Consider the following 72089-nt stretch of genomic DNA (forward strand, 5'->3'; position numbering starts at 1 on the left):
TTCACCATCTAGATATGCACACATTCACTCACAGTATAACTTAGTCGACTCCAGAAGTCACCATCTATACATACATTCACTCACAGTATAATATTGTTAGGGTTTATTTACAGAGCAATTCTGCACCTTAGCCTGATGTGCTAAGTAACAGATGGTGAGCTTCTTCTTCTTCTTTCTCTATCCCGGAGAGCCTCTTTTTGCACTTCCTTCTCTTCTGTGCGCATGCCTGACATTTCCCCCTTGGCAGACGAAGCCCCTGGGCTGTCAGAGTCCCGAGCGAGAGTGGCAGCGCTTCATTCTTTCGACATGAACTACCTGTGTTTTCCGAGAGGGGCGACCGTGGGAACATTGGCGAGACACGACGTAGTTCAACTCGTTGATGCGTTTGAGCACATTAAATGGGCCTGTGTAGTGCGACAACAGCTTCTGGGACAAACCACGCTTGCGGAGAGGTGTCCAGAGCCACACTAAGTCGCCGGGAAGGTAGGAGACATCCTGATGCCCACGATCGTAGCGCTGCTTAGAGCGGTCCTGCGAGGCCAGAGTGCGTAATCGGGCGACCCGACGAGCCTCTTCAGCGCGGCAGAGAGTGCTCGAAACAGACGGCTCGGTGTCGAGAGAGAACGGCAAAATGGTGTCAAGAGTACGTCGAGGCGGACGGGCGTAGAGGAGGAAAAATGGACTATAAGAAGTTGTGTCATGCTTTGAGGTGTTATAGGCGTAAGTAATGAAGGGAAGCACGTCATCCCAGTTCTTGTGCCGCGAGTCAACATACATCGCAAGCATGTTTGTCAGTGTACGGTTTGTACGTTCGACGAGGCCATTTGTCTGGGGATGGTACGGCGTAGAGTGACGCAACTGGCAAGTACAATAGCGCAGAAGCTGTTCCACAACAACTGCCGTAAACTGCCGGCCTCGGTCACTGATAATTACACGAGGAGGTCCATGACGGAGGATGACAGCGTGAAGAAGAAAGAACGAGACGTCAGCGGCGGTGGCGGAAGGGATGGCGGCAGTTTCACAGTAACGCGTGAGATGATCAACGCACACGATGACCCAGCGATTGCCTTTGGACGAGCGGGGAAACGGGTCTATGAGGTCAACACCCACTTGCTCATATGGTGTGGTCGGTGGTGTCACCGGATGTAAGTGGCCCGGCGGAGAAGTCGTGGGGAGCTTGAACCGCTGGCACTGCACGCAGGAGTTCACGTAACGCTGAGTCGTTCGACGCATATTTGGCCAGTAGAAACGTTCCTTAATGCGCGTAAGAGTCCTGGCAAACCCCAAGTGCCCAGCTGTAACGTCATCGTGCATAGAGTGTAGAACAGAGGAATAGAGGCTAGCCGGAACGACTATCAGAAAGCGTGAACCGCCAGACAAGTAATTTTTTCGATACAGCAAACCATCACGAATGCAGAAAGTGTTCGCAGATGCCGGATTACGAGCTTTTTTAAAATGTTCTACCAAGTCTTGATATTTTCGTTGTTCTCGCTGGAAAGTGGCAATATCCGGAAATTGTACGTAAACGGCGGCAAGATAGTCGTCAAAGTTGTCATCGCAGAGGGTAGTTGCGAGAGGCAGCCGCGAGAGGCAGTCAGCGTCAGCGTGTTGGCGGCCACTTTTGTACGACACAGTAAAGTTGAACTCCTGAAGGCGTAATGCCCAGCGGGCCAACCGACCGCAGGGGTCGCGTAGATTCACCAGCCAGCAAAGCGAATGATGATCGGTGATGACTGTAAAGGAACGTCCATAAAGGTACGAGCGAAACCGCTGTACGCCAAAAACGACGGCAAGGCACTCTTGCTCCGTCACGGTATAGTTGCGTTCAGACTTGCTAAGGGTGCGACTTGCGTAAGCGACAACGTGTTGGTTTCCGTCATGCCGTTGTATGAGCACAGAACCCACGCCGATGCCACTTGCGTCAGCGTGGAGTTCAGTGCGAGCTGTCGGGCTGAAATGACGCAGTATGGGCCGCGAGGTAAGAAGAAACTTGAGCTGGCGAAATGCAGAATCACATTCAGGAGTCCACTTGAAAGGAATATCTTTCTGCAAGAGGCATGTGAGGGGGTAGGCTACGTCAGCAAACTTAGGGATGAAGCGTCGAAAGTAAGAGCAAAGTCCCAGGAAGCTCCTGAGTTCTTTCACGGACTTGGGCTCTTTGACGCAGCTGACAGCTTCAATCTTCTGTGGGTCAGGCCTAACACCGTCTTTGTCAACCAAATGCCCAAGCACAACGATCTGGCGTTCACCGAAGCGGCACTTCTTAGAGTTCAGCACGAGACCCGCTTTCTCCATGCAGTTAAGGACCACAGCTAAACGGCTGTTATGCTCGGCGAAAGTCCTCCCAAAAATCACTACGTCATCTAGGTAACACATGCAAATTTGCCCCTTCAGACCACGCAAAAGAGTGTCCATAAATCTTTCAAAGGTAGCCGGAGCGTTGCATAGGCCGAAAGGCATCACGTTAAATTCATATAACCTATCGGGAGTCACGAATGCCGTCTTCTCCTTGTCTTTCGGATGCATCGGTATCTGCCATTATCCGGACCGTAAATCAACAGATGAAAAGTAGGAAGCTGAATGGAGGCAGTCAATGGCATCATCAACACGTGGGAGCGGGTAAACATCCTTCTTGGTGACAGTATTGAGGCGGCGATAGTCGACACAAAATCGCCAGGTGCCATCTTTCTTTTTCACGAGAATCACAGGGGCGGCCCATGGGCTAGATGATTCCTGAATGATTCCTCTTTGCATCATATCACGGACCTGTTCGTCAATTATCTTACGTTCTGAAGGTGAAACACGGTATGGTGTCTGTCTAATCGGGTGTGCTGATCCAGTGTCGATCATGTGATGGGTGCGGGAAGGCGGAATTGGTGGTGGCTGATCTCGAGCAAAGTCGAACACGTCCGCATGTTTCATAAGAACCTCCATCAATATTCGCTGGTCGTTGGTGGGTAGCGATTCATTTATCATAGACTTAAACTGGGAATCAGCATGATCGGGACGTCTAGTTGAACGAGCAACGCCATCATTGAACGCGGCGATGTGCATAGAAAGGCGTTCTTCAGAGTCGGCGAGTTTCAAACCACGCGGCAATACGGCAGGTTCATTAATATGGTTGACAGTCCAAAGCGTGGTACGGCCCTCGTTCACTCGAACAACGCTGCGGGGCACCAACACACTCTTTTTGGCACCGGAAAGGGAGTGGGTTCCACCAGAGCGTCGAAGGCATTGGGAACCGCACCCGATGACACAACTGGGACGAAGATGGCGGACATCGCCGGAACGACGGTATCTTCGAAGACCGAAAACACTTGGACCGCCCGCGGCGATTCTTCTATGAGGGCCGATCGAAGGCTGGGGCTTATTGATATCTCGCCACTGTTGAAGTCGAGAGTTGCGCCACACTGCTGTAAAAAGTCAACTCCTAGAATAACGTCGTGCGTAGAGCGAGGGAGCACCGTAAATTCAGTTCTAAACTCGTGTCCAGCCATCGCTACATTTACATAACAAATACCAAGCGGAACCAACGATTCTCCCCCTACACCTCGAAATATGACAGTTCTATCCCAGCCAAACATAATTTTGCGGCCGAGACGGTTCTTAAAATCTAAGCTCATCACGGAAACTGTAGCACCAGTATCCACTAAGGCCATAACACAAATACCATCCACTGACACTTCCAAGCGGTTCTTCAGCATAACGACCGGTAGAGGAATTGGCAATATCGATGACCTGGCGACCGCACCTCCATCGGCCGCACACGCTAGTTTCCCGGTGGCGGAGAAGAACGGCGGGGAGAAGGCGATTGTCGGGAGCGGCGGGCAGGAGGAGTCAGGCTGCGATCAGAAACTGGCGAGTCGTTGCGTGGTGGTACGTAGCGGTAGGAGCCCGAAGGAGGGAGATAGGTCGGGTCATGGACTTCTGGGCTCACAGTAGAACGGCGATTTGTCCATTGGTGCTGGTAGCGTGGTGGCGGGTTCCGGCGGCGGAAGAATCTGGATATGTGGCCAAGCATACCACAGCGGTAACAGACGGGTGGTTCACGGGCACGGTCCAAATAATAGCCCTCGGTAACAGGATCGCAGCGATCAGCAAAGTCCAGTCGCTCGGGTTGTTGCGGAGGAGGTGGCGCCCTGTAGTGGGAACGAGCTATGGGAGCAGGGCCATATGAGTCGTTTCGGTGGTCACGGACGGGAGGAGGAGCGGTAGAACACCAAGACGAGCGCTGGATGGGAGCTGCCTGCAGGGAGCAGCTATCACAGGGGATTGCACTGCGGTTCACATCTTGATGACGGGAGAGCTCATCACGGACAATTTGGCGAATCATCTCTGCCAAATTCGGAGGCTCATGTGACTGCTCGTGAGAATCCACGCTTGCAACAGTGGTCACGTTAGGCAGACGGCCGAATTTCGGGGTTATGCGACGCAACTTAAAAGTTTCGAATGTACGACAGTGCTTGATCACGGCCGCGGGAGAATCTAAGTTTTCTTTTGTAATTAAAAAGTTATATACATCCACCGCGATGCCCTTTAAGAGGTGGCCAACTCTGTCTTCATCAGACATGCTCGGATTCACCGCTTTGCAGAGTTTTAGGACCTCTTCTATGTACATTGTGCATGTTTCACCAGGCCCTTGGGCTCGCTGGAATAAAGTCTGCTCAGCGCATTTCCGTTTTGCCGTGGTATCCCCGAAACAATTTCGAATCTCCTTTTCAAAACAATCCCAGCTCGTTAGAGACGCTTCATGGTTCTCAAACCATGTCAGGGCTGTGGAGTCTAAGAAAAAAAACAACATTTGCCAGCATTACAGTGGCATCCCAGCGATTGTACTTGCTCACGAGCCACTCATCCACATCTTCGCCAGCCTTGCCAGAAAAGGTCCGCGGCTCACGGTAATGCTGCCATACGGGTGCCGCTGGACCTGGCTGCCGTTCGTCGCCGTCCTGGATCATTGTGGTGGTCAAAGGGGGAAGCCCAGCGAGTCGTCGGCTCGAACGCGGTAGAGAGGAATCCGTGGTGATCTTTGCAGCACCTTCCACCACACTGTTAGGGTTTATTTACAGAGCGATTCTGCACCTTAACCTGATGTGCTAAGTAACAGATGGTGAGCTTCTTCTTCTTCTTTCTCTATCCCGGAGAGCCTCTTTTTGCACTTCCTTCTCCTCTTCTGTGCGCATGCCTGACAATATCGTTCACTCCAGAGGTCACCATCTATGCACATATTAACTCACAGTAGAGCATAGTCCATTCCAGCGGTCATCATCTAGAGTCAAGATCAGTTTCTTGCAGAAATTGTAAAAGAAGGCGCGAAGCCTCACTTTTGCACGTCTCGTTTCTACTAGGGTAGACATTGTACTGAAGTGCACTGTGAAAAGCTCCTATCTTCTTGAAGGAATCGAGCATCACGCACCTTTCCGCGTTGTACTCTGGAGAGCACATAATATTATGTTCTATATCCTCGCACACCCCACATATAGGACATAGCAGTGACGATTCCATGCCAATGCATCCAGGCAGGAGTACGATCAGAGCCCGTGCGAATTCTTTGTAGTAGAGTGCCCTGATCTCCCATCAGTCCCACGGTCACACATGGCTTGTGGGGCGCTCTCCACAGGGTACTAAAATGGTTGAGTACCGTTTCTCTGAAGAGTTTTTTTATCTGGAGGCACATTTTCAAGAAGTACCTAACAGTGCTTTATGGGCGAGACTAGGTCGTTGCCTCCGTCACCAATGTGTGAGGGCATTCATTGAAAATGTAAAGTAAAGCCTCTGTTGTGCAGATTCTGCACCAAGCGTAGAGAGCTTATAGATAGGGCACCAGTCGGGAACCCGCGCTCTATCCTTTGAAGGGCAGATTCTGGATCTTCTAAGATAACAACAGGTTGAGCCGGACAGGTCCCTAGCTTCCGTAAAGCCATCTCAATGCCAACCCTTTCGGCCGTTGTGGAGGATACGACTTTAGCTAAATGTGCAGACCACGTATACTCCATAGAGGTAATATAAAAAGCCGATGAGTTAGGTTTTCTGACGTCGTCTACAGAACCATCAGCGAAAATGTGAAGAATGTGAGCATACTTTCTTTCCAAATGTGCACGTAATCCAAGTATATTACTCCAAGTATATGTAAGCGGGCTGGCCGATGACAAAAAATGGTATACCTTGTCGCAAAAAAAGGAACCACTTAGAAATCTGGGAGAAAAAAAATGTGTGTATGTTTGTAGGTTGGCGTGTGTTTGCGTTTGTAGGCGCGCGCTGATGGGGCTGCCTTGCATTGTTTGTCACGGCTACTCGATTTCCCGAAGATGTTCGAGCGGCCTTGACAAAGCAATGCAATACGACCTCATCAGCCAGCGCGCACACGCACGCACGCACGCACGCACGCACGCACACACACACACACACACGCCCGCCCGCACGCAGGCATACACACACACAGCTGATGGGGCTGTAGTGTATTTCTTTGTCACGGCTGCTCGATTTCCCGAAGGAGTTCGAGCGGCTTTGAGAAAGCAATGCAATTGAGGCTCATCAGCCAGCGCGCCCGCACATGCACGCACGCACACACACGCACACACACACACACGTGCACGCTCGCAGGCACACACACACACAGCTGATGGGGCTGTAGTGCATTTCTTTGTCACGGCTGCTCGATTTTTCTAAGGAGATCGAGCTGCCCTGGCTGCGTAGTCGCCTTTGTTACCCCTTGCTTGGAAAGGAGAGCTGAATAAAGCTTTTATTGCTGGCGTGGTCAGTTCTGCAACGCTAAATATTGAAATTACTCGACTGAACATCAAATATTTATGTACAGCTTCAATGATCTACTATGTTGTAAAAAACTCTTTCCCGATCCATTTTTAGCGAATCAAGAGCACTGGACAATATGATATCGGTTGAGCGCAGTTAAATCGATTAAGAAAATGAACTACTATAAAATGGGTCTCACGACTTTAGCGGGCTTCACCGCGGTACATCGCTTTTCTCTAGCCTTAGGAGAAGTTACTCAGAATACTTTAAAAGAAAAAAAAACCATCAAAAGTGTCGGACTACGGGTCAACTACGCCACTCTGAAGAGCACCGTGTACAATGTCTATATTGCGGTTGACGGGCTCCATGCACCATATACAGTAGATATACAGTATATATGTATTGCAATATATCTTGAAGGAATGTTTGCTCTTAATACGTGAAGAAGGAAAAATGTGAAACGACAATTTCGAAATGTGGAGTTGTAGACATTACCTGTTCTTTTTTCCAGCTCTGCATCGTCCCCTGGTTGCGCACTGCAAAGGCCGTCGCCAACAGGGAACCAACTTGACGAAATGTTCGCTACGGGAAGGAGCCCTGGGTCCGCTCCGCCACGTTTGCGGCTTTCCTGCACTAGGAGCGGGAACAGACCGGTCTGCCAATTACTGCAACACCTGGAAGCTTGCAACGATATCCTCCGGCATCTGGATCTGCAGCTGAGAGAGGACGAAACAGACGACGTGGGTGACGTCCGGCTAGTGGCACTTTCGGGGTTTACGGATGAATACCGCATGCAGATTCAGCACCCTGGACTCATTGCCATAGATCTCCTGCATTGGCTGTTAACGAGGCACAGATGCCTGGTTAGTGTCCAGTTGAGGTACGACATCGCCAAGATTGGTACTCTAATGCGGGCACTGAAATTCAATCGCGGTGTGAGGAAGATGTGCATCTTGCGCTACGGGGTCAGTGAAGCTGAAGCACGCGACATGGATCCACGCATTGTGAAGCTCGTGGCTTCAATGAGAAAGACGGAGGAAGTAACCTTTTCGTCTCGCATACCGTCAAATTATCGAATGAGGTCCTTCGGCTTAAACCGTGCTGCTTCGAAACTCACGACCCTCGACGTGGGAGCGCTTAACATGAGTGTACACACAGCTATCCTGTTCATTGAACAGCTTGCCCAGAGTAACACGGTGACGAGTTTGAGTGTTTCTGATGATGTCTTCTCCTGGGGAATCTTCGCCGATTACTTGAGAAAAAGTGACGGAACTTTAAAGGTGCTCTCTCTGAGGTCGAATCGTCATCCCGATTCGGAAATCTTGCGAACCTTAGTGAGCGCCATTCGCTCAATAACAACGCTAGAAGAACTGACGATAGAAATAGTGTTTAGGGGCATGTCAGAAATTGCGGCTTTTGCTCAAGTCGCTGTTAGTAAAACATTGCGGAGATTGAGTTTGACAGCGCCTCCGCTCTCCCATCTGGGCATAGATATTTGGCACCAACTGAGTTATTCAGATTTACTAATTCGGCCGGCGGGCAGCCCAAACGCAGATTCATCGTGGTTGACTGTTTTCGAAGAAAACTCTGTTCTCGAAACATTAACCATAGACTTGAGGGATTTCGAAGCCTCTGATTGCGAAGCTTTCTTCCGTTCCTTGGCGAAGAACAGGGGCCTTATTGAAGTCACCGTGCTCAACCTCCCTCCTCGGGATAGACTGGAGGAAATTTGTGCTGCTATTAGGGAGTGCCGCCTGGCTCAAAAGGTGATCTTTGGAGTGCACTATCTAAATTCCAACCCAATTCCCAAAATTGCCGAGTGCCCAGAAGTGACGGCGGTATCACTGAGCACGTTTGCTCCTGACATTGACTTTACTCCGGCGCTCAAAGTGCTCGCATCATGTGGGCACATAACCGAAGTGCACTTGCACATGGACGAGAACTTTTTCGACGAAACTGTTCATCGATACCTTGTCGCCTTTCTAGAAGGGGCTGTAAATCTAAAAACGCTATGGCTCGGCGTGTTCATGCAAAACTTCGTAATGCTTTCCAATCATTATATCTGCCAAAGTGAAGTAGTCGCGGCGATATCGGCCAACAAAAACGTCGAGAAGCTCACCTTGAAGGGCTTGCTTTTGGAAGACAGCGACTGTCGAACACTCGCCGAAGCCTGTCTGCGCGGTCCTCAACTTCATGACATCAAAATTGAACAGCCCGGAAGCGATATATCCTTCCTAATGCACCTGTCATCCGCTGTTGCTCCCAGTTACAGCGTGCTTCGAGTGCGAGTGCCCTACTACAGAGAAGTCAGCCAAGAATATTACGCTGTCCAGGAGTTAACGAGGCGCAACTCCAGCCTCGTAATGCGGGCAGCTCGCTTTGTGATGGGCGATGAGAAAAGCTACTGTGTTCGCGCCCTCGAGTTTGTGTCCGGCCATCCGAAGCTCGTCAAAGTGATCCAAGACCAAGCGGGCGTCAGCTGTGACTACGCCAAAGCAATGATAAAAGGAGCGCTTTCTAGCATAGCCGGATTGAACGGTTTCATGAAAGCGGCGGGCGTCGTCAAGGACACTGTCCAATGCGTTGCTCCTCGACACGGTTCAATGCAGTTGGACCAACTGAACGAGGATTGTTGGTTGCAAGTCAGGAAGCACCTCAAGGTGGCAGACATCATAGAACATCCTTTGCTCGCAATGTAACCGAGACCTCTGTGAGACAATTCCTCGGGAGACTAACGCGCACTCTTTACCTTTAGTGTTTCTTCGCCACTTAGCGCTTAAACTGTACTAAATTCCTGGTCACCTCACACGAGGCTGTTGGTCTGGCCACAAATAAAGAGTTTTGCTTAATGTAATCTTAATAGTGTGTGTATATATATATATATATATATATATATATATATATATATATATATATATATATATATATATATATATATATATATATATAGAGAGAGAGAGAGAGAGAGAGTTCAAAGGTAGATTCTCTGTCAAAAAGCGTGCTTGTTCAAGGAGTGGTTCAAGGAACACTTTTAAATTTTCTAGAAGCAGTAATTCCAAATTAAAAAAAATGGAAACAACTTTCGAGTCAGCGCCGATGTAATTTACGTAATCACTTTGTCCCTACATAATACTGTACTGCTTAAACTAATGCGAGTCCTACTTGGCAATGACTAATTAGAAGCCGTAGGCGAGGTAACATATAATGCAGAAATTGACGTTTTGACAAGGTGGAAAACGCGTTTCTCAGACCTTCAAGCAGAGGAAATCCGGGGCAATTTTTGGCACGGAACCAAAACAGAGTGGATGCGGCCATCTGCGAGATCTCAGTTACAGCGCATGCCTGCTTGCGGTGTTAGCAGTGATTATTGCGCCAAGGTCAGAAAGCTTATTCATTTGGGCCGTGACAGACAACTGAATTTGACTCCGTCGCTCACAAACCAAATATACAACTACGTTAGCCTCGCACCAAGTGGTGAATAAAAACATCTCTGACATTGTGTACAATACAGTGCATGCATTTCGAATTCAACGAGTTCGAAGATCCGTTTACTCCTTGTAACCACCGCGTCCAATGTGCTGTTTCATTTCTGGCCGCACAAAAGAGCACAACTCGATCGCATCGCAGCTGTTTAAAATACAAATTTTTCTTTTCAAAACCCGTACGGCTTGGAGCTCCCCTTGTGTGTGCCCACCTAAAGTAGCACTTTCCTTTAGCTAAGTCTATGTTTGTGGGTGTGTACATACCTCCCTGCCTACGGTGAGGGTCCTGAGGGCAAAAATATGGCCGGTGCTGCGCTTTACAGTGAAGAAAATTTCACGCATCTGGGAAAGCTCATTTCAACCCCAAGCGTCAAGACCGACAGCATGCGGCTTGTCAAATTTGTTCCTGAGATCAATCGATGACTCCATGTAAGTGACGGATAATTGTTAGGGCTTCATGGCTTTCTGCAGCTGAAAAAGTATGTATATACGTCGCCCGCGTAAATCGGGCCGCTTATTTTGTAAGCATAGTTCTTTACGTGCGTCGCGCCTCGCTGCCTCTCGACTGCAATGAAGCTTGTACTGAGGCCCGGGCGCATAGCCCTTGTTACAGTGCACGTCGCAGTGATAACTTCATCATCTGCTGCAGACAAAATAACATGTCATCTCATATGTAGAAAAAGCAAACACTCTATGAGACATCCGATTTTCTGTGCCGAAGCAGACTGTGCTCGTATAGCGAATCTCGTCTGAAATATGGGAAAGTCATTGGCGTCCTTCCAAAGGGATACTTGCCCGACTATGGCCGCTGCAGGGGGAAGGCTTCTCCTGTGCTCGTCCAATTACGCGTTCCTGTGCTATACCTGCAAACACTTGATCCCAGCAGACGGCTTAACATCATCCGACCACGTAACATTCTGCAGCCTCTTGTTACACTTCCCTTCCGTAAAAAAAACAATTTGTTTCTCTTTGGGACCATGGGCTATTCTCTCTCCCCGTTACATGCCATACTCATGCCTCTTTCGTGTTGTTAGTTTCCACTGGGTTGTCATTACCTCGAGTGATTTTACTCACCCAGACGGCACGACTCCTATCTCTCAACATGCTTCTTCCCAAATATATGTGCGTGCAAAAAATTGCCAATATGATCTGAACGCCCGGACATCTTTTTACTTGTACGATACACATTTTTGGCGGCCTTAAAATCTACTTCAAAATTAATTGCGGTTCAATGAGAAATTTATTTTGCGTAAGTACCACCATCTCTCTCAAGCTCCCCCCCCCCCCCCCACACACACACACCGAGGCATAAAAAAGAGTCGCGGATATATATCTTTTCCGAGCTCCAATTTGGGTCCATCAGTGGCTGCCGGCGTCTCTTCATCACTTTCAGATGTCACGCTTCTATACACCTTAGAAACGACTACAACGCGAAGGCTCTGTTTTCTGTGGAAAGACAAATTCATAGACTGATGGCCCATTGACGAAGAATTTGTTTTATGAAGACCTGTTCAATTAAAGACCCGCCATTGTATGATTGCATGTGAGAAAAAACAAATAATGCGAGAGCATTACGTTTCTAAGTCATGATGGTGTCTACAAATTATGCATGCATAATGGGAACGACGTATGTACTGTTGCGCCGGTGGGGTTATTACACTGTAGCCCACCGTCAACAGGGCTGTGCCAAGGAGTTGGTTGTGTAGCGCTCGTTACCCGTTTCGTGAACGGGATGTCAGCTGCCTGGGCGGTAGCGATTGATCCGAGTCGGCGCTGGTGTGATGAAGAAAACGCTTTATACACTATTTACAGGGATTTACACAACGAGATCGGCTCTGGGGCCGAAAGCTAAAATAGCCATACGCGACTGTCCTCGCGAAGCGATGGCCGGGGAGATTCCGCCGCGTCCGCTTTCTCAGGGGGCGAACTGCTATTGATGGCCGCTAGTGACGAACTCACTCTCGAGCAGAAGCACTTTAGCCTCCGTAACCGAGAATCCGTTGACACTCAAATTGTCCAATCCGACGACAGCACTTTCGCAGGACCAATGGGAGAGCTTGATGCGCTCTTGCTTCAAATATGCCGCTGGGCGAGAAGGGGTTCACCGCCAGGGCCACGGCGCCGAGCTGTCTCCATGCAGAGCTCATGTTTAAACACCTCACTTCTCTCCCCTTGGCACGACTCGCCTCCAGTTCATTGGTGTCTTGCAGATCAGTATCCGGATTTTGTGAAGAAGGCATTCGCCGGAGAAGTTTTGCGTCCGGCTGAATTTCTGGGCGGCTTTGGCCGGCCACAACAGCACTTTACCGTACGTGACGTCTTTATGCGCTCAGTCATGTTACGTGAGAATAAAGGTTATAGCTATGACTCAGAACAATTCGCGACTATAGGCGTAATATGTGTGTACAATTATGCCGTATAAGAAGTCAAGTTGTAAGTTTGGCTTATATACCGGGTGTCCCAGCTAACTTGAACCAAGGGATACAAAATAATACATTTGAGGTAGGTCAGTGAAACCAATTGCATTCAACTGCTAGCCTCCTTGCGCACTATAGGCAATTTTTTGTTTTGCAATAACATAATTAGCTAATTATGTTAATTTTTCTAATTTAATAAATATCGACTTTAGACCAAACATGTGAATTGGAAACTTGTAGAGCACCTTCAGAAACCCCCATTTGATTAATTGCGATAAAGAAAGTCTCACGTGTATCTTTTTTTCTGGGCTCAAAAGAAAGCCCGCGAAATACAAATAATACCACGTGACTAGCGCATTTATGCGCCGCGATTGTGGTGCTCTCAGTAGTGGTTTGATCGAACGAAATTAGCGGCAGCCGTGTCTCGGCCCCGTTAATGCAGCAGGCATATATGCCTGCAATGGCTTCTTCGCCCGCGTCAGACAGCCGGCCCACGTGACGGTGCAAGTAGTGCGAGAGCGGCGGGACGACACCACGGAGATTCTAACAAGGCCTGCTTCTCTCCTATCAGCGAACGTCACGACAAACGGATGAGCGATACGGTATCAGCCACTGAATCTGCGCATACAGGCTTGGGTAAAGGGGCGAGATGACATCATGTGACTCAACTAAAATTAGCGCTGCATCTTCATTTGCCGGTTCTTTATCGTCATCCGCTAGTCATGATGTAGGCTGCTGCGGTGCGTAGGCCTGGCCAAGATCACGGTGGCGACGGGCAAGCTCCGCTCCAACCATCGCCAACATTTCTGCCTGCCGCTGCAACGGGACAATCGGGTCATGGCAGCAGCTGATTTCGTTCGCTCAAACCACGACTGAGAGCACCACAATCGCGGCGCTCAAATGCGCTAGTCACGTGGTATTATTTGTATTTCGCGGGCTTTCTTTTGAGCCCGGAAAAAAAGATACACGTGAGACTTTCTTTATCGCAATTAATGGAATGGGGGTTTCTGAAGGTGCTCTACAAGTTTCCAATTCACATGTTTGGTTTAAAGTCGATAATTATTAAATTAGGAAAATTAACATAATTAGCCAATTAAGTAATTGCGAAACAAAAAATTGCCTGTAGTGCGCAAGCAGGCTGGTAGTTGTATGCAACTGATTTCACCGACCTACCTGAAATATAATTTTTTGTAACCCTTGGTTCAAGTTAGCTGGGACACCTGGTATATATATATATATATATATATATATATATATATATATATACCGGGTGTCCCAGCTAACTTGAACCAAGGTTTACAAAATATTATATTTTAGGTAGGTCAGTGAAACCAGTTGCATACCAGCCTCCTTGCGCACTATAGGCAATTTATTTGTTTTGCAATTACTTAATCAGCTAATTATGTTAATTTTTCTAATTTACTAAATATTCATGTTAGACCAAAAATGTGAATTAGAAAGTTGTAGAGCACCTTCAGAAACCCTCCTTTCATTAATTGCTACAAAGAAAGTCTCACGTGTATCTTTTTATTCAGACTCGAAAGAGCGCCTGCGAAATACGAATAATACCACGTGACTAGCGCATTTCAGCGCCACGATTGTGGTGCTCTCAGTCGTGGTTTGAGCGAACGAAATCAGATAGCGGCCGTGACCCGATGGTCCCGTCGCAGCGGCAGGCTGAAATGTTGGCGATGATTGGAACGAGCTCGAGTTCGCCCGTCGCCACCAAGATCTTGGCAAGGCCTGCGCACCCCAGCAGCCTACGTCACGACAGGCGGATGACAATAAAGTACCGGCGAATGAAGGTGCGAGCGCGAATTTGAGTCCAGTCTTGATCTCATCTCGCCCCTTTCCCCAAGCCTGTACGCGCAGATTCAGTGGCTGATACCTTATCGCTCATCCGATTGTTGTCACGTTCGCTGATGGGAGAGAAGGTGATGCAAAGGCCTTGTTAGAATCTCGGTGGTGTCGGCTCGCTGCGCTCGCTGCTATTTGCACCGTCATGTGAGCCGGCTGTCTGACGCGGGCGAAGAAGCCATCGCAGGCATATCGGCCTGCCGCTTTAACGGGGCCGAGGAGACACGGCCTCAGCTAATTTCGTTCGCTCAAACCGCGACTGAGAGCATCACAATCGCGGCGCTCAAATGCGCTTGTCACGTGGTATTATTTGTATTTCGCGGGTTTTTTTTTTGTGAGCCCGGAAAAAAACGATACACGTATGACTTTCTTTTTCGCATATAATAGAATGGGGGTTTCTGAAGGCGCTCTACAACTTTCAATTCACATTTTTGGTCTAAGATGAATATTCAATAAATTAGAAAGAGTAACAATTAGCTAGTTAGGTAAATTCAAAACAAAAAAATTGCCTGTAGTGCGCAAGCAGGCTGGCAGTTGTATGCAACTGGTTTCAATCACCTACCTCAAATATATTATTTTGTAATCCTTGGTCCACGTTAGCATGGGACACCCGGTATGTATATATGCGTTGCACCAGACCGTTTTAGGATTGTAACTACGAGTAATGGCTACATAAAGTGTTTAGAAGCTCGGTACCTCACAGTACATCGCGTGTACAGTGCTCGTTGACTATAACTCACGACTGTGTCTAGGCATCGTGACATATACGTTTTTCATTCATTACTAAATATTGCTCTTACAAACGCTATGACATCGTACACCAGCATACACCAGCAAAACAATTTCATGTCATTGAGAGCCGCCGATAGCGAATCACATTGGCGTTTGGACTAGAAGCATCATACAAATATAGATACTTTCAGCATTCTCGGCGCTCTTCTTGCCATCTATCTACTTTTCGCAGTCCGGAACTGGTCCGAAACACGCGCGCTTCTATCGATTCCTGCGTGCTACCGCGAGCGATTTTCTTGGCAGTGACAGTTACGGTACGGGCCGAACTCCGCCTCGTACTTTGGTCTGTCGACCTTCATGGCGTCTAATTTAGCATTCATTGCAATGTTTCTCATCTCCACAGCCACAAAATGGCGCTCTCGTCAGCCTATTTGTCGAATATAACTTTTTTTGCTCTAAGGTTTATGCGAGCATTGTAGCCATCATTACCTGACGACGAGCCAGACAAAAAACTGTCAGACACTACTACTCCTTTCTATATGTGCGATCAAACGTCCATGGCTACGGTCGGTGAGACAACCAAGTATAACTGTTGGCTCCGGCTAATTGTGCATATTTGCAATCAACGCACTGCCGTACTTGTAGCTATAGCTTTCCTATTTTTAGAGCTAGAAGCCAATCACTACCATCCGGTAATGCACGATATCCTGTTAGGTTTCACGAAAAATAAAAAGACGAGTTGTGAAGAACGGACAGCGCCTGAATTGGTATTTGCTAATATTGTCACGTAGTGGGGACAAGGTCGATGACACAAATGAAGGGCCGATGATTGCACTGAAGAAACTCTTTATTGGGCTGACTTGCGCCCGCAAAAGAACTAAGCAACTCGGCGGCGGCGATAGCAACAAACGTGCTCGTCGATCGTCGAACCAAGAATGCCCGTCACACTCGTAACGCTTAATTTAAAGGCTGCTCAGAACAATCTAGATAACGTCGCAAACAGCTACCAGCACAGGCTAGAACATTGTAGAAAGATACATGAGTGACCGGAATCTTCGGGATAGATCTCGGTGCATCTTGCGCTACAACGAAACCTGATAAAGGTGTGACTCGCGACATCGAGCATTAACAAACAAAGAATACGGAACTGCTACGCGATCCAGAATCAGAGTGATAAGGCCGTATGCCGGCGGCTGTTAAGAGCAACAAATACAGTTTTGAAGATTTCGCGGCATTACTCCCCCCTTAAAAAAACATCGCCTCGATGTTCCAAAACAAAGCAACTTAAACATAAACACTGCGAAGTTTAAACACCACGACTAACGAGCGCGCTTGCTGCTATCGCCGGCACCAACTCATTTGCTGTAGGTGTCAGCGACGCAAAACGCTTCCGATCAGACCAGCTGGACTACTGAACCCCATACGTCCCCCGACGATGCCTTTTCAACAAATTTGGATGGATTTGCTCGGCCCCTTTCCATAATCATTTATGGCTAGCAAATGGATCATCGTGGTCATTGACTGCCTTACCCCTTATGCCGAAGCTAAAACACTGCCCAATGCTGCCGTGGCAGTAGTCGCCAAGTTTTTTGTCGAAGAAATGTTTTTGCGATACGGCGCCCCAGAAGTACTCATCACGGACAGGAGGCGGCATTTACGGTGGAGCTGTCGAAAGCCAACCTGGAATACAATCATGCACGCCGTCGACGAACAGCTGCTACCAACCTCAGACAAACGGGCTTACGAACCACCTGAGCAAAACGATTGCGGACATGATGGTCGTACACGTCGACGCCGAACACAAGACATGGGACACCATTATACGTTACGTCATCTTCGCTTATAACACCGCCGTCCAGGAGAAAACGAGGTCGATCCCATTCGACCTTGCGTACGGCATGGAGCCCACGACGGCGCTCGACGTGATTCTGCGGCACCTAACCGACGAGAACCTGCACAGACACCTGACGTCTCGCCCGGCTGTGCAATAGGATCAGCAAAGCACCGACGGCCGAAGATACAACTTGCGGCGACGCGACCGAGAGCACAGGCTCGGAGACCAAGTGTGGGTTTCGACGCCAAAACGCCGCCTCGGACTAAATGAAGATCCGTTGCGGCGGTACTTCGGCCCACAGAGTGCCCTTGGAGCATCGGGCAGCTTGACTACGAGGGCATACCCGACGGCACAACCACATGCATGTGGCGCCGGGCGCGGCCAGGAATCGCACATGTTGTACGTCTGAAGGCGTACAAGGCGCATTAAAGTATACGTGATGTTTAAACTTTCTAAACTGTATGTTTAACTTTCTCTGCTTATTTTGGAACACTGAGCGGGTGTTTTTAATAGGAAAGTAATGCCGCGAGCCATTCAAATCTCTGTGTGTTGTTTTTTAACAGCCGCAGGCATGGGTCCTTATCAATTATGCATACTATGTGTCTATTCATGCTCGTTGTCGCGAGACCTGGCTTCATCACTTTCTTTGTTGCGAAACATGTTTCGAGATGTATCTCGGAAGATTCTAGCCACGCGTGTGCTTCTACAATATTCCAGAATATGCTAGTTACCATTTGTGGTTTTATCTATATCTTTCTTCGCCGCCTCTACTTCGACGAGAGCGCTTCCTGGTATTAAAGGGGTCGTGAAACGTTTTCCGGAAATTTTGCACGGCTTGGCTAAATGGAATCCTTGTTCGGCATCATATAATATACCGCGATTCGTTTCATCGCCCGCGTTGATTTAATAGCGACAAAAACAGTTCGGTTCAGTTCAGTCGTTCAGTGGTGTCCGACTCTTCGTGACCCTATGGACCATGTCACGCCACGCTTTCCGGTCTCTCACTATCTTCCTAACATCACATAACTTCATCTGCAGTGCCTCGAGGATGCCATCTAACCATCGCGTTCGCTGCCTACCCCTTCTCCGGCTACCCTCAACCTTTCCCAACATCAAATCTTTCTCCAGCGACTCCTCTCTTCTCATCAGATGACCAAAGTAGCTGAGCTTTAACTTTACAATTTGACCCTCCAATGAGCAGCCAGGGTTTATGGTCGACAATATCGACTGATTTGATCTTCTGGCAGTCCAAGGAACTCTCAAGAGTCTTCGCCAGCACCACAATTCAAACGCGTCAATTTTTCGGCGGTCAGCCTTTTTCACAGTCCAACTCTCGCATCCATACATCACAACTGGAAAGACCATAGCACGAGTTATACGGATCTTGGTTGGCAGACTAATGTCTCTGCTCTTTACTAGGCGGTCAAGGCTAACCATTGCTCTCTTTCCCAGAAGCAGGCGTCTCCTAATTTCATGGCTGCAGTCTCCTTCTGAGGTAATCTTGGAGCCCAAGAACAGAAAATCTGTCACAACTTCCACTTCTTGTCCATTGATGCTCTAGGCCCTGATAGGGCAAGATGCCATGATCTTTGTCTTTTTAATGTTCAGTTTAAACCCAAACTTCTCACTCTCTTCTTGTACGCGCATCAGAAGTCTCTTGAGTTCCACTTCACTTTCTGCCATTAAAGTGGTATCATCCGCATATCTAAGGTTGTTGATACGTTTTCCAGCAATCTTCACTCCAGCTGAAGACTCGTCCAGACCGGCCTTCCTCATGATGCACTCTGCATATAGGTTAAATAGGCAGGGCGACAGTATGCAGCCTTGCCTCACTCCTTTCTCGATCGGAAACCAATCAGTAAGGCCATGCCCAGTTCTGACAAAAACAGAATTTCGGTTTCCTAGCGCGCGTCCTCCTCAACTCAACAGATATGTCATAGCGCTAAGCCAATGAGAAGCTGTCATCGCTGGAGCCTGCTGAACTAAAGTTGACCGAGCTCGGTGTATTTTAGAGGTTCTAATTGTGCCCTACTGTACGCTCTCACAGGGTTTCTTTAATATGGCCGACGCCTAGGTTCCTCTGTGGGTTCCAGCGTCGCTGTGCTGCTATAGTGAACTAGAATATAGTCGCTACTGTTAAAACATGGTTACATCGTGGGCTTTGAGCCTTACGCCGACGCAACTTTTCGGGTGCCAGGTCGGCGAAGATGGAGCCTGCGAGCGACCGGTACAGTAACACTTGTGTCGAGAGGCCGCGGTAACCGCGGCACAACTCCGGCTTGCAGAAGCCCCAACCGTCAGCCTCCCGATCCCAGCCGTTTCGGAACTACGCATTGGTATTTATGTCCGAGTCTTGCAGCCTAGCCTACGTTTGACAGTTGCGAGAGTGCGCAATCGCTAACCGAAGCTTTCGAATAGGTGCAGCTGCGGGCGGTGCGTGCCGATACCGACTGCTCTTGAGAGCATCTGGCGAGATCCCGGCGGCGACTACGTAGTTGAAGCAGCCGTCTGGGTGTTACAGATCATCCGCATTTACTCCAAATGCTTTTTGATCATGGACTGCTAGTCGAGAACACAAGGTAAGAATCTTGAGCGAAAGGCGACATAACTTGAACAAGCGGCCACCTGTTTTTCATTTTCTCGAGCAAGAAATGCTGTAATGAAAGCTATTGCGGAAGGCAGTGTTAATAAAAGAAAGCTTCCTCTTTAACGTTACTTACTTGCGATCATCTACACTGTCTACAGTGTCGATATTGAAAGAAAGCTTCCCCTTTAACGTTACTTACTTGCGATCATCTACACTGTCTACAGTGTCGATATTGCGCCACGTTAGCGCGAACACAACATCACTGGTTTTCATAATTTTCTTGTTTTCGTAGAAGGTGCGCATGAGCATGACGTTTCACCATGCAAATTACTGGTTTGCTTAATTCCATGCACGAGTGAATGAGAAAACACGCATCATCTGATAGTGTGAACTTGCTAAATGGAAAGGGCATGCACATTGATGTGAAGTAACGGCAAAAAAAAAAAAAAGCTCTGTCCGGACACATTTGCTTGTTTTATTAGCCACGTATGACCTTCAGCAAGTGCAGCACTTCAAAACATGAATACATAAGGAATGCCACAAGAAATGCACTAAATAAGTACAAAAACAATCTAATTTCGGAGGACTCTGTGCTAAGTGAAATTGCATGCAGTGAAGTAGCCTGTCTCCTGCAGAAGCCGCGGGAAAATGCACTAGAAAACGACACAGAAGAGAAAAACACACAGAGCAGGACTTGCTTCTGCAGACGATCACTAACTTGCCCGACAACTCTTGTTATAGCCTGTCCCCACTTGCTGCCAGAACAATCACCATACCAGCACTCAAAGTTTTATTTGCTAGATTTTTTTTTTACCCACTTACATTAGGTGAGTGTTGTATAGTGTGCAAATATAATTTAAAAAATTGTCCGACTTCACTGATACCATCATCAACACCTCCACACAGTAAACCCCTCCAAAATGTTTTGACACTGACATTTTACATGTGCTGGAATGTGACAACCAAAAAAAAAAGAAAGACGGTCTTCCAAAGGCCAGTACACCGAAACTTCCACAGCCTGAGAAAGTGTTGGAAATTTTACAGTCAGCAAATGAAGTTATAGAGTAGTTTTGCGGCACTTGCAGAAAGTTTGGCACGTGGCGTGTTCTGGGAAAACAACTGAGAGCCGTGGACAGAAGTGGACTTATGCGTCCTTCGAATAGAATGACTCCATGCACAGAGCTGCCTAATGCATAAGTGGCATATTTAACATCTTCGTGCTATGCAGATGATATCAGCGTGGACATTGACATCGGCCACGACACTAGTATAAAGGGTTTAAGACGACTACCAGGTTTTGTCAGTCAAACGCTGCATTGCCTTCATGCATTATTTTGCTGCAGTAGCAAATTGTGATTGCACTGGAGTTCTAATATTGGGTGGGTCTCATTCTCTCTCAATCACCTGCAGCAGAATTCAAAGTTCGCCATACTTCCAGGGAGAATAAATTGACAGTGAAAGCTACACTGTTCAGCTTCTGTTAGACGGGAATTAATTGTACAGATGCATGAATAACTTTCAAATTTGTAAAAGACCTAAACCATATTTTCATTTTGCTATGCTGAAAAGTGAATATTGCTTTTTCTCTTGTCAACAGGAGGCACCGCTACATCTGCTACAGCCAGCTTGCGCACTGGCTTTGGGGATGCCTCGGCAGACATCACAGTAAAGCCCTCCCTATTTGTGATGCAAGCCAAATAAGGGAAAGGTTTCTATCTGACAGTTACACTGGTTTCCAGTTTGCACAAGGTTTGTAGAGTCATCACCTTATTCATTCTAAAACCTGCCAGAAAACATGAGAAGAGAGAATTGCAGGACAGCTGGACTAATAACTAGAATTTTACTAAGGGATAGAGGCAAAAGAAGACTTGCACAGAGATGCACATGTAAAAAAGGCTCCAAAAGACTGTTGACTGATTTCTTAGCCACACACATGTCCTTAGCCTTTGCAGTATAGTGTGCCTTTGGATTTGAATCTGTGGCTTCCCTTTTGTAACGAGTGGTTCTTGACCATAAGGAATTAGCTTTTTTTTTAGATGATTTTTTAGACCCTTTCTGCTTTCCACGCTTTCACTGCTTTGGGGGTTTTCCGTGCACGTGCATTTCTGTGCGAATCATCTTTTGCCTCTTTCCTTCAGTAACATTTCAGTTGTTAGTCAAACTTTGTCTTGAGCTCCTCTCACGTGTTTCGTCTTCTGGCTGGTTTTAAGATGGATCAGTACCAACTCATCCAGTTGTTAGTCTTGTTGATATCACTAGCCTGACTGCACCCACTGCTGGGCAAATGCCTCTCCCATATCCATCCGAATAACCCGATCCAGTGCCAGGTGCATGATTCTCGCAAACTTCCTAATTTCATCTGCTTGCCCGAGTTTCTGCCGCCCCCTGCTACACTTGCCTTCCCTTGGAATCTAAAAGACATATATAGGCTCACTTAGAATGAATTTAGTGCACTCACTCCCTTCCTTTACCTTTGACGGGTAGAATTTTTCTTTTTTTGGAACTGACCGCAGATACATCATAATGGGGGAGGCATCATAATAGATGCCTCTCCCATATCCATACAAATAACCCAATCCTCTGTCAGCTGCATTCATATGATCCCCGCAGACTTCCTAATCTCATCTGTCTGCCCGAATTTCTGCCGCCCCCTGCTACGCTTGCCTTCCCTTGGAATCTACAAGACATATATAGGCTCACTTAGAATGAATTTTGTGTACTCACTCCCCACCTATACCTTTGATGGGTGGAATTTTTTTTAGCACTGACCGCAAATGCATCATTATTGTGCAGTTGTGTATATACCTGCTTGTATAGATGCCTCTCCCATATCTATCCAAATAACCCGATCCTGTGTCAGCTGCATCCATCTGATCCCCGCAAACTTTTTAGTCTCACCTGCCTGCCTGAGTTTCTGCTGCCCCCTGCTATACTTGCCTTCCCTTGGAATCTACAAGACATATATAGGCTCACTTAGAATGAATTTTGTGTACTCAATCTCTAACTATACCTTTGTCGGATGCATTTTTTTGTGAAGCTATATATACACATTTGTATATTTAGGAGAGAGGAAGACAGCGAAGAAGCATGAATAAAAGATGTCTTGCTCTAGGTCAACTTCCTTCTAGCCTAAAAATTTTTTGTGCACTGATGAACCTGCGGCCAACCAATAAATTATTTTGAAAGCAACATGTCTCTCTTTAACACTCATTTGGTAATATTAGATTATGCCCAAATGTACTACAAAGTGGTGGTCCTTGTGGCACTAACAAACCTAGATTTTCTAGTTGCCGCGTTCACCTTTACACGGCCTCGAAAAATAGTGGCTCATGGGGAATAGAAAAATCAAACGGTTTTCTGCAAAAGCTGCTTTGAAAGGTGGCCACTGTTTCCAGCATTTTGCAGTCTCATTCAGAAGCAAGCCAACATAATCTGCAATCTGTAGACATGCATACAAAATATGTGTCTTATACTTCGAAATGTACCAGACTTTAACCAGTCATAAAACAGCGTGCTGAAAAGATATGTATAGCAAAGTCTCCTTCGTTGATGATACCCATAGTTTGCATGGAAACATCTGCACTAGAACCTGCATGACGTTGAGTTAACTGGCCTGCTGGTTGAATATGCCACCAAAATGCTGGTAATACAATGAACTTCGTCGGTGCTGGGGTCAAGTCTGGAAATATAAAGTTGGGATGATTTAATTGTGAAATCTTTTGCTGCTGAATACACTGCAGGCTAGAATGTAACAGGATTAAAGGGCAGCTGTAGACGTAAGGGCAGCCCACATTGTCACGGCATCTTATGCGTCCTAGTGCACATATCTACATACCGTGCATGTTTTGCTAGTAAACAATGTAACCACAGATTTGCGAAGCTCCAACAATGCTACACTGATGCTGTCTGAGTAGCTGCTTGTGTCGCTGAATATTGTGAAAGCCTTTTGATGGAACGAAAACTGCTTGGTGAATACTTATGCAGAGTGAAGTTGGTCAGGAGAGCAGGTGATATGTACACCTTCGCAATTTAACCATACGAGCACAGACCGTATGATACTCATACAAATTGAAAAATATAAGGGAAGGAATTGAGCTGAGGACTTCGCGGTTCGACATTCCAAACTTCTGCTACATGTGTTTTGAGCTGTGTGTGCTAGCCCGATTGCAATCTGATCGCCCGAGCCAGGAAAATGGTACACACCCATATGAGCACCACTCCCAGTACTCTTTAACATGTACATAGAAGTGCAGGTGCTTGGGATAAACCTTGGCTGCCGCAATGCACCTCAAACAATGGCATGCTAGCCAGAATAGCAGTTTGGGCTTGTTGGTTTTTTATCCTGAGGTAACAGCGCAAAATGTGGACTGGAGCACAAGATGAGAAGACGATGAGACATTGTGTCGTCTTCTCGTCTTGTGCTCCCATCCACGTTTTGCGCTGTTACTTCAGAATGTCACGTGCCTGCCCAATATGTACATAATTGTCACACGAACCACTTTGTGTGTATTTACGACTGCTTGCACAACACCGTTGCCACCTACTGATGACGAGCAGCTGAACAGCAGTTTTTCACGTACACTCCGCTGCCATTAATTACAAATGCTATCACGCTACGGCTTCCCATACCACCCCACCCAACCTCTGTGTGTAATGACTCAACCTTTGGTGCGTTTTCATGTTCTCGGGATACTGAAGAAATTCATGTTACCAATTAGTAGATTCAAGCAACTTAATCTGACATACATCTGGTGAGAATATTACAACTCTATCCATGTATACACAGATCTGTATCACCACAAGCGTCGCCTACAATTGTGGTGATGCCGCTCAGAACATGACTCATTTTTTTTTTTAGGGCATAGTTCTCCACAAACCGCTGCAGAGCTTTTGGTCCCATGGTAAGAGGCTTTCCACATCTGTGGGAAACCACTTCAGAAGTGGTGTGCATTCACAGTTTCAAAGCCTGCATTACAAATTTTTGGAAGTTTTCAACACCACACCCTTACCAGCCTTTGGCCTTTGGCACTACACATCACCGAGTTCCTTATATCTACTTGTGCTCAAGGCCACAAGGTAGTGCTTTAGTGGATCCATACCCTTTACCAATTATATGCCATTATGCATGCTTTCTCCATAGACTGCATCTAAATGTGGCTTCACACACAAATATTTATACTTAATTGGACAGGCGGACTGCCCAGAATGTTTCACATGTGACATTACGGAGACTGTGGAGCGTGTACTAGTGGTGCGTCCCAGTATATGCGTGCAAAACAATAACTCGAGTTACTTCTTTGAAGTGTTTTGGCAACAGGCCTCTCTCAGAGGACTTATTGGCCGGTTGGTCAGAAATGGAAAGCTCTACAGGCAGTGCAGGCTTTCTGCTGCTTCTTGCATGACACAAGACTTGACTCGTGACTGTGGTGCAAGTTACTATACCTGTATATATTTTAATCAAGTCACGACCCTCTTTATTCTTCTCTTTCTCTTTCCCTGTACAGAGTAGCAGGTCAGATATTAAACTTTTAAGCCAATCTATCCGCCTTTCCAATCAGTAACACTTGCGTGAATGCATTTCTCCTGGATGGTTGATCTGGTAATCACACCATTGTAATGCAAGGACATGGGGTGTATGAGCTTTTGAGGTGAGCAATTTTTACCCTAGAAATGTTTTTTGAATGATGTGAAGGATTCTGAGCTCTGCTCAATATGATCCTCCTCTTTGGAGTCTTCATCAGGTTCTATGGGACTAGATGAGTGCTGTGGAAAGAACGTGATCAAAGTGGAACCAAGGGGCCTGTTCTGGGTGTACGATATGCTGGTAGGGGCACCTGTTGTGCTGGCCTCACGGTATTGTGTAAAATAAAAAAAAATCCAAAATGCGCATATTTACTGCTATGAGGGCAGTCTGGCAGGAAACAATCAAATAGAACTGGTGGCTTCTGCGAGTCGAGTAGTTCTCAAATAGGCATATCTGTAAGGCTACAAATCTCAACTACTTTTACTGCCTTTATCACGCGAGCTACACTTTTTTTGCCAATGCACTGGGCCAGCGGTTTTGCGTCGGTACGACGCATCGTTTGAGGTGAGCTTTCTTTGTGTCCGGTCCATGACGAGGCTTCGAATGACGCCGAGGATCATTTAGGACTTCCAGTAGAAAGTAGTACGTACACATGAACCCAATCGGTGTGCGAAAACTTGTAAAAGCGAGAGTTACTTCCACTCGGAGAAGCCGTGCTGCAATCTCGCGACGCACACGGTTGGCATAGCGAGCACTCAAACCCGCAAAACACGCCTAAATCCAGAACCTAACGTTGTCAGGAAAAATGGGCGAAGTCTGAGCACTGTAGACGTTCTAGAAAGTATGTTTCCTCTTCTTTTTCTTTTTTTAACGGTTACGAAAGAGGCGTCGGGAAGGTGGGGGAGCAAAAGCTGCGACAACGCGTTGGGTGAAAGGGCCACCCAAGTACATTGTACCAACTTTTTTTTTTTCTGTTTCCGGCTCTCCGTGTAGAGCCATAGTTCAGGTCATCCAGCCGAAATAAAGGAAGCGAAGCTCGACACGCTATTCTCAATGATGCAGCGCGGAGGCGAGCAATTAATATACGAGTACGCGCCGCGGCGCCCGCTCCTGAAACACTCCACCCACCACTCGGATTGAACACACTTGTCGATTTCTTTGACCTGAAACCGTATTTACATCGTATCTTTATTGACGCCAAGAATAAAAAAAAATTTACAGCAGCGGCCGCACAACCAAGTTGTACCGGTGGTATGAGACTGCTCAAGACGTGCTCCATCACGAATGTTCACAAAAAAAAAAGAAAAAGAAAAGAAAACAACGACAAATAAGATTGGAACCATTGTCATTTGGAGTACCCGGCGGAGCGAGGTATAGTCGTCGTTACCGAAAACCTGAACTTGAGCGTCACCTCTCGCCCTGTTCCAGAGCGCAGCGAGAAGCATAAGCAGACACCACCCGTCCTCCTCCGCCGCCGCCGACCGCGCGTCACGTGACAGTAACGAGGGATTGCCCTGGTACAGATTGTTGAAGAAATGCGTTTGCGTGAGCTAATACTTGATATACTATATTTTTATTTGCTAACTTTAACAGGAACCTATTATTTTATGGCAAATAATGACTATTTCTGCGTTTCCAAACGGCTAAACACGACGTAGGCGAGTACTTCTAATTCCTGCTTACAGGGTCGCATGGTCGCTTCAGGAACGCAAAAATGCTGTGATTTCAGAATGGTAGTATTAAATGCAGAAGCAATATTTCGACGAGGTATTTTGGAATCGGCATGCTTAATGTTTACTGAAGCAAGGGAAATTGCAACTGGGCAGCTACATTTTCGTTTCACGACCCCTTTAAGGTGGCAGTCTGTGCTTATGGGTAACACATGTCAACAAAATAGCGCAGATATAGAACAAAGACAAGCAAAAAGGACAAGGTGTGAAAATGTGCCTGTAAGCATTTATTGAAGTAGTCACTAAGAGGATATATGCGTCTTAAAAGGGGTGCTTCTGTCTTATCCACAATAATCAAGAATGCACATAGGTTTTGGTTCACCCTAGTCGGCAATACATTGTAATAATACTCTCAGTCAGGTATTCGAGAATTCATAACCACCTCTATGTGTAGCCTCCATACATTAAATGAAAGCATATATGACTGAGTCGAATGATAAGATGTCATGCAGATATTGGTAACCAGAGTCCTACACAGTCATAAAACTGGTTTTCACAATACTTACGCATATGTGCAGTGCTTTGTCTGTTTGCTTTGTCACTAGTACTCGTTCTAAATAAAAAAATTATAATTTTTGCTCCAAAAGGAATTTTAAACACATTCTACTGGGCATCTTCTTGGGTCTCTACCAGCCGGCTCTACTATTAGGTAAATAATGTAAGGGGTTTTCCTTTCTTTCTGAACATAGACTAAACTTCAGCGAGAAATCAAATTTATTGGGGCTAGGAGCCGTCTTCAGGCAACCGGTAACTGTACCCTGCCGTTCTGTTGCATTGGACACGATAGCTTCAATAACTCCAATCTCTATAGAAATGCGGTATTGTTGGTGTCGGCGTTACGAGCGAAAAATCAGGATCGTGACTAGTAGGCGATAGTTTGCTGGTACATGGCTGTGCGCTGGGTGGTCATAGTGTGGCGTTATACAGCAGAGCGTGGGACATAGCGGAGTTGGATTGTGCAGCCAGCTTGGGCGTTGTGTTTGAGATGTAGTGTTGAGAAGAATCTAGCTTTCCAGGAGCCTTTGAAGAAAGGAGAATTATGTATTTTGTTCTGTATTTCCTTCAGAGTGTCATGCTCGTGCTTCATTTATCCGACGTTGCTTTTCATTTTGACGTTTCTTCTGACAGTTTGTCTTATGCATTGTATCAACTGGCTGCGTAAATATTGTATTGCCAAAGGAGTCCTGCATTTGGAAGTTCTATTTTATCCGCGTGTGTCGTGCGCGTTTTAGCTTTATGCATTGATTTTTTAATTTTGGTTTTCCTCTCATATTGCCGCGAAACCTTCAAAACAGTATTTGTTGTTTTTTAACAGCCACCGGCATACAGGCTTATCACTCTGATTCTGGACCGCGTATCAGTTCCGTAATCTTTGTTTGTTAATGCTCGATGTCGCGAGTCACACCCTTATCAGTTTTGTTGCAGCGCAAGATGCACCGAGATCTGTCTCGAAGGTTCCGGCCACTTGGGTGTCTTTCCACAATGTTCCAGCCCGTGCTGGTAGCTGTTTGCGACGTTATCTAGATTTTTCTGAGCAGCCTTTAAATTGAGCGTTGCCGAGTGTGACGAGCAATCTTTGTTCGACGATCGACGAGCACGTTTGTTTCTATCGTCGCCGCCGAGTTGCTTAGTTCTTTTGCAGGCGCAAGTCAGCCCAAATAAACAGTTTCTTTAGTGCAATCATCGACCCTTCAATTGTGTCGTCGGCCTCGTCACCACTACGGGACAATATGTCCTCTTTTCATGAGTAAATCGCATCATCCACAAAAAATATTTAATGTGCCTGCGTTGTTTTCCATTTCCCCCTTACATCAATGCCACAGCGGGGGGGGGGGGGGGGGGGGGGGGTCAACTGTCCTCATGCCACGCAGGCACACTCATTTGGCTTTGTTAAAGCTGGCATTTATATCTATTGCGGGTGGTGTCTTGTGCACTGTGGTACCTCAAAACTGTTTGCTTCTGACGCTATAGGTGATGTAAAATCCTCAAGAGGAGCCATGCAACGACATCTAGTTGCTATGCCGTATTTCGTTGCAAAAGTGGAGCTGAAGTAACCGCGAAATTTCTCTACTGTGTTGCTTACAATGAATAAGTAGTAACACGTTTTCCTTCCATTCGCAGCCACTGGTGTAAAGTTCCAGAATTGCTTTGAACAAAACGCTATGGTGAAACTCGATTGTTCGCGACTTTTGCTAGAGCATTCGGTTATTTGACAAGCTTTCTGCATTGAGATATGAACGGGACATCAAGGATTTAATTGCGCAACTATGTAGATGCTGTCGACACTAACATACGAGTATCGCATTCGTAATCCAGCCAATGACAACGCACTCATTTCGTATGTATTTACATTTACCAATCGAGGGTCGGTGCCAGCATCACCGCCTGCGAAGTTCACGCATGCGCAGTTGTGCGATTAGCGTTTAACTGGAAAATCATGTACGTATATATATATGAAGTGTAGATCGCGGAGGGTCCGCCTCTTATACTCTTCTTGCGGCTTGTAATACATTTTCATTGTTACAAATGTTAATAGCAAAAATATTTTTTCCTGCCCCCTTCAATGGGAAAGGCCTTCAGTGATGGTAATCAACGCCACTACACAGTTCAGAAGCAGACCTCCTTGATTTTACACTTTTGACGAAGGCTGTACATGCCTTATGGTTGGGTACCTAATAAGTAGCGGGCACAGCCGCCACTGCAAGCATGAGTGTTGTCGGAGTCGCTAGACAGACAGCATGAGGTGCCGCCTAATACTCCTTATAAGACTAATTCCAAAGTGATGTAGCTGTATAAAGCAGCTTGGAAAACGACAAAGGAGAGAGTTTACACGATGCACGAAGGACACGTACTACTGCCTTTTTAACGCCATTAAGAGCCCCGTGTCGCAGACATGCCGGTGTCAGCGTTGCGGCTGTAACGCGAAAATCTAAAGGAAGTAAAGAGACAATAAAAGTTTTTTGGAAACCGGCAGACTCGAACACGGTTCGTTCGCAGTGCGAGGCTAGCACGCAGCCCCTCCGCCACAGAACTGCATTGCTTCTCTCCAAATGAAAGGGGACTTAATTGTATGCATTGCCGTAACACTGCAGCTAAAGTTTAGGTTATCATTACGAAGAAACTAATTACCGGAGTAATAGTTAAGCGAGTAGCAAATAACATTTACGCTTTTCTGACCTGCGATGTGGCGCTCACTGGAAACTTTCCTTCGATCGCACGGTGCTGCCGTTGCCGTGAAATGATTGTTGGGGTTTAAGGGCAGCGGAGCTATCGCGTTGAACACTTGAAGGGCCTACGAAAACTTTTTTACTAAAATTATAAACCGGCACGTGCAATAGGTATTCCATCAATACTCTCTGCAGGGCTACAATGCTATGCGCCTCCCCCTTAACTCAACCCATGCCACCGCGCAAGATAAAAAGAAGAAAACGAAGTCGAAACCGGTCTTCACCCATCCCCGTCCTGCCCACGTAACTTTGGAGCGTCCAGTGAGTCCCACGGACGTCAGTGGGGAGGTTTGCGCGGGGAAATGTGTAGCCCCAATAGGTTGCCAGTGCTCTCCAGGAGCACGTTTTAAGAATTATTGAGAAATTATCAGCTCAGCTCCACGAAAAGTTGTGAAATTTGGCTCGAATACTCCCAAAGACCGCCTCTGTGGATTTCTTGCATTAGAAGTTTACCGCATGTAGTATTTCATGAGCTTTTAAAGGCGAGGCTTAAACTTTCTCAAACTTTATTACTGTCTTCGGAGCTGTGGGATAGGATACAACTTAAACATGAGATCAATCGGCAACAATGCACAGCATGCGTACTACTGCACTGGTTTCTTAGCTTCTCGTTTAGGTGCGCACAATTTTTTTATAACAAACGAGCCCATCTCAGATGTTAATGTTGTGCATAGTCACTTAGCATGGCCCCTATCTCTGGAACTAGGCACCAGCGCATTGGGGTTGGGCGCTATTGAAGTCCTGGATGTGTGAAGTTGTGTTGGGCCAAAACAACGAAAACCTTTAAACTATTGACACTGTTTGATTGCCGTTCCACACTAGCAGAATTACGGGCGGTGCGAATAAAGGAATCGGGACATTCTGCTCGTCTATGAAGCCTTAAAGGGCCACTGTCCAGGGAAGGCCCTTTTAAGAAAAGGAGCCCAGTGTTTCGATCAGGTACCGGAGATAGTCTGTGCAAAATTCTACAGCGACACGCACGCCGCAAAGCATCGAAAATACAATTCAAAGCTCCCTCATGCTCTCCTTTGAGAAGCCAGCTTCACCGCTCCCTGCGCTGGCCCGACGGGCCCCGATAATGACGTACGTATCGGGAACGACGTCCACTGGTCCGTCTAGCTGACTGACGGGAGAAGGATGGGTGTCTGCCGCTCGCAGCGCGCTTTTCCCTCGCCACGGCCAGACTGAATCCAGCGGCGCGCGCTCCCTCGACCGTTTTTTTTTTTCGCGCTCGCGGAGAGCCACGCCCCACCTCCCGCCAAACGCGGAGGAGGAAGGGGAATTTGTATTGCGGAGGCTAGACGACCTCGGGCAGGAGAGTGAAAAACCTTCGCGAGGGAACGGAAGGAGAGAGGCAGGATAGAATCGGGTGATTGCGGTGGCTGTAAGTGCGTTATTAGTTACTCTTTTCAAAAACATTTTGCGGCCTTGCGTTCCAGGGGCGAAGTCTCACAGTCACCGGGGAAGAAAATATTTTCGACCGGAGGGTGGACAGTGGGCCTTTAACAGGAGGACTACTTGCAACGTTCAAAGCGCTTATTAAGTTTAGAAAATCTATTGATTGCAAGTTCCGCAGGTTTTCTTGCATGTTGCATTGATTTATGGTTGGTTAGCCAATTGATCGGGCTTTGTTAGTGATAATGAAACACCTTTGAATGTAAAATATCTGCGCTTCAGCTTGGTGAGACCAAAGGTTGAGCCATACCTTTTCGTGAAAATGCTACACGCTTTCCTTTCGTGGACGCCACAAGATTTTTGGCCGTTGGCTTAAGCAATAGCTTCTGCAGCCCATTTCGCGGGCCATTGCTTCCGGGTATGTTCGCCGTTAGTTGTGTGTCGTGCTTTTTGTTGTTCTGTAGTGTCGGAATGTCTAGCAGCTTGCTTTCGCACTCATTGCTTCGCTAATTTGTTTTATTGATGGGATTTGTCTGGTGGATGAACTGAAGCGACAAAGGTAGGTGACGCTGAGGTTTAGCACCATTGTGTGCTTCACAATCTACGTGCTGGGCTCCTGATCTATAATTGGCGAGGAAGATGCTTGCCAGCACCTTTGAAAAAGTGATAATGCAATCTTGTGAATTTAGCATAAGGTCATCAGCTACAAATCATAAGCGACCCCCAGACAGAGATATAATGCCCCGCTTTAACCAAGTCGTAAGAATGTGCAGGTGTGCATGGCCAAGGAGTAAGGTGCTTAACCCGGATCCCAATAGCCCTGCAATGTCAACTCCTACCGCAATGTCAACTCCTACAATGAGCAAAACAAGTTGTGGGTTTCTCCCAAATTTGTGGGAACATGTGGCATTGCTACATCACAGAACTCATCGACTCTCAATGTTTGGTTATTCATGTAGCTTCAACTTGACAAGTAGCTTCAATGAAAAGTTTAAATCATATAGTCACAAGTATAGATTAAAGTTATGAGTCCTCACTAATGTTACTTCTATTTTATTTTGATGGCATGCGCTTTAGGTTGTCTGAAGATCAAATGCCTGGTACGGCATGAAACTCGGCTTTTGCGTTAAGCTCAAAATGAGGAGAGGCTTAGCTATGTTATAGAAACGGCGGTGTGCTGTGTAGTTGTTTGACGTTTGATTTAGGGTAAAGGTAAACGTTTAATGAAAGTTCACGTTAACGTTAAATGATATATTATGACTTGTTATCGGTAACTGATGAGTTGAGCAATAAAAGACTTGGGGATAAATCGCGCGAGGCTCCGTGGTTATGACGCCACTAAGCAGCTTAGCCAATCCCAGGCATGGAACGAGATGTTCGACGGTGTTCGATTCTCACCTCACACTGCCACAAGAAATAGCTTCCCAAACTAGAGCGCATTTAATTTCGATAATTCCACCGGGTCGCGTGATGCGCCCAACTTGCCCACCAGTTGGTTCCTGGCCTTGTCACCTGCCAACTAGCACCTGCCAGGCTATTCTGGTTCTTGTACGCATATGTTCTCTGCTCTCACGTAATTTCAATTCCATGAGTTTTGCCTTTAATATCTGACATTCTTCGCCATACAATCGTAACCTGCCCACATTATGTCAAAAACCGCCTGACATAATATAGTCTCTTTTACCATGCCATGCGAGCGGGTCTTCGTGACATGGGGGTTGCATGCCTTACTCGCAAGGCAAGGGTACACCAGAAGGTTGAATTCTCTTCCGCCTCCCATCTAAATTCAGGAGCCCGAGTCGCCCCTCCTGCAAACAAAGCCATGTCAAGTACGTCACAGCACCCTACCATTATTCAGTGCTCTGCCATGTCAACTCTCTGCGGTCATCTGCCGCAGCCAGGCCTCTAGTTTTTCGATCACAACGCCTGCGCCGAATTTGGGGAAGAGAAAAATGAAGAACATGCCTGCTGGCTCATATTCTTTTGAATTTAGGCGCCACAGAGCTGTCGCTGATGCCCTGACAATCCTATATGTTTCTCTTATTCTCACCGGTCAGGGCGCTAAAAAGATACCCTTTCAAAATGAAACGCCAAGCAACAATGTCATTCTGTCGCCTACGCTGCCTGGCGGAATAGCCGCCGTCTGTGATGTGCACAGCAAAAACCTGCCGGTCTTATCCGGGACTCTTTTAAGTCACCTAAGAGTCACTGCGTAATATAAGAGGGGAGGAAACGCCAGGCAACTGTTGGCACGGATGTTTTATATTGTAGACACTAAGTTCCAAAACGCTTTATTGATGATAAAAAACAGGTTGATTGCAATCTTGTCAACAGTGTACTAACATCCGAAGTTACGAAGTCTTGCGTACAGTCTCCTCAGTTGGCTGCGCTAGGTTTCTTTTTTGTCCATGTGAAATTTATGTGCATTCATATTTCGGGCAGCACCACGGGAAGAGGTCTTGTTCACCGGGCTTTTCTGTGCAGTTTCCACCTTCTGGAGCCTCCTGTTCAGTGCAGCTGTTGGAAATAACGCTGGTATTTAGTGCTAGATGCCTACGCGACCACTTGTAGTGAGTACGTTAATACGCTTTAGATTTCCCCTCTTTTTCAGGACGCTAATCGCTCGCCCTGCTTTTTGAACTGTGTGAGCTTTCCTTCAAGCAACTGTCCTGCTTTGACTATTACGATTCATGGGTACACTGTCAATATTAGGCACTGTGAGAAAACAGTGCGATGATATACATGTTTGAGGATCTCTATTTAGGTTCAGATTTAAAATGAACAACTAACAGTTAATAGCATCGCAGCTTTCGCTAGCCTTAGCAATTGCGTTTCACGCTGGAAAACACTTAAAGAGACCCAGAAAAGTTAGACTCAAAGAGCGCTTATATAAGAGCACGAACCAGTTTACATTTCCATAAGCGCATAATTAATTACGTACACACTTTGTAGAATAATTCGCTCACACTTCATCTGGCCGAAGTTGTTGTTGTTGAAAACCTTTATTTCCACCGAGAAGAAGCTCCGTTTCGGACTCCATGGCACGCAGGCCTGATGGAGCCTTACTCAGGAGCCTCGCGAACTAAGGTCTGATGAATATGCATTGTTGCTTCACGGCCTCAGCCGCCAGGCGGATGGCTTGCTGCTGCTGAGCGGGGTACTCGCTTCGCAGCAGGGTCTCCCAGGCATCTCTTTCTATATTTTCTTTAGCTCCTGGGCTGTTGTTACGTTCCCAAATAATATGATCTAGAGTGCCCCATCTCCCACATGTTATGCAATGTAGATCCTTTTCATCTTTTGAAATTGTTGCATATACCCAAAAGGGACAAATGTGATTGCCCCCTTGTAGTCTCCTCCATGCAATTGCCTCCCCGTTTCCGAGGGAACGGTCTGGCGGCGGATAGACCCTTCTGTTTAGTTTATAGTGCTCTGTAACTTCTTTATACGAGATCAGGCTATCTTTTATATCCATGAAAGAGGGCTGCTCGGCAGCCGCCCGGTGATAGAGAGCTCGGGCAAACTCGTGAGCAGCCTCATTCCCTGCGATGGATTCATGTGCTGGTATCCATATAATTTCCACGTTGCGCTCAAGCGGCCTCGATCGAGGACTCGTTTAGCTTCTGATATTCTTCCCTTCCCAAAATTTCTGACCGCATTTTTGCTATCGCATAGTATTAATTTAGCCTTGGTACCGACACAAGCGAGCGCTACTGCCAATTCCTCCGCCGCGTTGGCGTCTCTCGTGCGGCTTGAAGCCGATACTACAGGCAGGTGCTCCTGTTCCGTCGACTACTGCGGATACGGCTGCTCCTTGCCGTCCACATGCAGCATCTACGTAGGCCACTTGTTCTGCTGGTTGTTCTCCCATTCTTTTCTCGTAGGCTCTGGCTCTATGCCCGCGCCTCTCTTTGTTATATTCGGGGTGCATATTTTTTGGCATAGGCGGGACGCGTATCCTGGCTCTTATCTCTTCCGGGATATCCACTGTCTTATGAGCAGTGTATCACGGTTGGATGTCTATCCATATACTATGCGATAGCAAAAATGTGGTCAGAAATTTTGGGAAGGGAAGAATATCAGAAGAAGCTAAACAAGTCCTCGAATCGAGGCCGCTTGAGCGCAACATGAAAATTATATGGATAGCAGCACATGAATCCATCGCAGAGAATGAGGCTGCTCACGAGTTTGCCCGAGCTCTCTATCACCGGGCGGCTGCCGAGCAGCCCTCTTTCATGGATATAAAAGATAGCCTGATCTCGTATAAAGAGGTTACAGAGCACTATAAACTAAGCCGAAGGGTCTATCCGCCGCCAGACCGTTCCCTCGGAAACGGGGAGGCAATTGCATGGAGGAGACTACGAGGGGGCAATCACATTAGTCCCTTTTGGGTATATGCAACAATTTCAAAAGATGAAAAGGATCTACATTGCATAACATGTGGGAGATGGGGCACTCTAGATCATGTTATTTGGGAATGTAACAACAGCCCAGGAGCTAAAGAAAATATAGAAAGAGATGCCTGGGAGACCCTGCTGCGAAGCGAGGACCCCGCTCAGCAGCAGCAAGCCATCCGCCTGGCGGCTGAGGCCGTGAAGCAACAATGCATATTCATCAGACCTTAGTTCGCGAGGCTCCTGAGTAAGGCTCCATCAGGCCTGCGTGCCGGGGAGTCCGAAACGGAGCTTCTTCTCGGTGGAAATAAAGGTTTTCAACAACAACAACCTCCTCGCGGCTGCGGCGTGCAGCAGATGGGCGGCGCGCCGTGGTTACCCTGGGAACGCGCCGACGAGCCGAGCTGGTCTCCAGTTTTTCCTCTGCTCCGTGTGATGCCACTACGGGGTTGTCTAAAGGTCAAACGTGGTTATCGCCGGGACCACGATGACGGCTCAAAACCTAGCGTAGTATTGCTTTCGCAATAAAAGAAGAGGGACAGAAAGACGCGTGCCGAAACAGCCGTCGTCCACCACCTAAGCGGTGGCGGTTGCAAGGATGGCTTACAACAGATAAAAATGCGGTGGCTGGCTAGCCCCACCGCAAACGGCGTTGACCCACCGTCCCAGCCCTGTAGGGTCAAGAACAACCACCCTTCACCTCCTCTCGGCTCATACTCGCTCCACAGAGCGCATGCATATAGAAATATACGCAGTACAGCAGGATTGGTTGGTTGGTTGGTTGGTTCACAGTACAGTGAACTAGAAGTATCTTCTAGTTCACTGTAGTTCACAGGAAGAGAAAGGCGTAGTATCTGTCACACTTGCGCTGTGGACACCTGAACCGCGCCGTAAGGGAAGGGTGGAAGGTGGGAGTGAAAGTGGAAAGACAGAAATGGGAGCCATAGTGGAGGGCTACGGAGTAATTTCGACCACCTGGGGATCTTTAACGTGCGCTGACATCGCACAGCACACGGACGCCACTTCGTTTGTTGTTGTTGTGGCTGTAGGAAGAAGGAAAAGAAAATGCACGGGCCTGCTACTGGCTCTGCAGCTGAGCCACCTCCGCTGCCTCGTGCAGATAGAAGAGGATATAGAGAAGAAAGAAAAGCAAGAGGGAAAGAAAGACGCGCGCCGCAACAACAGCCGTCGTCCACCACCAGCGGTGGCGTGTGCAATGATGGCCTACAACTGATAAAAATTCGGTGCCAGGCCAGCCCCCACCGCAAGCAGCGGTGATCCACCGGCACCAGCCCCATCAGGGCAGAGCGCCTCCATCGAAACGAAGTGGCGTCCGTGTCAGCGGCGTTTAAAACTGGTTGACAGCAAAGAAAAGGCGCAATATCTGTCACAATTCTAGTCAATTACGATGGATGGATGGACTAAACTTTAATGTCCAACAGATAAGGTGATCTACCCACCCCCCGACACGCAGGTCAAGGGGCGGGTGCCGCCGCCTCAGAGGCAGGCCGGGAGGTCTTGGGTCCCAGCAGCCTCTTCAGCCAGTTGGACGAGTAGGAGCTGGAGCTCAGGGTCCGAGCTGCACAGCAAAGTCTCCCAGGTGTCTTACAGCCTATATTGTTCGTCCTCCTGGGAGAATACGGGCATTCCCATATTATGTGGTCGAGGGTCCCTCTCGCCCCACAAAGATTGCACTTGTCACTCCTAGCCTCAGGGAACATGTGGTTCGCCGTAACCGGGTGCGGATATGTATAAGTTTGCAGTCGCCTCCACGCAACTGCTTGTCTGCTGTTTAATTTCGGGTCTGGTGGGGGTACCAGTCTACGATCCAATCTGTAGTGCTGCGTGATCTCCCCATATTTTAGCAAGCGCTCTCCGCTTCCTCGGTCATCAAGTGGCCCTGTAGCGGCTCGGCGGTAGAGATCTCGAGCCAGCTTGTGGGCCGCCTCGTTGCCGGGGACGGCTTCGTGCGCAGGAGTCCAAATTATTTGAATTTTCCTATCCAACTTTTTCTGGCCTAGGATTCTGGCTGCTAAGGGCGAGATCCTGCCCTTGCTAAAATTTTGTATGGCAGTTTTGCTGTCACTTATGACAAACTTCGCTTCCGTTCCGACGCAAGCTAACGCGATCGCAGTTTCCTCGGCTATTTCTATGCTCCGCCCGCGCAAAGTGGCAGCTGTCACGGGATTGCCCCGGCCGCTGACGACCGTTGCTACCGTGAAACTGCCACCACCTCCCGCCGCGTCTACATAGGCCACTTCATGTTCCGAAATTTCGCCGAATCTAATTTCTAATGCTTCGGCTCGTTTTTTCCTCCTGTCTTTGTTATATTCCGGGTGCATGTTTTTTGGCAGCGGGGGAATCGCCAAATTTTGTCTGACTTCTCCAGCTACCTCCACCTTGACCGTGGGACCCCTATCCGGATTTATTCCAACTTTCGTCAAAATGACTCTTCCTGTCTTCGTGGTGCTAAGTCTCTCAATTTGAGGGGTTCGCACCGCTTCCACAAGTTCTGCCCATGTGTTGTGTACCCCTAGAGCCATCAGTCTCTCTGTGGATGTGCATATGGGCAGTCCCAGCGCTCTTTTTACGCATTTTCTCATTAGAGACTCAATTTTTTCTTTTTCCACCGCTTTCAAATCTAGATACGGCGTTGCGTAGCTCACTCGGCTGAAGATGTAGGCCTGTATCAGTTTCATCAAATTTTTTTCCTTTAACCCTCGGCCTCTGTTGGCCACCCGCCTAATTAGGCTCAGGGTCTGCATCGCGTGATTCTCCAGCCTCTTGATGGTCTCGCCATTATGTCCGTGTGACTGGAGAATCAAGCCCAAGATTCTGATTTGCTCGACTATTGGTACCTCGTTACCAGCCACTTTAATTTTGATTTCCGACGGTGCCTTGCACCTTAAGTGCTTCGGATTGTATATAAACAATTCTGATTTCTGCGGCGAGCACGCTAGGCCTCTCTCTGCCGCGTAATCGACTATAATGTCGGTGGCGGCTTGGAGCAGGTTTTCGACGTACGAATCACTTCCCCGGTTGACCCAAAGGGTGATATCATCCGCATATATACTAAATTTTAATCCTTCGAGCTTTGCCAATTGCTCGGGGAGTTCCCTCATAGCCACGTTGAAGAGTAGGGGGGACAGCACTGATCCCTGGGGCGTACCCTTACTCCCTAGCTCTATTGCGGGGGATTCCAGCGTCTGGAACTTCATGCAGGCCGTTCTACCCGTCAGAAAGTCCCTGATGTACCGATATGTCCTGGTACCTACATTAATCTTGTTCAGCCCTTCCAGGACCGCCTCATGTTTTACGTTGTCGAAAGCCTTCGTGAGATCGAGCCCCAAAATTGCTTTCGCATCTTTAGACTTTGAGTCTATTATGTCATGTTTGATTTGGAGCATGACGTCCTGCGTACACAAGTGAGGACGGAACCCGACCATCTCATGTGGCCACAGATCATCCTGCTCCATGAAATTCATCAGTCTGGTCTGGACGACGTGCTCCATCAATTTGCCCAAGCATGAGGTTAAGGAAATTGGTCGTAAATTTGCTAGTTGAGGAGGCTTCCCTGGTTTCGGTATTAAAATAATGCTTGCCGTCTTCCACTGTTGTGGGAGCTCGCCTTTTTCCCAACATTCCTGCATATACTCCGTTAGATAGCTAATGGAGTCATCATCTAGGTTCCTGAGCATTTTGTTCGTTACTCCATCAGGGCCTGGAGCCGACTTCGTTTTAAGTCTTACAATCTCCGCCCTCACTTCCGCTTCTGTGATGGGGGCGTCCAGCGCCTCGTTAGGCGCTCCACCATAGTCAGGAAGTGGGGTTCGTGAAGTTTCCCCCACATACGTCTCAATTAATTTGTTCATGAAATCGTCATCGTTCCCTTCGAAAGCGTGCCTCACTTTTGCCAATCTTATACCAGATTGCGTCTTCGAGTTGTCTGGGTCCAACAAGTGCCGGAGGAAGCTCCAAGTCTTGGAGAGGTTCATGCTCCCCTCCATTTCGTCACACTTGTTGTCCCAATTTTGTTCGCATAATTTGAAAGTATAGTCTTCGATTTCCTTATTATGTCGCGCAATCCTTCTTCTGAGGTTGCGGTTCCATTTCTGCTTTTTGAGACGACGCTCCATGCTCTGCTTAGCTTCCCACATATGCAGAAGACGGCTGTCCGCAATCTCCGGGGCGTTATCACCTTCGAGCAATTTTGTTGCCTCTCTAACGTCCGATTTGAGCGCCGTCGCCCATTCCTCGATGCTTCTGATGGGTTCTAGTTCCTGAGCCCTCCTCATATCTCTAAATTCATCCCACTCAACGACGGCCGGTGCGCGAGCCCGGCGTGTTTTAACGCCTTTCCTCAGTGTGGAGACAATTATGTAGTGGTCGCTGCCAAAATTTTGATCCGAATTATGCCATTCTAGACCTTTTACGTTTTTCGAGAATGTTAGGTCTGGGGATGTATCCTTACTGACGCTATTGCCCACCCTCGTTGGGCTCTCGGGGTCCGTGTGCAAAGTGAGCCATAGGTCATGCGTATCCTCCCACAGCTGTCTACCTTTTGGGCACTGGTGCGGGTACCCCCATTCCTGGTGATGTGCATTAAAGTCCCCCACTATCAACAGTGGCTGGTTGTTTGAAATTTTGAGGGCCTTGCGAAGCAGAGCTCTGAACCTCACCTTCCTTTGCCTGGGTGAGCTGTATAAATTTAGAATGAATAGACTAGGGTCTTTCTGTTTTCCAGTTAAAACTTCTACAAACACGTTCTCGATCTCTCTCGACTCTAGATCGTGTTCAATGGCTGCAATGTTTCTTTTCACGAGCGTTGTGACCGAGGATTTCTCTCCCCTGCCACTATGAAATGACTGATATCCCGACAATTTTGCGGGCCCCCGGTTTCCTGGAGAGCAATTGCCAATGGAGTCTCATCTAATAGCAAAAGGTACTGTTGCAGAATCGGCCTCTTGCGCCGGAAGCCGCGACAGTTCCACTGCCAGATTTGATTTTCATTTGCGCGCCTGGCCATTTTGCAGTTGCGAGACGACCTGTTCTATATTTTGTTGCCACCCGTTAATGGCGGCCATCTCATTCCTTAACCTTTGGCATTCCTCGGCCTGTTTCTGAACTGCCCCGAGGACAGCTTGAATTTGGATGTTGATATGATTCATAAATTCACTCATCTTGGCATCTAACCTTTCCAAATTTTCCATCCTTTTCTCCATAGCCTGAATAGGGTCGGTGTCTTGAATTTTGCGTTTCACCGGTGGTGGGAGGGACGGCTCTGTGACCATTTTATCCTGTCCCTGCGGCTGTTGACGTACCGCTTGGGAGGTCGTTTGTCTAATGGGTTGTTGCGAAGGAGGTGTTGCCTGCCTCTGTGATTTCTTTAAGTTTTGGATCTCGGACCGCTGCGATTCGACTATCCCCGTTAAGTTTTCGATCATTTGCTTTAATTTCTCAATTTCCTCGTCTCGTTTACCCCTGTGATTATTTTCCTGGGAGACCTTGCCCGCAAAACTCACACCCTTACGTTCCATGCTCCTACCTCGTCTCCATGCGTTGGCAGTATCCCTTGAGCTTGAGCGTCCCCTGGACTGGCTCCTGGCACAAGAATCGGAGCGGTCTCTGGGCGGCGGCGGTGGTCTGCCTTGTTTCGTTTCCAGAATCGGGAAAGAGTCCTCGCGGAATTCGAAGTCTTGTTTTACTTTCGGTTCGCTTTTCCGACTCTGATGTCCCCCACCAGTCGTCGCTGCATGGTCCATCTTCTCCCAATGTCGCTTCTTCACTTCGTAGGGAGTGCGGAAAAGTTCTCGACACTTGGGGTCTCCTAGTGCATGGCCTTTGCCGCAGAGCTGGCATGTTGGTTCACATTTGTGTTCTCTTGACGGGTTCTCGAGGCCGCAGCCACGGCACTTGACGTTCGTCGGATCCGGGCACACGTCCTCGCGATGACCGAGTCGGCCACAGGTGACGCATACTTCGTATTTTTTGCGGTACAGCTGGCACCTGTGCGGCGTCCCGTTCAGATAAATCCATCTTGGCACTTCTTTCTCCTTGAAGAGAATGAAGATCGACTTGGAATCTTTGCCCAGTCTGCGGACGCCTCGAATCTCGGGGTTGTCCTTGCGATCTAGGCGGTATAGAATTTCTTCAACAGAATATCCGAGCGGAACCCCGTGGATGACTCCCTTGCCGCAGTGCTCGGGGGTGGCCACGTAGGCAGAAGTGTCCACTTTTTCACCGTCGAACATGAGGTGTTTCACGCTCACGTACTTCAGCTTCCTCTCCGCACTTGTAGTGATGACCAGAACGGAGTGCTGCTTCATATTTGGAATTATTATATCTTCCTTCTCTTCGCGTGGATTGATCCCCGCCGACATTTTGATGATGTCAGTGAGATGTGCTGTTCCATATTTGGTAAGCCTAAGTAGGCCTCCACGAGGTCGGAGAACAATTTTCTCGGCGCCATCTGGAATGCGCGTCTGCTGACGCTCGATCGACTTGGCCGCCATTTTCCTGCGTGCTTGCTTTTCCTTGGCTCGCTGTTTCGCAATTTTCTGCCCGCTCTTCTCTAGCGGCACGTACCTTCCTCCTTCGCTCGTGAACCATTGTCCTGGTTCCGAAAGTTCCTCCGGTGTAATCGTGGTTCCTTCCACAATATCCATGATTCACAGCTTTCGCACGACCACGAGCGGCAAACGATCCCCCGGTAGGGACGCCGTGGGCCCGGTCGGCCGTTTTAGGCTTAGCGCCGTTAAGCTCAACTCAGCTACGTGCTGCGTCGAACAAACAAAGTCAAAAAATGGCAAAATAAAGTCCCACTTGCCGAAAAAATGGTATCCTCGTGGTCCTCTTCTCTTCTGCCGTCGATTGAGCACAAAAGCCAGGAAAGCAAGATCGACAGGCTGCCGAAAAAGCCAAAATTCGCGGAGCCCATGTGAAGCGCGTCCGCCCGCTTCGGCTCTCCACAACTCTCAGTCAATTACGAACGGTCTCGCAGTCAATGGCTGAGCGGCGCGGCGGAGAAGGCTTCCACATTGAAGCACTTTAGTGAGCCAAAGTGCCCCTGAATGTTTTTTCGCGTAGCGTGTAATGCTACTGTACATGAACAGGAAACTTTAGGCGACCTTCCTTGACTCTAAGGCCCAGCTTAGTGTCAGAAGGAATGAACTATTATAGCCTATAACGATTTCGCTGAAGCAGAAAAGAGAAGAGAAACACTGGAATGGAAAAACCGGGAAGTTAATTAGGCGATGCCCAGTAGGCTGCTGTACAAATTGGGAGGAGTACAAGGAGAGAACAAGGAAAGAGTGTGTATAAGAAATGCCTTTTTTCACGTGTCCGTAGGCGGTATGATAAGGTTTGGTTGGTTTGTGGGGTTTAGCGTCCCAAAGCAACTGGGGCTATGAGAGACACCGTAGTGGAGGGCTGCAGAAATTTCGACCACCTGGGGTTCTTTAACGTGCACTGACATCGCACAGCACACGGGCGCCTTGCTTTTCACCTGGGACAGAGTGCACACAATCAAGAATTGTACTTTTAATTCCTTTGAGTCCTTTGACAAATTCGGGAGCACCAGCACTACTTTCCTTTGTGTTGAAGGGTTTGCTCAAGTTTCCAGAATATTTACTTCTGTAAGAGGAGGAGAGTCCAAGCGGCGGAGTATAGCAGCCAGGAAAGTACTTTCTCGCTCCAACCGAGGGCAGTAACAGATTGTGCCCTATAGTTTCAATATACCCGCACTGCTCGCATGGTGGAAAGTCTGTTACTGCAATGTCATGGGAATAGGTGTTTGAAAATGCCACCTTCAGCAACAGGAGCTGCAACAGCGTAGGATAGTATCGGGGGAAGCTGAATAATATTTTCTATTCAAGTAAGCAGTTAGCGTGGTGCGATCAGGATGTCTGGTCTTCTGGGTATACCACAATTCTGTAGTCAAGTTTCGGACGAGCATTTGTTGGTGCCTTGCTGCCTTGGCTCTTGTCAGAGGTGTCTCAATAAATTTGGTAGTATCGTGAGCCGATCGCACAGCATCGTCGCTAACTAGTTGCCAATAATGCAATCTAAGGCCTGGTAGCCACTAGAAGATAATCTCAAGACACTCTTTTACTGCCTGGTGGTGCAGATGTCGCTCATCTGCTGCAAGTTGCTCATGGTAACTATGACTCAAGGAAGACTGAAGACATTGAGCTTTGGAGCCAATGCACAGAACCCATTTTAGAGGTTTTTGAAGGAGATGTTCTTTACAGCCTATAAAGTCTGCCAACTTTCGCCCAAGATAATGTCGCCCTAGTGAAATTGGGTGCTAAATTATAGCATCTCTTGCATGAATGACGAACCACTGCGCAATTAGGACTAGTAGAGGTTACCGAGTCATTCGTATAGACGTAAGTACGGCCGAGATAGTGAAAGCGCGGCATGGACAGTGTATACAGTTGCTTGAGGGCTGCCGTTGATACATTTGACTTCTTTGCTATGCCGGGAATGGGAAGGTGCATATATGGGAATGGCAGGCATAACAGTGAAGAAGGTGATCGTGGTGCCGGGGTTAACAGTTTCGAGACGGACGACTGTTCCGTTGCTATGACCTCTGCAAATGCTGAATGTTGAGTCTGCAGAAGCGCAAGCACATTATGATGCTGTAGAATTCTCGCAGCAGGACGTAGGTCAATCCGCAACGAGTCCACAGCCAAATACACTGAAAGCAGGCGGTCGTTAGCCAGTGTGGCGTTTCTCAATGTTGACGGACTACGAGGGAGACACGGGCATTTTCGAAGGGCCTTACCCTGGACTGTCTAAAGGTATGCAAATTTGTTTTGTATGTGTTTGAAAGTACGGGTATACTGTACCGCAAGGCCGGTCCATCGCAAAAGCGATCCATCTAAGCTTTTGTTTTCAATAGGGTGAAATGCCGGCTCCAGGATATTGCCACAAGCCATTCAAATCTTTATTTGGTATTTTTTCGACAGCCGCCGGCATGCGGCCTTATCACTCTGATTCAAGCAAGCGGATCAATTCTGTATTCTTTGCTTGTTCATGCTCGTTTTCGCGAGAAGCAGCTTTGTCAGTTTCTTTGTCTCGAAAGGTGCACTGAGATATGTCTGAAAGATTACAACCACTTGTGTATGCTTCTGCAATCTTCTAGGTTGCGCTAATCACAGTTTGCGGCTTTATCTAGATGTTTCTTCGCAGCTTTTAAATTGAGTGTTGACATGTGTGACGCGCATTTTTGATTCGGCGACCAGCGAGCACGTTTGCTGCTATCGCCGCCGCCGAGTTTTGAGTTATTTCGAGGGTGCAAGTCAGCCCAATACTAAGTTAATTTTAGTTCTTCTACGCCTGTGTGTTCTTTTGTGATCAAGGCACTGTCACAGCCACGTGACAATATGTTACAGTCCGCTAGAATTCGTAAGAAATGATGGGATTATCAGTAGGAATGATGTGAATGTCGATGAATGCGGATATGTATTTACAGATTTCAGTGCTAATGCTACTAGCACGCATTTCCTGGAGCAACAATCATACATTGATTCTGAAGATACGAATAAGCTTTTACTCCTATCCGTTGAAGTCTTGCACGCATCTCGAGACGCGCCACACAAGAGGCACAAGTGCAGATGTCATCGGCGCACATGAATATCTGGTCGGTGTTAGGCAGCTTCTCTGTGACGGCGATGAATGCCAGAATAAATAAAGTAGGGTGAGGACAAACCCCGCGGCACGCCATGGCATGTGTAATGCGTACGTGCTGGGCAATGCTCACACTGAGTGCAATATGATCTTTTGGTGAGATAGCTCTCTATCTATACAACCATCGGACCCCCGCCGGGGCGGCGCAGTGGTTACGGCGCTCGACTACTGTTCCCATGGACGCGGGATAAATCCCGGCCTCGGCAGCCGTTTTTTGATGGAGGCGAAAAGCAAGGCGCCCGTGTGCTGTGCGATGTCAGTGCACGTTTAAGAACCCCAGGTGGTCGAAATTTCCGGAATTCTCCACTACGGCGTCTCTCATAGCCTCAGTCGTTTTGGGACGTTAAACCCCACAAACCAACCAACAACTATCGGACCACTGAGGCCCAGTCTCCAGCACACCAAGCATGTCTTCACAGGCTAGACTGTCATAGGGATCTTTCACATAAGAAAAAGAGTGCCATGGACAAGCTTTTGATTCGTTTCACTTGTTGAACCATGGGCAGGAGATCAACGATGGTGTCAACAAAGTAACGACCCCCCCGGAAATTGCCATTGCTCCGGGATTGTACAGTTGTATTAGATGAATAAATGTGCTTTCCCGGCTTGGATGGACGGAACGGGCGCTGCCGAGCATACGCCGGTTAGGCCGTGCTGTGCTCTTGTGAGCAAGGAAACAACACGTGTTGACAACGCACAGACATTTCATGAGCTAATAAATCTGGTCGTCGGCCTAACCAGCAAGATTACGGCGAATGTTTTCTGGGACAGGAGATATCTCTAAGGCCGGATGGGACGAGCAGGCGGGATGACTCCCACACATACTCGCCATGCCAGCGAGACGGAGCCGAAATTCCTAACGCCGAAGGCGTCTCCTTCCACTCGCGTGCGGAGTGACAAACCTGCTGGCGCTCGTGGTGCCGAAACACTGGTTCCATCTCTCGATAGTTTATGTTAAGTACTGACATTGGCACCATCGATTTATAGCTAGAGTGACTACCGCAGGGGAAAGCGACATACAGGAGACGATGGAAGGTTGTTCCCCACAAGATACCTTTTTATAGTTTTCGAGGTATACCACTCAAATCGTGTCAAATCCCACTGTCCATAAGAATTTTCACGCAACTGAATCAAGCTACTGGCGTGTACGATGGGGTCTCCAGCGGAGATTTGCAAGCATTTAGTAGGGGTATCAGCCGAGCGGTCTTCTATTTCTTAAGAGCCACACCGCCGGGTCAAAAGTGGCTATGAGCTCTTCTGGTGCGTCGGGGCTAAGGTGGGACAGTGCAGATTGTGTAATTGCACCTGGACTGACTATGTGTCGCCTTTCTACTCTCTGTCGAAGAGAATGCAGACGTTCTAGTTTGGTATCAGCCACCGCGTACTTAACGGTGTGGTGTAAATACTAGCAACGTTTATTGCACTACGTATGGTGTCTGGCATCATGCCAGTCATGGCACGTTTAAGCCTAAAGCCTGTAATGGATCATACTGTCGACGTTCGTTGGTTCGGTCCCACTGAATCTGCCAGTTAAATTATACATCATAGCCCAAAACAAAAACTAATGTCATCATAAAAATAAAAATCGGATTTCAACCGAGAACCAAACTTCCATCCCAATGCGATGCCCCGTATGCAGCAGCAACTATTTTCTGCAGTATAGATTGCACAGTGCTCTCGAAGTGTTTATTGCGAAAGCAATACTACTCCCTTTTCAGCGCGTCGCATAGCCACGGTCGGTAGGCACGTTTGACCTTTAAGGTGACTGTGACGTCATACCAGCTGCGAGCGATGGGCTACCAAGTCGAGTCGTCGAGTGGCGGCGGTCGGTAGGCACGGCGCGCTGCAGCTGGAGCCCCGCTGCTACCGTATGGAGGCGCTTCGGTCACCTCTTTTCTCGCGCTTGATAGGAGGAGTAGGAAAACGATGGGTATATAAATGCTCGCGCTTGCTCAGCTGAAGCACTCGCTAACCATCCCGATAAATAGAAAGAAAAGTAACGCAGTCTTGATGAAGGCAGGAATCGACGGCGGGCTACAGAGAAACATGAAGAACGGGAACAGCGTCTCGGTCGACGGCTCACTCAGGATGCAGCTAGACGAGCGCGTCGCGCTTCTCTTGAATCGTCCTCAACCGGTGACGACTCCGAATGGAATATAATGGGCGTTTTGAACAGTGAAGACTCCTACTAGACGGGGTCACTCTGCAGTCAGGAAAGTAGGAATGCAACTAGGCGGCAACGACGCGTTCAGGAAACAGAAGAAGAACGACAACAGAACTATAACGTAGTCATGCTATTATTGATTTCGCAAGCTACCAGGCTTAACTAAAGCTAAGCCCCAGCTAATGTTTTTACGTCTCCCCCTTATGGTTTGGAAATAGCTTTCACTCGATGTATATTAGGTTAGCTGGGGCGGCCTCATCAAGGAAATATTGTTCGGATAAGTAGGAATGTGGTCGCTGCCATTGGTCTCCACATCACAGAACCAGGGAACACGCCAGCACAATGACTGCGAAACTAATGTCAGATCTGCCAAGTGCTCTAGGAAACCAGCGCAAATGGGACTGCCAACCATTAAATAGAGAACTTTGCACAACAATATTAGAAAGTGTAAAGATCACGGATTCTTTACCGTACCTAATACGGCTTCAGGCGTACAACATTTACGATTTCTGGGCGCGCACGTCGCCATTGGGAGGCTGTTGTACCATCGGCAAATATCGGACGCAGTGATGGATTTTGTATCACCTGAAGTACCTACGTAATAACTTTTAACTTAGTCCGCGACGGAGGATCGGCGTCCATACCCAGAGTAGGTCTCCCCGCTTGTACTGTGCGTTTAGTCGTCGCCAATTGTATCGTCGGGCGTCGGTCCGTTTGGTCTTTTATGTGCAGACAGGCAAGTCGTCTTCTTCTGCACGCTGGAGGTAGTCGGCGACGTCGAGGTTGTTTTCTTTCACATGCGGCAGCATCGCATAGAGCGTCGTCGTGGGCTCCCTACCGTACACAAGTTTGAACGGAGTTACTCTGGTTGTCTCCTGGACGGCTGTGTTATACGCTAAGATCACGTTCGGCAGGATGAAATCCAACGTCTTGTGTTCGACGTCGGTGTATATGGCGAGCATGACCGCAATAGTTTTATTCAGACGCTCTGTAAGTACATTTATCTGCGGGTTGTAGGCGGACATCTTGCGGTGGCTTGTCTGGCTGTACTCCAAGATGGCTTGAGTGAGCTACTCAGTAAATGCTGTTCCCCTGTCCGTGATGAGCATTCCGTGAGCGCCGTGTCACAGGAGAATACGCTGGTCAAAAAACTTGTCTTCTGCTGCGGTAACATTTGACAGTGCGTTTCCTTCGACGTAGCGCGAGAGGTAGTGAGTGGTCACGATGATCCATTTTTAACCGCCGATGATGTTGGACAGGGGCCGAGCTGATCCATCCCAGTTTGTTGAAAGGGTTTGCTCGGGGGCGGTATGGGGTTCTGCAGCCCAGCTGGTCTGATCGGGGGCGTCTTGGGCCGCTGGCACTCACGGCAGGTTTTCACGTAATGGGCAACATCGACAATTACCCGCGGCCAGTAATACATATATTGGATCCTATGCAATGTTCGCGCCATCCCGAGGTGCCCTGCTGTAGGCTCGGTGTGGAACGCATGCGCAATTTTATTTCGAAGTTCCTTAGGTACGACAAGGAGGTGTGTGGTCTTGCTGGGTGCGAAATTCTTCACAAGGACGTCGCTGTGCAACGCCAACGCGAAGGACGACAGCTGGCGCCTGAAGACCGTAGGAGCAGCAACTGTCTTACCTTCTAGGTAATTCACCTGGTCTCTCAACAGAGGGTCTGAGCGCTGCTGCTGTGCAAAACAGCTGGTGCTTACCAGTCCCAAGAAGGTGTTGCCGTCGTCTTCCCTTCGGAGGCGCGTCAACAGGGGCCCACGAAAAGCAGTCGGCGTCAGAATACTTACCAGTACCCGAGCTTGTCCTCTCTGCATATTGGCGATCCCTCTTGCGATGCCGAGTCCTGGCTCCAAGAGCAACTGGCTGTTTCCTTCGGCGACGCCACCCAAACCACTACGTTTGACCGAGGCAGGATAGTAATTCTTCATCGAGGACATTTAGAGTGACATGTTGCATCGAAATCGTGGTAGTAGGTGTGGCTTTGGACGTCAAAAGCTTGATGAGCTTTGTTGAGGATCAATGATCGCTTTACGTTAGCAGAGAAAATCTATATCCAATATCACGTCTTGGGAGCAGTTGTGTAATATTATGAAGCAGGCAGGATAAGTGCGGCCATTTACTGTCACTCATGCGGTGCATCACACGAACGGAGTAATCAGATTACCACTAGCGGTGCGAATTAGCTTGCCATCCCAAGTAGTCGTCACTTTCTTGAGTTGGGCGCCGAACGGTCTACTGACGAGAGAATAATCAGCTATGGTGTTCCCTAAGTAACCGTGTGACCATCGATAGCCACTTCAAGGTTACTTGTTTGTGCCTTACATTACGTGTTTGCCTTGGTGTTCGATCTCGGCTCCGTCGTGTACTGTGGGAGTTGCCAGGGTACACCTTTGTCAGTTCGTTAGGCGGTGGTATCGGATTCAACTCCAGTCGGTTGGTCGCCGATGTTGTGTGGTGCAACGGTGAAATGGCAGCGTCGTCGCTATTCGTCATCGGTGGCGAAGGCTCTTCGTATTTTCGCGGTTGAGTAACATCACTTGCAAAGATTGCTGCCTTTAGTTACCGCTATCGGGGCTAGGGGACCTTCCTCGCACGCTGTCATCATAGCTGTGGCCTGGCGACGCAAATTGGGCACTGTGCGGAGATGGATAGCGGTACTGGTGAATCTACCCTCTGCGAATAGTCCTCGATTTCTTCCAGTCGTTCGCCAGAACGGGGTCATGGGGCGTCGATGGCGAAGGCGCGGGACGATTCGTCTATAAGGGCAGTGTTATAGGAGATGACCGGCCTCACCGCAGTGGAAACATAGTGGTCAGTTATTAGACGTCCTCCAGGCGTGCATTTTCTGGAGCTCGCTTGTCGTTGGCAGCGTTGGCACGCGGGGGTCAAGGGGCGTTTTCGAGAACAGGATTGTAGCGACGAGGGCCTGGAAGATCTTCGGGGTATGGCATGGTGTTGGGATTCATCACCTCCACCAGATGTCACGTGGACCACTACGTGACAAGGATATAGTTGGCAAGGCCATAGGCACCAAGAGAGGAGACAGGCGCAATAGTAGTGAAACTAACTCTTTATTGGGCTGACTTGCGCCCTCAAAATGACTGAACAACTTGGCGGTGGTGATTGCAGCAAACGTGCTTGCTGGTTGTCGAATTACGAATACCCGCCGCACCCGTGAATGCTCAATTAAAGGCGGCGCAGAAACATCTAGATAAAGACGCAAAAACTGACTAGTGCGACGTAGAATATTATAGAAACATACGCGAGTGGCCAGAATCTTCGGGACTCATTTCTGCGCGTCTTTCGCGCCACAGTAACTGATAAAGCTGCGTCTAACGACAACATGCATGAGCAAAAAAGAATACCGAATTGTTCTGAGCGCTACAATTGAACTGATAAGGCTGCATGCAAGCGGCGGTAACAAATACAGATTTGAATGGCATCGACATGGCCTACATAAAATGCGGTGAAATGCTGCCGGCTTTGAAAATGATATTCATGCACTGTTATTTACAAAGACATGAAGCAGGGAGATTCATTATGCCCTTCGTTGTTGGCTTCACAATTATGGGCCGACCATCTTTCGGTATAGCCTTGTCGACTTTGTATGTGACGCCGGTAGAATACGCGTCGTGAGCAGGATAACTATCCGGACTGATGTTTCTCCTGTTCAATGATGAACCACAGTAACACGAGCGTAGGCACATGCCGAACATCAACCGCAACTACACGTTTGCGCCTGCTGACCCGAACGTCTCTAATTTCGTTAGACACTAGGGCGTCTAGTTTCAAAGACACCGTACCTATTAGGTTGCCTGATTCGGGTTAGTCAATGCACAGGCAGAATGAAAATTGTGTGTTTCCGTCTTTGACCATTTGTCTTCATCGTAGACTGATTTGATAATGAACCGGCTCCTAATAGTAATCGTTTAGATATTCGGTAGATGTGCGTCTGAAAATCGCCTTCAATACGTCATCATATGGTACCTTCGCTATAGGGCTTTTTCGAAAATACTCAGGGAGGTCGCCCACAGTGTGTTGGAATGCCACACAGAATCAAGATCCATCACCGCATGACGTTGGATTGCGTCTAAATACGCAGACAAAAACCATGAAAAGTGATAGGGATGGACATGCGTTTCTGTACAGTCTGTCAAAAGTGCAGAGCCTAGGCAGTCTGCTTCTTAGCCGCTTCGTGCTGCTTGTAATGCATTTACAAGTTCCAAATTACTTGACAGTGATTTTTTGCCAGTCATCTCCAATCGGAAGGACCTCCTCTAATGATCAACCGGCGCCATTACACGGCTCAGAAGTAGACCTCCCAGGCTCTACACTTTTGAAAAAGACTGTACATCGGCGTCTTCTATTTACACAGAAGACAAAATGTTGAAGGGCGCTCATTTACATGTATGGCCAGTCCCCCTGATGTGCATGTGGCATTATCAAAGTGCACAACTGCAACTTATCTAAAGTTCTGCTGGTACTTGAGTCTGCCGAAGGTCAGTAGCGGGAAAGCATACCGAGTTTATAATGCTGCCTGGCGGATTCGCCCTACTCTGCGCTAGCGGACCTTGGCAGCACTCTGCCGGACGGCGTATGTATTTGGCGCGTTTAAATTGGTTAAATAAAGAAGCGCCGAATAACTTACAGAGATGACAATGTTCACTGCAAAGGAGGAGTGTATTTTGCTTTTGGAACTTGGTGAATGCGACAATGTTAACTGCACAGTGCAAGAATGTGTTGCAGTTTTTCGTAAAGCTTGATCGGTCAGCTCATCTAAATATAGCATAATTTCAGTGTAATAAGTAGTGTGTCTTAAAGAAGTGCGGCTGTAGAGTAGGAATTTAAAGCCTGGGCCAAATTAGCTAATCAGTTCGGATGGTGATCACATTCCTGACGATGACATGGTTTCTTAAGGCAAAAATGTTTCTCGGCTCATGCACGCCGAATACAAAAAGTGTGATCAGAATCTGTTAACAGAAAACGTTTTTCGCACTGGTGGCTGTGCTCTAAGCGAACTCATATATCACTGAAGCATAGTCAAGGCAGGCAGAGGCAGAGCCTTTATACTCTTTCACTATAGCTGTCCCATATATGTTGTATTTTGCCTCGTTTTTAAGCTCAGATTGGTGGGATGCCATTTTGTTCTGCTCCCTTTGTACCATTGTTTGTACCCAGCATTACTTCTCATTGCGAGATGATATCGCTGCGGAAACCGCGTGAATATATTTCGAAGGACATATGTTTGTGACAGCGTATTTTCTCCTACATGGCCTGCACTCGATAGGAATTCAAGGCTGAAGAATTGTTCAGGTGACATGGCAAAACCATCTGTTCATGTTATTAATAGCCATTAGAGCTTTGGAGGCAAGGCTTGCGTTTCTGGTTCTCACAGGATATATATGCTGATATTGAGGACGGTGCAAATATATACCCAGGTAGCACAAAGTGGGCTATGTAGGGGGGGCCCTGGTGGGTCCGATGTAGGCAATGCAGGACAGCCCCGGTGGGCTCTATGTGGGTGCTGCAAGAGGGGCCGACGTAGGCCTGAAGGCGGCTGTTAACAAAGCCCCGATGGGCCCCACTAGAGACCGATGCAGGCAGCCCTTGCGGGGCTGCCCACATTTTTTGCGCATCGCCAAAAGGGCACATCCCGCCAAATCCCCACGATGGTCCTACCTTGGACAGATTCGTGCAGCTGCTATGAAGAAACGTTTAGTTTTTTTTATTTTGGTTAGCCCCTCAGTTAATTGCCATAGGACCGATGCGATTTCTATAGCGCAAGCCGCACTTGGGCTTGCCCACAGTATTCTCCTAGGGGTCCAACGCAGGAAATTGATGGGAAGCCCCTGTCCAAGTTTTCACAATCATTATTTTATGCATGGCGGCCCATTCTAAACAGCCACAATAATAAATTTTACAATAATTCATAACATTAATCTAGCCTAAATGACTTCATGTACATCTTGTTCCGGCTGTGGAGATGTGTGTTCCGGCTGAGTGTTGCAGGCTGTCCACAGCAACCACATTAGGAGCAACAGTTAACAATCAGTATGTTTTAGTATTTTTAGCGCAATTTTCATGAGCGCGAGAACTAAAGCAACCTAATATTTCTAACCGACTAAACATGGCAACAACTGTTATACAAATCGTCTATAATAATATTATTGGGCAACATCAAATACAAATAAAGGTTGGAAAGAATCATTACACAATTGCACGCACGCCTTCTAGCTCCATTGCGGCCGATGTGGGACCTACAGCGGTTTTGTGTGGGCAGCCCCAATTGGGCTGGGTGTTGTTTTTGAACCTAGAGCCCACCTGCAGTTGCACGTGCCTTCAAAGTTCCCACAAGGGACCAATTTTCATACCATGCCCCTTCCAGCCCCATTATAGCCTATGTGGGACCTAAAGCGGTTTAGCTAAGGCTACCTTAATTGGGCTTCATGAGGGCTTGCCCAAATTGAGCTCTTATTCATATTTCACCTACCCTCAAGTAACCTACAAGGGGTCGATTGGGGCAGCATGTGGGCATGTCCGTTTCTTTTTATGAGGGCGGCCTCATTTCGGATCTATGAGGGCTTTCCCATAAAGAGCCCACGTTTAGGTTAGATTGCCCTTAAATATCCGACAAAGGACCCTTGTGGTCTGGATGCAGGAATGTGCTCTGCATTCGCCCCAGCAACACCGCTATGGGACCCATGCCGAAGGAACATGGGCAAGCCCAAATGGGGCTTGCCCACATTTGCTCCATCGTGGACCGATGCAGGTTTTGTGGTGGTTGCCCCAGCCCCACTTGCCTACATCGCACCTACTGGGTCCTCACATTTTGTGCTACCTGGGCATGCTTATAGATTACGCATGGCGGACTACTCATCCCGTCGTATGAGCTCACGCAAACAATCCGGGTGGAGGACGACCACTGCCGCTTCACATAGGACTCATTGGTGTTCCGTGGTGAGTTCATGTACCTAGCATTATCTTGTAAACTGGAACGTTCATTATTTTATTCCTTTTCGCTAGCTCAGCCAAGGTGCTCATACAGGCGGTGTGTGGTGAGGAGAATAAATCATCATTTCCGTGTGTGTACCAAATCCACTTAGTTTAATGTGAAGTTATAATATACTATACACACTACAACGCTCCAAATTTTCCTCCATGTTTATGATTTGGTTTTACCAATCACTTGGACTCACGCGCGTTCAAAAACCTAAGCTTTGTGGGATAGGTTAAATTTAGCGTGTATCAAATATAAAGAAATGTTTTCAGCCGTTTTATACCCCAACTGTTAAGATAGAGAAGCTCGCTTAGAATAAAGTACCAGGTTACCAGGCTTCATGATATGGTGCACATAAAAGCTGTTCTGGGGTATCAAAAATATAGTTAAATATAATCGCAAATACAAGAAATATTTGGGAATTTATTATCGCAATTTATATTTGCCGAATTTCTTATACTTTCTTGTTCGATGTGTTTGGGGTAAAGAATTCGAACTATCTGTCTCATTTCTCGAATGACACTTACAAATAATGGCATATAATTGAAGATACAGATGTCACCGGTTCAAATCACTATCGCAAAATGGCCTCCGACATGGCTGGCAGATTGATGCTTCATAAAGAGCGAAATATTATGACACCTGCCTGAATGCTGCACTATAAACGGTTGCGTCATATTTGTGATACGAAATCATGTCCCTGTAACCGAGTTAGATTTCATGGGTCTGTAAATTTTTTGTTCCGTTGCTTCTGGCTGAAGTTAACGCTAAAAGATCGTCAAGACCTACACCAGCTTTTTATTGTGGCATGGGGACCTTATGCTATGGCGTAAAATACCGTCGTATCAGTACTTCAGTATGGAGCCACATTTAATGGTTACTAGTGATGCTTTTGAAAGGTTTCGAAGATACCAGTTTTCTGGCGCCTGTCCTGGCATAAATTTTTGGTTTTGCTATGTGTAATAATAATAATAATAATTGGTTCACAGGAAAGCAAAGGCTGAGTATCTGTCACAGTTGATCTGTGCACACCTGAACCGCGCCGTAAGGGAAGGGAGGCAGGTGAGAGGGAAAGTGAAAGGGAGAAAGAGGAGCTGTAGTGGAGGGCTTTGGAGTAATTTCGACCACCTGGGGATCTTTAACGTGCGCTGACATCACACAGAACACGACGCGTGTCCGTTTCGCCTTCATGGAAACGTAGCCGCCGGTGTTCGGGACCGAACCCGGGCACTACTGTGCTGGAGTACCCGGGTTCGATCCCGAACGCCGGCAGCTGCGTTTCGATGTGTTCTGTTGATCATTTTTTTTCAGATTTTAGGTTTTTTAGCTTACAGTTACTAAAACATTTTTGTAAATTGACAGATGCAGCCTTTCATACTTCGTTTTTTGTTTTATGCGTTTCTGTCATTCAGAGGCCTTTTTTTTTGCTGCAGTTTATAGAATAACGTGTAATTTTAGCTCCATTCTTCTCCTATTTCGCGTTTTTTTAGTGTAAAAAAACAAAAACTATTGCGTAAAGCTCAACATTCTGTCAAATAACAGTAGTCTTAAGATGAAACCTTTCGTAACCGCATTACACGAAATAGGAGCTGGCAATACTCGATTGCACTCATAAAGTTGGCCTAGTACTATTCTTTGTCTAGCCAAAGAAAAGCGAGTGCAATGATAGCATCCATAATAGATACCGATGCAGTAGGGTGTAACTCTCCATTCTCGTTTGGCTTACTATATGCTCATAGTAAACAATAGTAGACCTCTATGTGGCCCCACTGATTATCTATTTTCTTATCAAAACTGTTACGCAGCCGTTCTTCGGGCGGCGATTTCGAGGGTGGCATGCTGTTACGCTTACAGTTAATGATGCATCTAATATTCAAGCAAGAATTCGAGAGAAAATTGAGCAGACGAAATTTGTATCCCGAGTTGTTTGCCTGGCAGCCAAGGTTTGATCCCGTAGCTATGAAATTAGATTTTTTTTTAATTCATTCCGATCAGTGGTGTACAAGCGATTTTTTTTTTAATTGGAAATGGAACTTTCTTTAAACATCCATGTAATTTTAAACACGTTTCTTACAGTGTGTGCACACATGAAAAACGTTATACGTATTGTGTGTGGCACCTGTAAACTAAAATATACAAGTGATGCTAGGGTTTGCATGAATGCGGTTCAGCTCACGAAGATCAAAATGTGAGCACTAAAATATCTATGGTGAAGCAGACAAATTGACCAGTAGTAATCTAATGATACAAAATATAAGCACAAGATTTACCAAAATTATAAATAATGTTTGTGTACACATTTTGTTATCTAACACTTACGTATGTTGAAAAACCGCGTACTTGCCGTTCACCAGCAAGCATGTAGCTTGTACGCAGGGATACTGTAGATCAGTTGGAATTCGTTGCACAAGAGTCCTGTTATGAAAGATGCACATACCTGCAATTCATTGGGTGCAAATTAGTTTTAATTATAAGCCTTTTGTAATTTTGTAAATGTAAACAAATTTTGTCACTGGATGAAATAAATTGTAGATTGAAATTTACGTAGCCGATTTATATTACTGAAGTTAGTGTATTTCCTATCACATTTGGTAGCTATTTTTCCATAATGAGCCCATGGAGTACTCTTGTGAAAGAACTGCCAACAGATATCGCATAGTAGCTGACAAGATAAGAGCAGAGTGGATATGTATAAAATACTGGCATGAAAAGCCAAATTTCCTCCTCTGCCACAACTCATCACGGGAGCTATAAATAAATTTTCGTCGGTAGAATTTAGATTTGCAAAAACATTTTTTTACTACTCTAAACATAGTTATTAAAAATGAAATTTTTAACAGTGAAATGACTTTAAATGACGTCTTCTGAGCACTCATCTTTCCATTTATGAAGGCTTCTCATACTTCATATTTCATTGATCTGAACTATGGATAGCTAAAGGAGATCCTTAACCAAGCGGTGAAGAAAAAACGTGCTTTGAGTCATGCTTTAAGGCGAAAACCTTTTTGGTTCTTTGTGAAAATCTCACATTCGAGCGATTTTTTCGAGATATCTGTCCGCGAGATTTCGCGTGATGTGTTCTCCTTGTCTAGCGTTCCTAGCGTCTTCATGGCAGCGTAGGGGGCGCGACGACGAGCAACGCTGCATCGTCAATCGCACACTTTCAGGAGCACTGCAACGAGTAGGGTAAGCGTGCGGGCCAGTTGATGTTACATTATTTGGAGCTTGAAGTTCAGCGCTTGTTTGTCCTCGTGTTTAAGTCTTATCGTTTGCTGTCTTGATGATGATGGTTAATTTCATTTGCGCAAGGGCGACTCAGGCCAAAGAGCGCTAGTTTGCTGTCTTGCGCTGATATTAGTACATACTACATACTGCAATTAGCACGTGAAAAACGAAGAAAATTTCTGCTCTTCAGCAGGACTCCTGGCCTTGCTAGAAAGGGCTCGCAATGTACTGTGTGCAGGACCAACAGTCAGGCTTCCGCATTTCTCCAGTGCAGATTCTGAAGTGCTCTTAGCGTTTGAGTCAAGCTTTTGGAAAGGTAGAGCGATGCATTTATACACAGCAGTACCCGATGGTATTAAATTCAGTAAAAAGCCGCAGGATATGGTTAACAGCGCAATGTCCATAGAACGATACAGTGCATTTACAACTCGCATGGTACATATGAACCATGCAAAGAGCAGTGAAATTTGGCACCGAATGTGAACATAGTTGCCACTACAGTAAAACATTCATATCATATTAAACATACTATACGAAATGTGAGTCAAGTCCGCTCATTTTAGAAGAGGTGGAAAGGGTCTGACGCACGCGCCCAATGTAACACCTTTTCATGCAGAATGATAGTTATGCGTGTGAAGCTTGCGTTTTCTTGCAGACAATATTGGAGGAAAAAATCAGCTCTGTTATGTGAGGCACTTGATAAAGGCATGGTTAAGACTGTTGTATCGTGCTAGGTGACTCAAATGGTGCATCGAGGTGCGCTGTATTTATGATTCCTAATATAGATATGTTTTCTGCATGAAACTGAATATTGAATGTAACTTAAGATTGAGCCCTTAAGTGGAATGCAGGCATGTCTGCTCTCAAAACCAATATTCCCCTCCACTGTGGCTTGGTGGCTTGGCCACTAAACTGCTGAAGCCAAGGTCCCGAGATCAAAGCTCGGCCACAGAAGCAGCTTTTGATTAGATCCGAAAACCAAAGCGCCCGTGTGTTGTGCGCTTAGTCTACGGTAATCAACCAGACGTGGTCGCAATTTTCGGAACCCTCCACTGCATCTTCCCTCGAAGCCTGAGTTGCTTTCCACGACAAGCTTTAAAAGCCAAACTCAACCCAAACACAGATACATATGTTAACAAATGTGACCAAGAGCGAACGAGAAAGGTTATTTGTCTTTTACAGAAAGCCACTCATGGAATATTTCTATACGAAAATATCACTAAGGCCCTTCCGTGTTCCAGACGTACTTTTTTCATCACGTAAATGGGGAAAATTACTTAGGTGATAAATTAGTAGCAGAGCCACACCAACCAATGCCATACCTGTAATAATATAAAAATACAACAAAACACTTTAAAAACCACCTCATGCGCCTCGCATTGTGATTGCACGTACCATTCTTAGACTCAACGAATTCCGCTTGAAAATTTTCAGCCTTGCATCGAAGCGTCAAACATACAAAGAAAATATAGAGGCAGAAAAAGTAATGAGGACCTGCAACGAAAATAAGCATGTCGCAAAGAGGAAAGCAGATAAACTAACTAGATGCGCACGAAAACCGGCTTTTAAAACGCAAAGAAGACAGCTGCAGCGTAAAAAAGGCATTGCCAAAAGACTAAAAATATGAACGGTGACCATTACTGAAGCAAGAAAATACCAATCACTCTGTGCTGCGTAAGTAAGGACATACATGATTTTCCAGCTTCAAAGTAGCCTACAAAATATCAGTCACTAAAGCCCACAGGCTGATCCGACGAGTCCGATGAAGTATAGTAAAAGACTGATGCTCTTCTGTAAACATAATCTGCGTCTGTTTGGAAATACCCGTATATGTCTTTCCAGCTGTGAAACGCAGCGGGAGCCTCGAGCTTGTTCACACAGCGTCATTGTGTGAGACTGTGTGAGACGGGAGACTGTAGTGGGAATGCACAGCGGCAGAAAAGAAGGCTTTTACGTGACATTTCTTAACCAGACCCTTCGCTGAAAAGGTTGTGGAATTATGTATTTGCCAAACTATTTTCAACGCTTGGAAAAAAAGGTTCTTATGGCAAGAAAAACATTAACATTGCTCGACAAAAGGTATAAGGAACAGTAAACATTGCAATAAAAGGGCGCATAGCGTCATATTTTCTATTTAGTTTTCATCAATTCCACAATATTGTACACTATATAAGCTAGAATGGCTGAAAGAGCGGATGAGGTGTTTGTGATCTCAAAATACGTACAGTGATTCTCAATAAAATTCTCTGTATCACGGACAGAAATGTTTAGGGACATTGTTTAGGTGTTGTAAACAACTGCAATGGCGAGAGCAAAAAAAAAGAAAAACATTTGAGACTATCAGTTATATTTCTACCGCACACGACATGTATACTGACACTCTCAGCTCAGCAAGATTGCCATTCCTTTCTGGTTTAAGAAGCGGACACTCCATGCTTCCTCAGAGAGATATACTCGCAATTCTTAGATGCGGTGAGGATTCAAGTGAGTGAAACAAGGCTTCCTTGTGTCGTATTTGGAAGGCGCTCGTTTTGGTGGCTCCTTTAAACTTGCCCTAGCTTACCTGCCTCATACATAACATAGCCCACTGACTGATCCAAGGTTCGGCGACTTCCACAAGCGAAGAGAAACGTCAGCGAACGCACCATTCTACCTCCTACTTAGCACGGTCCGGCTATGTCATGTGAAAAGCACCAACCACCTGAGAAATTCTCGTAACTTTTCTAGACTACGAGTCTTGATGCTTAAGTGCAAGAAGCCATGCACTTTTCACCTGTACTGTCCACTATTGCAGGTATTCTTGTGATTTTGCATGGCTACACAGTATATAGTTGCGGGACCTTATCGTCGAGAGAACAAAGCTAAGCGCAACTGGATACTGTGCTAGAACGAGAACGTGATGATAACTACCACATTTACTGCACAGCAAGAATGTTCGTTGCAGCTTCACGAGAAAGAATAGACCTGGGAGACTGATCTGTTCATTCTGGCGCCGCTATAAACCCAATACGTCCAATGTTTTAGAGCGTCTACTGTATTCACATGAGACGTTTGCGTTATTCTTGGACATACTGTCACGACTCAAGTCACAGGGAGCCTTGGAGGTACACGTAGCCGAGGACCCGAGAATAAGGTCGACTTGTAGTTCTGATCAGAGTCTAGCACCAGCGCGCCGCTCGTGCCAACAACCGCTTCGTCGCCGTCGGCACCAAGCACGGCTGTCGCGCGGCGCTAGGCACGTGACATTATCCCCCCCCCCCGCCTGTGAAAGAAAACATCGTCCCGATGACTAGGTGAGAGGAGAAAAAAATTAGGTGTGAGGTGAACTGTACAATAACGCAAGGTTTCACTTGCAGGAAGCGCTCAGTCATGCGAAAAGTACGGCTTTAAGCGCACCACAGACACAATTTCAGGCCGCTGGTGCCGAACACTGACCGTCGCAGTTCCATCTGGAAAAACTTCGTAACTGTTTAAGCGGCGCAGGACTTTATAGGGTCCGAAATAGCGGTGGAGCAGTTTCTCGCTCCAGCCTTTGTGGCGCACGGGGGACCACACCCATACTTGGTCCCCTGGTTCGTAGTAGGCTTATAGTGTCGGGCGTCGGTGGCATGCTGCTCCTTGATGGGCAAGCGGGTCAGCTGACGGGCTTGCTCGGCCTGCTCTGCGAAATGGGCAGCATCGGGTTCAACCACTTCATCCCCGCACGGGAGCATCGCGTCCAACATCGTGCGGGCCTCCCTGCCATGTACGAGACGGCACGGTGTAAACTTCGTGGTTTCCTGTGGTACCGTATTGTAGGCGAAGGTGACATACGGCAGGATCTCGTCCCACATTTTATGTTCAACGTCGATGTACATTGAGATCATGTCCGCCAAAGTTTTGTTTGGTCGTTCCGTTAATTTATTTGTCTGAGGGTGCTACGCTGTTGTTGTGCGATGCTCAGTATGGCTGAGAGTTAAGGTGTCCCGCCGTAGCCGAGCTGTAAACGCCTTTCCTCGGTCAGTAATGATGGTCGACGGTGCACCGTGCCTGAGCACAATGTCGTTCATAAAGAATCGAGCAACATCGCCGGCAGTACCTCGGGCAATGGCCTTCGTTTCAGCGTAGCGTGTTAAGTAGTCTCTGGCGACTACGATCCACTTGTGTCCGTTCGAGGATAAAGGAAATGGGCCTAAAAGGTCCATGCCCACTTGCTCGAAGGGTGTGAGGGGTGGTTCAATGATTTGTAATGAACCGGATGACTTGAGCGTGGGTTTTTTTCGCCGCTGGCATTGTCGACAAGTCTGTACGTAACGTCTTACGGTCGGAGAAAGATGTGGCCAGTAATAGTTCTCCCGGACTCGGTTTAGGGTGCGTGTAAAGCCAAGATTCCCTGAAGTTCGTTTGTCGTGGCAGGCCAGGAGGATTTCGTGCCTTAGATCAGCCGGTATGACTAGCAGGTATGTTTTTGCACTCGACGTAGAATTCTTCTTATAAAGCACCCCATTGCGGAGGCAATACGACGACAACCTCCGAGCAAGATACCGGAGTATTGTAGGATGCCCACCTTCAAGATGGTCAATAATCAGTCGCAGCTCGTCGTCGGCACGCAGTTTGGAAACGAGATCGGACGTAGTGACTACTCCGAGGAAGCTGTCGTCGTCAGTGGCATCTAACGAAAGAGGGCCGACGGGCGCGCGGGACAAGCTATCAGCATCGGTGTGCTTCCAGCCAGACTTATGACATCGAAATCGAATTCCTGCAGGCGCAATGCCCAACGTGCTAAGCGGCCACAAGGATCCTTTAAGTTTTTCAGCCAACACGAGTGATGGTCAGTGATGACACGAAACGGTCGGCCATAAAGGTACGGGCGGAACTTGGCAGCGGCCCATTCTATCGCCAGACATTCTTTTTCAGTGGTGGAATAGTTGCACTCAGCACGGGAAAGTGCACGGCTGGCGTAGGCAATTAATTTCTCGACCCCGTCTCGGTGCTGAACTAGAACGGCTCCAAGGCTAACGTTGCTCGCATTCGTGTGTAACTCTGTGTCGGCATCGTCGAAATGTGCCAGGATTGGGGGTGACTGGAGCCGGCGTCGTAACTCGTCTAAAGCCATCTGCTGCTCGGCGCCTCAGGAAACTGATGCGTCATCTCGAGTCAGGAGAGTCAGAGGGCTGGCCATCTGTGCAAAGTTTTTGATATAGCGACAATATTGTTGAGCACAGCCCCAAAAACTGTCGGACTGCTTTTTTGTGGGCGGGGACGGGAAAGGCAGCAATGGCAGCAATGGCAGCAAGTTTCTCAAGGTCAGCTCGGATGCCATCAGCACTCACGATGTGCCCAAGAAATTTCAATTCGGTGAACCCGAAGTGGCACTTTTGAGGCTTGAGAGAAAGGTTGGCAAACCGGAAGGCTTCAAGAACAGTTCTCAGGCGGCACAGGTGTTCCGTGAACGTCGGTGAAAAAATTATCACGTCGTCGAGATAAACAAGGCATGTCTGCCACTTAAGACCTGTGAGCACAGTGTCCATCATCCGCTGGAAGGTGGCAGGAGCACAGCAGAGCCCGAATGGGAGGACGGGGAATTCATAAAGTCCATCTGGTGTTACGAAGGCAGTTTTTTCACGGTCCCTCTCATCAACTTCAATTTGCCAATAACTGCTCCTGAGGTCAATGGAGGAGAAGTACTTGGCTCGGCGAAGTCGGTCTAGAGAGTCGTCAATCCGTGGCGGCGGATAGACGTCCTTCTTTGTGATGCTGTTAAGTGTCCGATAGTCAGCGGAGAAACGAAGTGTTCCGTCTTTCTTTTTAACGAGGACTACAGGCGACGACCATGGGCTGTTTGAAGGTTGAATGACGTCATCGGCGAGCATCTCCTTGACTTGCTGTTGGATAGCGTCTCTCTCCCGAGGAGACACACGATAGGGCTGCTGATGGATGGGTCGAGTGCCTTCATGCGTGATAATCCGGTTTTTAATGACCGACGTTTGCTGCACTTTAGATGAAGACGTGAAGCACGCACGAAACTCCAGCGATAGATCGTGGAGTTGCCTCTTTTCAGCGGAGGAAATGCTAGAATTGATGTCGACAGCGTGTACGGCATCATCCGGTTCAGTGCTAGGCATAGCTTCCTCGGAAGCAAAACATTCGGCGACTTCCTGCAGATGGTCAACGTAGGCAATGACAGCACGGAACAGATGTCGATGTTCATTAGAGAAAATGGTGACAAGCACCTCCGTCTCTCTGCCACGAAGGAAACAAAGACCTCTTGCCACAGAAACACTCAAGGCGAGTGAGAGGGAGACATTAGGCTCAACAACCCGGAGACCGTGATGTGGCTCGTCACAGGTAACTGACGAGGATGCTGGCGCGTGGTGGCACTGTGAGGCTATCATCGGCGACTCGCAGCGTGGAGTGGGGCCCACGGTACTCATGCTTTTCAGTGGCCAGTTTGGCGGAAAACGTCACCAAGCGGTCCGGTAGATCTATAGTGGCGCCGTGCTCACGAAGGAAGTCGATGCCAAGAATAACATCACGAGAGCATTCGCGTAGAACAAGAAAAGTTGGAGTTGAAGTTGGAGTTAAAGTTTATTTCTTTCTTTTACAAGAAAGGGGAAGCCAATGCAAAAGGCGGCAGGCCTGACTGGGCCTTGGCTCCCAAAACAGATAACAAAAAGACAACAGCACACACCTATAGTGTATATAAAATAAAATAAAAACATTATGCAACACTTACATACGATATGTAAAAGATATGAATACATGCAGTATTCATTGGATATACAAATCAACAGATCACGCTGTCAATAACATAAATATTTACACTAAAAGCAAAAACTATTTAAACAAGAAAGGTTACATATGAGAAAAATACAGTTACTACCACCATTGCAATAATAGGGGATATTTATTTAAATATTGTCTTACGTTCTTTTTAAATACACTATGTGCCAATGAAAATTCCACATTTGGTGTGTTGTTGATTAGGGATGGCACCTGAAAAGTTAATTTCTGTTTTCTATAGTTGGTTCGAGTAATAGGTACAAGTTTTTTTCGTGCTCGCAGGTCATACGTTACTGTAGATCTATCAGGTAGAGTAGTATACAGCCTATTATGGTGAATGTACTGTAGAAGACGAAAGTAGTAAATCTGATTAGCGGCTAATATGGCATATTTTTTCGCAACAAGTGTGCAGCCTCGCACCGTAACCCGGGCTGTACACATACCCAGTGGCTCAACCACATGTCTGCCTGCCGTCCGTATGTCTGGTCCATTCCATGGCGTCATCACTTTTTTCAGTGTCCTTGTAAGCCGCCCGCTAAGGATAGAATAATCGGCTCCCGTATCAACTAAAGCGCTGACCTCCTTCGTGTCGACCATAACAGGGATGTCCAGGGAGACCCGGCCAAGACCAGTGCCTGTCGACGTCGGTTCGGAGTGAAGTGAGCGGTGTGGCGGCGGAAGCTGGACGGAAGTTGGGTGGTCGGCGTCAGGACAATTCAATGTCGACGGCAGGTCGGAGTGAAGCGAGCGGTGCAGCGGCGGAAGCTGGGCGGCAGTTGTGTGGTCTGCATCGCAGCGATTAAAGCGACACGGCGGTGATAACTGGTCGGTGATGCGGACGACGTCGGGGCGAGCTGGTCTGTGCGGCGAAAACTGGACAGAATTCGGCGTTCGACGTCGGGGCGAATCGAGCTGTGCGGCGGTGGAAGCTTTGCTGCGAATCGGTGTGCGGCGGCCTCGCCCCCAAAGGTCGCCGGAGCTAGTTGTCCCGATGAGAGCTCGAGGAACCATGGCGTCGAGCGGTGTACCGTGGATCAGAGGGCGAGGAGCGACGAGGCGAAGGCGAGCGCGACTCACGACGAGGAGAATGTGGCAGACTGGCGCTTGACGTACGCTGGCGGGTGACGTACTCGGCGATGTCCTGAGGCCGCTGACCAGGCCGTGGACGAGGGCTGTCGGGGGAAAATCCCCTAAGGCCCATCTGACGATAAAGGCACTGCCGGTATAGGTGACCTGCCTCGCCACAGTGGTAGCAGAGAGGGCGGTTATCCGGAGCGCGCCAGAGATCAGTCTTCCGGGGCGCCTGGCGCCGATCTGCCCAAAGGGGCAGCGGTTCCGCAGCGTGCACAGCGACCTGAGGTGGCGTGTAAGACGAAGGGGTAGGTAGCAGGGCGGGGCGGCGTGTGACATCAGCATAAGTCATCCGCTGGGTGAGGCCCGGGGGTGGTGGTGGAACGACTGTACTTATATCGGTGGCGTGAGTGCGTTCTGGACCTCCTGACGGATGATGCTGGCCAGAGAAGCCGCGCCAGGAGCAAATTGATCCATGAAGTTGCTGGAGCTCCTCGCGAACCATGGTGCGAATGAGGTCGCGAAGTGAGCTCATATCTGCCCCGGGATTGCAGTCGGTTCGGTCAGACGGTGGTAGTGTGGAGATGGAATTCAGCGGCCGAGCGTACTGGCTGCATCAGGTACGGGGGTCGACACCCCGCACCTCCACCAGTGTCACGATTCAAGTCACAGGGAGCCGTGAAGGTACACGTAGCCGAGGACCCGAGAATAAGGTCGACTTGTAGTTCCGATCACAGAGTCAAGCACCAGCGCGCCGCTCGTGCCAACAACCGCTTCGTCGTCGTCGGCACCAAGCACAGCTGTTGCGCGGCGCTAGGCACGTGGCAATACTATCTCATGCGCTCCATAGCTGTCTCCACGTATCGTGCACCGCATATTGCATCATCTCGCGCTATGCAACACACATCGTCGTATTCACTGACTTTCCGAGGCAGGAGAGCCATGTGCTGTAGCTGCAGCCAATCACGGCTCGTGTAAAACAGCAGCCCACTCTGGCGGTGTGCAGTGCATATCATCGTCTTCATCATATTCCAAACGCAATACACTCACGCTGTGAATATGTCATACATATACGGCATATCGCTAAATAGAGCGACAAAAGCCGTGACAGACAGGCTGCCGCGACCATCAAACAACGGAAAGTATTAATATTCTTTCCGTTGCCGATAAGCGCACCAAGAGTGGGAGTGAGCCAAGACGGGCGCGGCAGGAGGGATTTGGGTTGCGGCCGATGGCTAATGCTCATGAAAAGCGATTGAAGGACATCTAAACTTATTAATTTTTTTTTTGTATATTGAGCGGTGCTGCATGCATGCTCTGTCCACAGATCCTGTTATGCATGCTGTTCGCAAAACGTTTTAACGCCACTCATAAGCTAAAAAATTCTTTCGTATTAAACATATGCCGAACCATGCCAAACAGTGCTTATGCGCGTCCTGATTGGTTTAAGTTGGATCAGAGCCCGGCTAATTTTACGCGATATCATATGCTGCTCTTTCCGCCGATGAGAGCAGCGTGCCCTGGCATCGCACCAATAGTCGGGAAGCATGTCGGAAAGCCAGATCGCTACCCCATCAACTTTTACGCGGTGCCTAAGCGCCTCGCAATTTTTTTATCTGCATTGTAAGCAAATATCCCTAAGAATACTTTCTAATTATACACTAGCCAACACGCACGAAAGAAATTCCCTAGGCATTGTTTGCTGCCAATGGCTAATGGCTCAATCTAAGTATCTCACACTGAGCTTCTCATTTTCCCAAGGCTTGCTTGCTGGCCGACCTATCAAAGGATACGTGGTCTTGTATACGAAAACGTTAATCATCAACGAATAAAAGGGCTTAAAAGGTTGGGATAGGCCACCTAGGGCTTACCATAATTAAAAAAATACATGTGAAACCAGCATTGCATACTTTACAAGAGCAGGGTCAAACATCGTTTCGCTTTTGAAAAACTTGGGCATGTGTAGAAAACGAGACGAAATAATAAGGTCGATTTATTCCTCTGATAACGTTTTCCAAACGACTAAGTTGTAGAGATAACAATCTACACGTAATCCGTGTAGCGTGTGAATTCCCTCTCACATCTGCGTGGATGACAACAGTGAGGAAAAGGCTTTGTTTCATCTCCACCGGACCAGCTGCAATGTGCCATAAGGTTGCTCTTGGAACATCTGCTTTATAAACAAAAACCAAGGATGTAGATTAGAACACTAAAATATAACATACATTATTAATTAGTCAGCCATTCTTCTTACCAACTCTCAAAAACGGGGCCTGAGCTACACTTCTGCTTCTAAATATATGCATCAGTAGCCACACTGAAAATACGTTAAAGACAAAACTGTCTGGGTTGAAGCTTCGGAGTATTAGTGAATCGAATTAACCTGCCGTGATTAGTTGGGACACCTGAAATCTATAACCTATGTATCATATTATAGCGACCTCAGCCCACATTGCTGCCTCTAATCATGTATGGTGTGGGCTGTATTCTGTATGCGAAATAGCAACATTATTTTAGAACAGTGCTAGAAAGCATAGCGTCGGTGGGCGCAGTGAAAAAAAAACTGCTTATTTGAACGGCGTGGAGACCATACCAACCACATCTGAAGGGAGTGCTTTTGCCGCGGCTACTGATGCACCGCTCCTTCACCCCTTCCTTCTCCCCGCTCATGCCGAGATAACCGGTCCCGAGCGGGGGCTATAAAGGGGAGCGCACGCCGTCGCCTCGCTCTCTTCCTGGCCGACATCGACTTCAGTGCGGGCGTTCCTACTGCTGGCTCCCGGACACGATACCCCTGACCTCCGGACATAAGATGATTAAACCTCTATGCTAACACGACCCGCCTCGAGTCGGTATGTGTGCCCCCCGGGCAGAGGAATCGGCCACAACCATAGCCACTTCGGCATATCGAAAAAAAAAAAAAACACGTCTGGTCTTTGCTCTGTCGCTTAGCCTTGGGCATGTGGCTGTAGTAAAAGTCAGCACTGCACCTCGATTAGAAAAAAAGACTCGATCGCACAAGCAAAACAGCAACGGCTGCACAGAAACAACGGCGTCATGCGGCTTGACGACGCGACGGCCCACACCTACCTCCACCTAGCGTGCCTCGACGCAGCGCTAAAGGGCTTTAGCGCCAACGGCGGTGCTGACATCGGATCCACACCTGACATGCAGCGCCCTCTATTGCTCGCAACGGGCTTTCATTGGAAATGGCGCCACGCACTCACACAGCGGGGCGCTGGCGCTGGGTACACTAACCAGTATGTACCGAGGGTCATCCTCACCAAAAAATGACAAAAAGAGGACAGAGGTCTGAGCATCTTAGAGCGTTTATAAGTGTGAAGCCATCGATACGTGGAAGCGTACTATGTGTCAAAGAAATTATGCTGCTGTTAATTTGAGGCTCTCAGAAACATCGGTGCTTTTGGTGAGGTCTCGGTTTCTAGTCGGCTTCGTATCATGATCATGTCTGCTAAAAAGGTAGAAGATTTATTGGTTCAAGCCTAGCTACACAAGAGCACGCATTAGATCTGTGATATGGAAAACGGCGGAATAATGCCAGCGCCGAAGGCCTCAGAGGAAACTTTCCAGGCCTTCTTGTTTGTTCCCTAAGGCTAATACGCCTGGCATATCACATTTATTCCTTTTTCATGTATGTGGGTTTTTTTGTTATTTGTTTACCTGGACCTGCACGCTATCATATGTTACCCCAAGTGGCTTCGTATGACATTGTTAGTGTTATGACATAGGTCGAAATCTTCGCCCACGTTTTCACTTTACAACTGAACATGTTCACTGGTTTCTCGTTTTCTCTTGCAGGTTTATTTTCGAGGAGGTTTTGAAACTCTCGGGGAAGTTTTTTTCTTTTTTTTTTTGCAAAACACAATTCTTGCGAGAAGACAGGCTAGCATTTCTCAAAATTTAATTGTTGGTTGGTTGGTTGGTTCAGAGGAAGTTAAATTGGTTCACAGGAAGGGAAAGGCGCAGTAACTGTCACACTTGCTCTGTGGACACCCGAACCGCGCCGTAAGGGAAGGGAGGAAGGTGGGAATGAAAGTGGAAAGAGAGAAAGAGGAGCCGTAGTGGAGGGCTACGGAGTAATTTCGACCACCTGGGGATCTTTAACGTGCGCTGACATCGCACAGCACACGACGCCTCTTCGTTTCGCCTCCATCGAAACGCAGCCGCCGTGGTCGGGTTCGAACCCGGGAACTCCGGCACAGTAGTCGGGCGTCTTACCACTGCACCACCCCGGAGGGGCCAGAGGAAGGGAAAGGCGCAGTATCTGTCACACTTGCTCTGTGGACACCTGAACCGCGGGAGTGAAAGTGGAAAGAGAGAAAGGGGAGCCGTAGTGGAGGGCTGCGGAGTAATTTCGACCACCAGGGGATCTTTAACGTGCGCTGACATCGCACAGCACACGGACGCCACTTCGTTTCGCCTCCATCGAAACGCAACCGCCGAGGTCGGGTTCGAACCCGGGAACTCCGGCACAGTAGTCGGGCGTCTTACCACTGCACCACCCCGGCGGGGCCAGAGGAAGGGAAAGGCGCAGTATCTGTCACACTTGCTCTGTGGACACCTGAACCGCGGGAGTGAAAGTGGAAAGAGAGAAAGGGGAGCCGTAGTGGAGGGCTGCGGAGTAATTTCGACCACCAGGGGATCTTTAACGTGCGCTGACATCGCACAGCACACGGACGCCACTTCGTTTCGCCTCCATCGAAACGCAACCGCCGAGGTCGGGTTCGAACCCGGGAACTCCGGCACAGTAGCCGGGCGTCTTACCACTGCGCCACCCCGGCGGGGCTTTAATTGTTCTGCTGTTTCTACTTTCTGTGATTTGAGTCTTGTGTGTCTTCGATTTTTAACGCTATCCAGTGAAGAACCAGGATTGAGAGGGCCCACCTCTCACTAAAGGCCATTCCGAAAGGATGCAGGTCTCTTTGAGGAGAGCGCAGGCTGCAACCTCTGTCAAGCTTCTTGAGGCGGCAGATGAGTTATAATTGGGGACCCAGCCGAGGTTCCCATAACTCTTGCGTTGTTGGACAAGACAAAAAAAAAACAACATCGCGTGACAGGACGACCACGGCAGGAATAATGTTTTTGTGTTGCAGAAATAGGGGAGGTACGACGCCCCATAGCTCTGACGGGACATAAATGAGCCGAAACGTCATATATAATCCCGCTTGGTGGGCAAAGTGGCAACAGCAATGAACTCCTTCTGTTTTATCGGTGCGATAAGAAGTGCGCCAGCGAGAAGCCTTAATAGGGTGACCAGATCCGAAAGAAATCCTCTCCATAGAGCTGACTAAGGAATACCGCAGTTATGCGATGATGAACTGCTTTAGGCTGGTGTGCGACCTTCCTGGAAGTGTCATTGTGGGAGTGACATCAACCGGCGACCGACTGCTTAGGCTTGTTTCATTGGCGCCGAATTCCATCGCCAGCTGAATTTACAAGATCGCAATCGCCACTTCGAAAGTTAACCCTCACCACCAGGTTACGTACGAAGAGGTTCAAGTACCACCACCTGCAGTAGTCGGTACATCAAATGATCGCGTGTACCTCGCATTGGACCGGAAAATGGACTGCATTTCTCCAGATAGGCAAAAAAAGATCCGAAACAACTTTTGAAGGGTGCAACTGCACATTAGTGATATAAACAGCGCGAAAACGAAAACAAGGGACAAGAAACAAGAAAGCTACAGTACATGCGCCATGCGCTATTGGCGTGGACGGCAGGTTTAAGTTTTCCTATGGTTTTACTCTGGTTTATATTCCCAAATCTAATTAGGGTATGAAGGACGCAATAGTGAAGACTCCGGAAATTTCAATACTCTGGCATTCAACGTGGAGTTGCATACACAGTACACGAGTGTTTTGCGTTTACCGTAAATAAACAATTGTCGTTAGAGGCGGTAACTGACGCCACGTCCTCGAGTTAGTCAGTAATGCCCCCTAGCTTTTGAGTCAGTGCAGCTGCGAGATTCAATTTCGTTTGTTCCTTGCTACGCTCATCTCTCCTTTTTTAGATTTACACGTGTGTGCATATACCATTTTAATTTGCAGTAGTTGCATATTTCAACGATGGCGCTCATTTTGTCTGGTCTTTAGCTCAGTTTGTTACTGCGCTTTACTGTTTCTTTTACATTAATACCTGACTAGAAGTTCAGAGTAAGGTCCACGCAAAGGCAGTCGAGGAATTGCTGGAGGAACATAATTTGGAAACCCCATCTG

At 47.7% G+C, this 72089-nt stretch overlaps 1 protein-coding gene and 1 long non-coding RNA gene across 2 annotated transcripts; one reads left to right on the forward strand and one right to left on the reverse strand.

Moving 5' to 3' along the window:
* Positions 1-7328: 7328 nt before the first annotated feature.
* Positions 7329-9489, forward strand: LOC146180513 (uncharacterized). Its single transcript, XM_084577765.1, has 2 exons — positions 7329-7941; positions 8830-9489. Exons 1-2 carry the CDS (start codon positions 7329-7331, stop codon positions 9450-9452), a joined length of 1236 nt encoding a protein of 411 aa, XP_084433891.1. The 3' UTR covers positions 9453-9489.
* A 24338-nt stretch (positions 9490-33827) lies between these two features.
* Positions 33828-59541, reverse strand: LOC146180514 (uncharacterized). The gene is made up of 3 exons (XR_014700376.1): positions 59415-59541; positions 57114-57231; positions 33828-34055 (listed from the first exon to the last, which is right to left on the reverse strand). It is a non-coding gene; the product is annotated as an uncharacterized LOC146180514 (long non-coding RNA).
* Between the last annotated feature and the right edge of the window lie 12548 nt (positions 59542-72089).

The sequence above is a fragment of the Amblyomma maculatum genome, chromosome 8 (genome assembly GCF_055883805.1).
Source record: "Amblyomma maculatum isolate TAMU_Amacu chromosome 8, ASM5588380v1, whole genome shotgun sequence".
Taxonomy (NCBI): Eukaryota; Metazoa; Arthropoda; class Arachnida; order Ixodida; family Ixodidae; genus Amblyomma; species Amblyomma maculatum.

Excerpts from the sequence above, each read along its gene's own strand:
- LOC146180513 (XM_084577765.1), top strand. The coding sequence starts at position 7,329 with ATGTTCGCTACGGGAAGGAGCCCTGGGTCCGCTCCGCCACGTTTGCGG. Across the intron at positions 7,942-8,829 it reads CATTGAACAGCTTGCCCAGA|TAGTCGCGGCGATATCGGCC; the intron begins GTAACACGGTGA and ends GCCAAAGTGAAG.